Source organism: Lithobates pipiens, unplaced genomic scaffold, assembly GCF_037356315.1.
Source record: "Lithobates pipiens isolate NorthernLeopardFrog02 unplaced genomic scaffold, aLitPip1_a1.2 Scaffold_167, whole genome shotgun sequence".
Classification (NCBI taxonomy): Eukaryota; Metazoa; Chordata; class Amphibia; order Anura; family Ranidae; genus Lithobates; species Lithobates pipiens.
Genome location: NW_027507753.1, coordinates 1,028,381 through 1,100,469, shown reverse-complemented (window position 1 = coordinate 1,100,469; position 72,089 = coordinate 1,028,381). Strand labels below are relative to the sequence as shown.

At 52.6% G+C, this 72,089-nt stretch overlaps 1 protein-coding gene across 2 annotated transcripts; it reads right to left on the bottom strand.

The window, feature by feature from the left end:
* Positions 1-19,410: 19,410 nt before the first annotated feature.
* LOC143986532 (C-type lectin domain family 4 member K-like) lies at positions 19,411-71,566 on the bottom strand. 2 transcript variants are annotated; one of them, XM_077484891.1, is made up of 16 exons: positions 71,112-71,566; positions 70,950-71,040; positions 68,842-68,955; positions 64,277-64,372; positions 64,139-64,195; positions 63,789-63,860; positions 63,107-63,181; positions 61,897-61,992; positions 61,440-61,496; positions 59,351-59,446; positions 52,370-52,426; positions 48,941-49,012; positions 47,278-47,352; positions 33,556-33,707; positions 33,012-33,118; positions 19,411-19,846 (listed from the first exon to the last, which is right to left on the bottom strand). In XM_077484891.1, exons 2-16 carry the CDS (start codon positions 71,035-71,037, stop codon positions 19,699-19,701), a joined length of 1,362 nt encoding a protein of 453 aa, XP_077341017.1. In that variant the 5' UTR covers positions 71,038-71,040; positions 71,112-71,566; the 3' UTR covers positions 19,411-19,698. The 2 variants fall into 2 exon arrangements, with proteins under 2 accessions (XP_077341017.1, XP_077341018.1); XM_077484892.1 differs by lacking the exon at positions 70,950-71,040.
* Between the last annotated feature and the right edge of the window lie 523 nt (positions 71,567-72,089).

The window sequence follows — 72,089 nt, the reverse complement described above, 5'->3', positions numbered from 1 at the left end:
CCATGCACCCCCATCCCTACCCAGCACCATCCATCCATCCATCCCTCTCCACCATGCACCCCCATCCCCACCCAGCACCATCCATCCCTCTCCACCATGCACCCCCATCGCCACCCAGCACCATCCATCCCTCTCCACCATGCACCCCCATCTCCACCCAGCACCATCCATCCAACCCTCTCCACCATGCACCCCCATCTCCACCCAGCACCATCCATCCATCCCTCTCCATCATGCACCCCCATCCCTACCCAGCACCATCCATCCCTCTCCACCATGCACCCCCATCTTCACCCAGCACCATCCATCCACCCCTCTCCACCATGCACCCTCATCTCCACCCAGCACCATCCATCCATCCCTCTCCACCATGCACCCTCATCTCCACCCAGCACCATCCATCCCTATCCATCATGCACCCCCATTTCCACCCAGCACCATCCATCCCTCTCCATCATGCACCCCCATCCCTACCCAGCACCATCCATCCCTCTCCACCATGCACCCCCATCTCCACCCAGCACCACCTATCCAACCCTCTCCACCATGCACCCCCATCCCTACCCAGCACCATCCATCCATCCATCCCTCTCCACCATGCACCCCCATTCCTACCCAGCACCATCCATCCCTCTCCACCATGCACCCCCATCCCTACCCAGCACCATCCATCCCTCTCCACCCAGCACCCCCATCTCCACCCAGCATCATCCATCCATCCATCCCTCTCCACCATGCACCCTCATCTCCACCCAGCACCATCCATCCCTATCCACCATGCACCCCCATCTCCACCCAGCACCATCCATCCCTCTCCACCATGCACCCCCATCTCCTCCCAGCACCATCCATCCATCCCTCTCCACCATGCACCCCCATCCCCAACCAGCACCATCCATCCCACTCCACCATGCACCCCCATCCCTACCCAGCACCATCCATCCATCCCTCTCCACCATGCACCCCCATCTCCACCCAGCACCATCCATCCACCCCTCTCCACCATGCACCCCCATCCCCACCCAGCACCATCCATCCCTCTCCACCATGCACCCTCATCTCCACCCAGCACCATCCATCCCTCTCCACCATGCACCCTCATCTCCACCCAGCACCATGCCTCCCTATCCACCATGCACCCCCATCTCCACCCAGCACCATCCATCCCTCTCCATCATGCACCCCCATCCCTACCCAGCACCATCCATCCCTCTCCACCATGCACCCCCATCCCTACCCAGCACCATCCATCCCTCTCCACCATGCACCCCCATCCCTACCCAGCACCATCCATCCCTCTCCACCATGCACCCTCATCTCCACCCAGCACCATCCATCCATCCAACCCTCTCCACCATGCACCCCCATCCCCACCCAGCACCATCCATCCCTCTCCACCATGCACCCCCATCTCCACTCAGCACCATCCATCCACCCTCTCCACCATGCACCCCCATCTCCACCCAGCACCATCCATCCATCCATCCCTCTCCACCATGCACCCACATCTCCACCCAGCACCATCCATCCATCCCTCTCCACCATGTACCCCCATCCCCACCCAGCACCATCCATCCCTATCCGCCATGCACCCCCATCTCCACCCAGCACCATCCATCCCTATCCACCATGCACCCCCATCTCCACCCAGCACCATCCATCCCTCTTCATCATGCACCCCCATCCCTACCCAGCACCATCCATCCCTCTCCACCATGCACCCCCATCTCCACCCAGCACCATCTATCCCTATCCACCATGCACCCCCATCCCTACCCAGCACCATCCATCCATCCATCCCTCTCCACCATGCACCCCCATCCCCACCCAGCACCATCCATCCCTCTCCACCATGAACCCCCATCACCACCCAGCACCATCCATCCCTCTCCACCATGCACCCGCATCCCTACCCAGCACCATCCATCCAACCCTCTCCACCATGCACCCCCATCCCCACCCAGCACCATCCATCCCTCTCCACCATGTACCCCCATCTCCACCCAGCACCATCCATCCATCCAACCCTCTCCACCATGCACCCCCATCCCTATACAGCAACATCCATCCCTCTCCATCATGCACCCCCATCCCTACCCAGCACCATCCATCCCTCTCCACCATGCACCCCCATCCCTACCCAGCACCATCCATCCCTCTCCAACATGCACCCCCATCCCTACCCAGCACCATCCATCCCTCTCCACCATGCACCCCCATCCCTACCCAGCACCATCCATCCCTCTCCACCATGCACCCCCATCCCTACCCAGCACCATCCATCCCTGTCCACCATGCACCCCCATCTCCACCCAGCACCATCCATCCACCCCTCTCCACCATGCACCCCCATCTCCACCCAGCACCATCCATCCATCCATCCCTCTCCACCATGCACCCCCATCTCCACCCAGCACCATCCATCCAACCCTCTCCACCATGCACCCCCATCCCCACCCAGCACCATCCATCCCTCTCCACCATGCACCCCCATCTCCACCCAGCACCATCCATCCATCCAACCCTCTCCACCATGCACCCCCATCCCTATACAGCAACATCCATCCCTCTCCATCATGCACCCCCATCCCTACCCAGCACCATCCATCCCTCTCCACCATGCACCCCCATCCCTACCCAGCACCATCCATCCCTCTCCACCATGCACCCCCATCCCTACCCAGCACCATCCATCCCTCTCCACCATGCACCCCCATCCCTACCCAGCACCATCCATCCCTCTCCACCATGCACCCCCATCCCTACCCAGCACCATCCATCCCTCTCCACCATGCACCCCCATCCCTACCCAGCACCATCCATCCCTCTCCACCATGCACCCCCATCCCTACCCAGCACCATCCATCCCTCTCCACCATGCACCCGCATCCCTACCCAGCACCATCCATCCAACCCTCTCCACCATGCACCCCCATCCCCACCCAGCACCATCCATCCCTCTCCACCATGCACCCCCATCTCCACCCAGCACCATCCATCCATCCAACCCTCTCCACCATGCACCCCCATCCCTATACAGCAACATCCATCCCTCTCCATCATGCACCCCCATCCCTACCCAGCACCATCCATCCCTCTCCACCATGCACCCCCATCCCTACCCAGCACCATCCATCCCTCTCCACCATGCACCCCCATCCCTACCCAGCACCATCCATCCCTCTCCACCATGCACCCCCATCTCCACCCAGCACCATCCATCCACCCCTCTCCACCATGCACCCCCATCTCCACCCAGCACCATCCATCCATCCATCCCTCTCCACCATGCACCCCCATCTCCACCCAGCACCATCCATCCATCCCTCTCCACCATGCACCCTCATCTCCACCCAGCACCATCCATCCCTATCCATCATGCACCCCCATTTCCACCCAGCACCATCCATCCCTCGCAATCATGCACCCCCATCCCTACCCAGCACCATCCATCCCTCTCCACCATGCACCCCCATCTCCACCCAGCACCACCTATCCAACCCTCTCCACCATGCACCCCCATCCCTACCCAGCACCATCCATCCATCCATCCCTCTCCACCATGCACCCCCATTCCTACCCAGCACCATCCATCCCTCTCCACCATGCACCCCCATCCCTACCCAGCACCATCCATCCCTCTCCACCATGCACCCCCATCTCCACCCAGCATCATCCATCCATCCATCCCTCTCCAACATGCACCCTCATCTCCACCCAGCACCATCCATCCCTATCCACCATGCACCCCCATCTCCACCCAGCACCATCCATCCCTCTCCACCATGCACCCCCATCTCCTCCCAGCACCATCCATCCATCCCTCTCCACCATGCACCCCCATCCCCACCCAGCACCATCCATCCCACTCCACCATGCACCCCCATCCCTACCCAGCACCATCCATCCATCCCTCTCCACCATGCACCCCCATCCCCACCCAGCACCATCCATCCCACTCCACCATGCACCCCCATCCCTACCCAGCACCATCCATCCATCCCTCTCCACCATGCACCCCCATCTCCACCCAGCACCATCCATCCACCCCTCTCCACCATGCACCCCCATCCCCACCCAGCACCATCCATCCCTCTCCACCATGCACCCTCATCTCCACCCAGCACCATGCATCCCTATCCACCATGCACCCCCATCTCCACCCAGCACCATCCATCCCTCTCCATCATGCACCCCCATCCCTACCCAGCACCATCCATCCCTCTCCACCATGCACCCCCATCCCTACCCAGCACCATCCATCCCTCTCCACCATGCACCCCCATCCCTACCCAGCACCATCCATCCCTCTCCACCATGCACCCTCATCTCCACCCAGCACCATCCATCCATCCAACCCTCTCCACCATGCACCCCCATCCCCACCCAGCACCATCCATCCCTCTCCACCATGCACCCCCATCTCCACCCAGCACCATCCATCCACCCTCTCCACCATGCACCCCCATCTCCACCCAGCACCATCCATCCATCCATCCCTCTCCACCATGCACCCACATCTCCACCCAGCACCATCCATCCATCCCTCTCCACCATGCACCCCCATCTCCACCCAGCACCATCCATCCCTATCCACCATGCACCCCCATCTCCAACCAGCACCATCCATCCCTCTCCATCATGCACCCCCATCCCTACCCAGCACCATCCATCCCTCTCCACCATGCACCCCCATCTCCACCCAGCACCATCTATCCCTATCCACCATGCACCCCCATCCCTACCCAGCACCATCCATCCATCCATCCATCCCTCTCCACCATGCACCCCCATCCCCACCCAGCACCATCCATCCCTCTCCACCATGCACCCCCATCGCCACCCAGCACCATCCATCCCTCTCCACCATGCACCCGCATCCCTACCCAGCACCATCCATCCAACCCTCTCCACCATGCACCCCCATCCCCACCCAGCACCATCCATCCATCCAACCCTCTCCACCATGCACCCCCATCTCCACCCAGCACCATCCATCCATCCAACCCTCTCCACCATGCACCCCCATCCCTATACAGCAACATCCATCCCTCTCCATCATGCACCCCCATCCCTACCCAGCACCATCCATCCCTCTCCACCATGCACCCCCATCCCTACCCAGCACCATCCATCCCTCTCCACCATCCACCCCCATCTCCACCCAGCACCATCCATCCACCCCTCTCCACCATGCACCCCCATCTCCACCCAGCACCATCCATCCATCCATCCCTCTCCACCATGCACCCCCATCTCCACCCAGCACCATCCATCCATCCCTCTCCACCATGCACCCTCATCTCCACCCAGCACCATCCATCCCTATCCATCATGCACCCCCATTTCCACCCAGCACCATCCATCCCTCTCCATCATACACCCCCATCCCTACCCAGCACCATCCATCCCTCTCCACCATGCACCCCCATCTCCACCCAGCACCACCTATCCAACCCTCTCCACCATGCACCCCCATCCCTACCCAGCACCATCCATCCATCCATCCCTCTCCACCATGCACCCCCATTCCTACCCAGCACCATCCATCCCTCTCCACCATGCACCCCCATCCCTACCCAGCACCATCCATCCCTCTCCACCATGCACCCCCATCCCTACCCAGCACCATCCATCCATCCATCCCTCTCCACCATGCACCCTCATCTCCACCCAGCACCATCCATCCCTATCCACCATGCACCCCCATCTCCACCCAGCACCATCCATCCCTCTCCACCATGCACCCCCATCTCCTCCCAGCACCATCCATCCATCCCTCTCCACCATGCACCCCCATCCCCACCCAGCACCATCCATCCCTCTCCACCATGCACCCCCATCCCTACCCAGCACCATCCATCCATCCCTCTCCACCATGCACCCCCATCTCCACCCAGCACCATCCATCCACCCCTCTCCACCATGCACCCCCATCCCCACCCAGCACCATCCATCCCTATCCACCATGCACCCCCATCTCCACCCAGCACCATCCATCCCTCTCCACCATGCACCCCCATCTCCTCCCAGCACCATCCATCCATCCCTCTCCACCATGCACCCCCATCCCCACCCAGCACCATCCATCCCTCTCCACCATGCACCCCCATCCCTACCCAGCACCATCCATCCATCCCTCTCCACCATTCACCCCCATCCCCACCCAGCACCATCCACCCCTCTCCACCATGCACCCCCATCCCTACCCAGCACCATCCATCCCTCTCCACCATGCACCCCCATCTCCACCCAGCAACATCCATCCATCCAACCCTCTCCACCATGCACCCCCATCCCCACCCAGCAACATCCATCCCTCTCCATCATGCACCCCCATCCCTAGCCAGCACCATCCATCCATCCCTCTCCACCATGCACCCCCATCTCCACCATGCACCCCCATCTCCACCCAGCACCATCCATCCACCCCTCTCCACCATGCACCCCCATCTCCACCCAGCACCATCCATCCATCCATCCCTATCCACCATGCACCCCCATCTCCACCCAGCACCATCCATCCCTGTCCACCATGCACCCCCATCCCTACCCAGCACCATCCATCCCTATCCACCATGCACCCCCATCCCTACCCAGCACCATCCATCCCTCTCCACCATGCACCCCCATCCCTACCCAGCACCATCCATCCCTCTCCACCATGCACCCTCATCTCCACCCAGCACCATCCATCCATCCACCCCTCTCCACCATGCACCCCCATCCCCACCCAGCACCATCCATCCATCCACCCCTCTCCACCATGCACCCCCATCTCCACCCAGCACCATCCATCCGTCCCTCTCCACCATGCACCCCCATCCCTACCCAGCACCATCCATCCATCCATCCCTCTCCACCATGCACCCTCATCTCCACCCAGCACCATCCATCCCTATCCACCATGCACCCCCATCTCCACCCAGCACCATCCATCCCTCTCCACCATGCACCCCCATCTCCTCCCAGCACCATCCATCCATCCCTCTCCACCATGCACCCCCATCCCCACCCAGCACCATCCATCCCTCTCCACCATGCACCCCCATCCCTACCCAGCACCATCCATCCATCCCTCTCCACCATGCACCCCCATCTCCACCCAGCACCATCCATCCACCCCTCTCCACCATGCACCCCCATCCCCACCCAGCACCATCCATCCCTATCCACCATGCACCCCCATCTCCACCCAGCACCATCCATCCCTCTCCACCATGCACCCCCATCTCCTCCCAGCACCATCCATCCATCCCTCTCCACCATGCACCCCCATCCCCACCCAGCACCATCCATCCCTCTCCACCATGCACCCCCATCCCTACCCAGCACCATCCATCCATCCCTCTCCACCATTCACCCCCATCCCCACCCAGCACCATCCACCCCTCTCCACCATGCACCCCCATCCCTACCCAGCACCATCCATCCCTCTCCACCATGCACCCCCATCTCCACCCAGCAACATCCATCCATCCAACCCTCTCCACCATGCACCCCCATCCCCACCCAGCAACATCCATCCCTCTCCATCATGCACCCCCATCCCTAGCCAGCACCATCCATCCATCCCTCTCCACCATGCACCCCCATCTCCACCATGCACCCCCATCTCCACCCAGCACCATCCATCCACCCCTCTCCACCATGCACCCCCATCTCCACCCAGCACCATCCATCCATCCATCCCTATCCACCATGCACCCCCATCTCCACCCAGCACCATCCATCCCTGTCCACCATGCACCCCCATCCCTACCCAGCACCATCCATCCCTATCCACCATGCACCCCCATCCCTACCCAGCACCATCCATCCCTCTCCACCATGCACCCCCATCCCTACCCAGCACCATCCATCCCTCTCCACCATGCACCCTCATCTCCACCCAGCACCATCCATCCATCCACCCCTCTCCACCATGCACCCCCATCCCCACCCAGCACCATCCATCCATCCACCCCTCTCCACCATGCACCCCCATCTCCACCCAGCACCATCCATCCGTCCCTCTCCACCATGCACCCCCATCTCCACCCAGCACCATCCATCCATCCCTCTCCACCATGCACCCCCATCTCCACCCAGCACCATCCATCCACCCCTCTCCACCATGCACCCCCATCCCCACCCAGCACCATCCATCCCTATCCACCATGAACCCCCATTTCCACCCAGCACCATCTATCCATCCCTCTCCACCATGCACCCCCATCCCCACCCAACACCATTCATCCCTATCCACCATGCACCCCCATCCCCACCCAGCACCATCCATCCCTCTCCACCATGCACCCCAATCTCCACCCAGCACCATCCATCCCTCTCCATCATGCACCCCCATCCCTACCCAGCACCATCCATCCCTCTCCACCATGCACCCCCATCTCCACCCAGCACCATCTATTCCTATCCACCATGCACCCCCATCCCTACCCAGCACCATCCATCCATCCATCCCTCTCCACCATGCACCCCCATCCCCACCCAGCACCATCCATCCCTCTCCATCATGCACCCCCATCCCTACCCAGCACCATCCATCCCTCTCCACCATGCACCCCCATCTCCACCCAGCACCATCTATCCCTATCCACCATGCACCCCCATCCCTACCCAGCACCATCCATCCCTCTCCACCATGCACCCCCATCCCTACCCAGCACCATCCATCCCTCTCCACCATGCACCCCCATCCCCACCCAGCACCATCCATTCCTCTCCACCATGCACCCCCATCCCCACCCAGCACCATCCATCCCTCTCCACCATGCACCCCCATCCCTACCCAGCACCATCCATCCAACCCTCCTCACCATGCACCCCCATCCCCACCCAGCACCATCCATCCCTCTCCACCATGCACCCCCATCTCCACCCAGCACCATCCATCCATCCATCCCTCTCCACCATGCACCCCCATCTCCACCCAGCACCATCCATCCCTCTCCATCATGCACCCCCATCCCTACCCAGCACCATACATCCCTCTCCACCATGCACAACCATCTCCACCCAGCACCATCCATCCACCCCTCTCCACCATGCACCCCCATCTCCACCCAGCACCATCCATCCATCCATCCCTCTCCACCATGCACCCCCATCTCCACCCAGCACCATCCATCCCTCTCCATCATGCACCCCCATCCCTACCCAGCACCATCCATCCCTCTCCACCATGCACCCCATCCCCACCCAGCACCATCCATCCCTCTCCACCATGCACCCCCATCCCCACCCAGCACCATCCATCCCTCTCCACCATGCACCCCCATCCCCACCCAGCACCATCCATCCCTCTCCACCATGCACCCCCATCTCCACCCAGCACCATCCATCCATCCAACCCTTTCCACCATGCACCCCCATCTCCACCCAGCACCATCCATCCATCCAACCCTTTCCACCATGCACCCCCATCCCCACCCAGCAACATCCATCCCTCTCCATCATGCACCCCCATCCCTACCCAGCACCATCCATCCCTCTCCACCATGCACCCCCATCTCCACCCAGCACCATCCATCCACCCCTCTCCTCCATGCACCCCCATCTCCACCCAGCACCATCCATCCATCCCTCTCCACCATGCACCCTCATCTCCACCCAGCACCATCCATCCCTATCCACCATGCACCCCCATCTCCACCCAGCACCATCCATCCCTCTCCATCATGCACCCTCATCCCTACCCAGCACCATCCATCCCTCTCCACCATGCACCCCCATCCCTACCCAGCACCATCCATCCCTCTCCACCATGCAACCCCATCCCTACCCAGCACCATCCATCCCTCTCCACCATGCACCCTCATCTCCACCCAGCACCATCCATCCATCCACCCCTCTCCACCATGCACCCCCATCTCCACCCAGCACCATCCATCCCTCTCCACCATGCACCCCCATCTCCACCCAGCACCATCCATCCCTATCCACCATGCACCCCCATTTCCACCCAGCACCATCTATCCATCCCTCTCCACCATGCACCCCCATCCCCACCCAGCACCATCCATCCCTATCCACCATGCACCCCCATCCCCACCCAGCACCATCCATCCCTCTCCACCATGCACCCCCACCCCCACCCAGCACCATCCATCCCTCTCCACCATGCACCCCCATCTCCACCCAGCACCATCCATCCCTCTCCATCATGCACCCCCATCCCTACCCAGCACCATCCATCCCTCTCCACCATGCACCCCCATCTCCACCCAGCACCATCTATCCCTATCCACCATGCACCCCCATCCCTACCCTGCACCATCCATCCCTCTCCACCATGCACCCCCATCCCCACCCAGCACCATCCATCCCTCTCCATCATGCACCCCCATCCCTACCCAGCACCATCCATCCCTCTCCACCATGCACCCCCATCTCCACCCAGCACCATCTATCCCTATCCACCATGCACCCCCATCCCTACCCTGCACCATCCATCCATCCATCCCTCTCCACCATGCACCCCCATCCCTACTCAGCACCATCCATCCCTCTCCATCATGCACCCCCATCCCTTCCCAGCACCATCCATCCCTCTCCACCATGCACCCCCATCCCTACCCAGCACCATCCATCCCTCTCCACCATGCACCCCCATCCCCACCCAGCACCATCCATTCCTCTCCACCATGCACCCCCATCCCTACCCAGCACCATCCATCCATCCCTCTCCACCATGCACCCCCATCCCCACCCAGCACCATCCATCCCTCTCCACCATGCACCCCCATCCCCACCCAGCACCATCCATCCCTCTCCACCATGCACCATCCATCCAACCCTCCTCACCATGCACCTCCATCCCCACCCAGCACCATCCATCCCTCTCCACCATGCACCCCCATCTCCACCCAGCACCATCCATCCATCCATCCCTCTCCACCATGCACCCCCATCTCCACCCAGCACCATCCATCCCTCTCCATCATGCACCCCCATCCCTACCCAGCACCATCCATCCCTCTCCACCATGCACCCCCATCTCCACCCAGCACCATCTATCCCTATCCACCATGCACCCCATCCCTTCCCAGCACCATCCATCCATCCATCCCTCTTCACCATGCACCCCCATCCCTACCCAGCACCATCCATCCCTCTCCACCATGCACCCCCATCCCCACCCAGCACCATCCATCCAACCCTGTCCACCATGCACCCCCATCCCTACCCAGCACCATCCATCCCTCTCCACCATGCACCCCCATCCCCACCCAGCACCATCCATCCAACCCTTTCCACCATGCACCCCCATCCCCACCCAGCAACATCCATCCCTCTCCATCATGCACCCCCATCCCTACCCAGCACCATCCATCCCTCTCCACCATGCACCCCCATCTCCACCCAGCACTATCCATCCACCCCTCTCCTCCATGCACCCCCATCTCCACCCAGCACCATCCATCCATCCCTCTCCACCATGCACCCTCATCTCCACCCAGCACCATCCATCCCTATCCACCATGCACCCCCATCTCCACCCAGCACCATCCATCCCTCTCCATCATGCACCCCCATCCCTACCCAGCACCATCCATCCCTCTCCACCATGCACCCCCATCCCCACCCAGCACCATCCATCCAACCCTCTCCACCATGCACCCCCATCCCTACCCAGCACCATCCATCCCTCTCCACCATGCACCCCCATCCCCACCCAGCACCATCCATCCCTCTCCATCATGCACCCCCATCCCTACCCAGCACCATCCATCCCTCTCCACCATGCACCCCCATCTCCACCCAGCACCATCCATCCATCCATCCCTCTTCACCATGCACCCCCATCCCTACCCAGCACCATCCATCCCTCTCCACCATGCACCCCCATCCCCACCCAGCACCATCCATCCAACCCTGTCCACCATGCACCCCCATCCCTACCCAGCACCATCCATCCCTCTCCACCATGCACCCCCATCCCCACCCAGCACCATCCATCCAACCCTTTCCACCATGCACCCCCATCCCCACCCAGCAACATCCATCCCTCTCCATCATGCACCCCCATCCCTACCCAGCACCATCCATCCCTCTCCACCATGCACCCCCATCTCCACCCAGCACTATCCATCCACCCCTCTCCTCCATGCACCCCCATCTCCACCCAGCACCATCCATCCATCCCTCTCCACCATGCACCCTCATCTCCACCCAGCACCATCCATCCCTATCCACCATGCACCCCCATCTCCACCCAGCACCATCCATCCCTCTCCATCATGCACCCCCATCCCTACCCAGCACCATCCATCCCTCTCCACCATGCACCCCCATCCCTACCCAGCACCATCCATCCCTCTCCACCATGCACCCCCATCCCTACCCAGCACCATCCATCCCTCTCCACCATGCACCCTCATCTCCACCCAGCACCATCCATCCATCCATCCAACCCTCTCCACCATGCACCCCCATCCCCACCCAGCACCATCCATCCCTCTCCACCATGCACCCCCATCTCTACCCAGCACCATCCATCCACCCTCTCCACCATGCACCCCCATCTCCACCCAGCACCATCCATCCATCCATCCCTCTCCACCATGCACCCACATCTCCACCCAGCACCATCCATCCATCCCTCTCCACCATGCACCCCCATCCCCACCCAGCACCATCCATCCCTATCCACCATGCACCCCCATCCCTACCCAGCACCATCCATCCATCCCTCTCCACCATGCACCCCCATCTCCACCCAGCACCATCCATCCCTATCCACCATGCACCCCCATCTCCACCCAGCACCATCCATCCCTATCCACCATGCACCCCCATCTCCACCCAGCACCATCCATCCCTCTCCATCATGCACCCCCATCCCTACCCAGCACCATCCATCCCTCTCCACCATGCACCCCCATCTCCACCCAGCACCATCTATCCCTATCCACCATGCACCCCCATCCCTACCCAGCACCATCCATCCATCCATCCCTCTCCACCATGCACCCCCATCCCCACCCAGCACCATCCATCCCTCTCCACCATGCACCCCCATCGCCACCCAGCACCATCCATCCCTCTCCACCATGCACCCGCATCCCTACCCAGCACCATCCATCCAACCCTCTCCACCATTCACCCCCATCCCCACCCAGCACCATCCATCCCTCTCCACCATGCACCCCCATCTCCACCCAGCACCATCCATCCATCCAACCCTCTCCACCATGCACCCCCATCCCTATACAGCAACATCCATCCCTCTCCATCATGCACCCCCATCCCTACCCAGCACCATCCATCCCTCTCCACCATGCACCCCCATCTCCACCCAGCACCATCCATCCACCCCTCTCCACCATGCACCCCCATCTCCACCCAGCACCATCCATCCATCCCTCTCCACCATGCACCCTCATCTCCACCCAGCACCATCCATCCCTATCCATCATGCACCCCCATTTCCACCCAGCACCATCCATCCCTCTCCATCATGCACCCCCATCCCTACCCAGCACCATCCATCCCTCTCCACCATGCACCACCTATCCAACCCTCTCCACCATGCACCCCCATCCCTACCCAGCACCATCCATCCATCCATCCCTCTCCACCATGCACCCCCATTCCTACCCAGCACCATCCATCCCTCTCCACCATGCACCCCCATCCCTACCCAGCACCATCCACCCTCTCCACCATGCACCACCATCTCCACCCAGCACCATCTATCCATCCATCCCTCTCCACCATGCACCCCCATCCCCACCCAGCACCATCCATCCATCCATCCCTCTCCACCATGCACCCCCATTCCCACCCAGCACCATCCATCCCTCTCCACCTTGCACCCCATCCCCACCCAGCACCATCCATCCCTATCCACCATGCACCCCCATCCCTACCCAGCACCATCCATCCCTATCCACCATGCACCCCCATCCCTACCCAGCACCATCCATCCATCCATCCCTCTCCACCATGCACCCCCATCCCTACCCAGCACCATCCATCCATCCATCCCTCTCCACCATGCACCCCCATCTCCACCCAGCACCATCTATCCCTCTCCATCATGCACCCCCATCTCCACCCAGCACCATCTATCCCTATCCACCATGCACCCCCATCCCCACCCAGCACCATCCATCCCTCTCCACCATGCACCCCCATCCCCACCCAGCACCATCCATCCCTATCCACCATGCACCCCCATCTCCACCCAGCACCATCCATCCCTCTCCATCATGCACCCCCATCCCTACCCAGCACCATCCATCCCTCTCCACCATGCACCCCCATCCCTACCCAGCACCATCCATCCCTCTCCACCATGCACCCCCATCCCTACCCAGCACCATCCATCCCTCTCCACCATGCACCCTCATCTCCACCCAGCACCATCCATCCATCCAACCCTCTCCACCATGCACCCCCATCCCCACCCAGCACCATCCATCCCTCTCCACCATGCACCCCCATCTCTACCCAGCACCATCCATCCCTCTCCACCATGCACCCCCATCCCTACCCAGCACCATCCATCCCTCTCCACCATGCACCCCCATCCCTACCCAGCACCATCCATCCCTCTCCACCATGCACCCTCATCTCCACCCAGCACCATCCATCCATCCAACCCTCTCCACCATGCACCCCCATCCCCACCCAGCACCATCCATCCACCCTCTCCACCATGCACCCCCATCTCCACCCAGCACCATCCATCCATCCATCCCTCTCCACCATGCACCCACATCTCCACCCAGCACCATCCATCCATCCCTCTCCACCATGCACCCCCATCCCCACCCAGCACCATCCATCCCTATCCACCATGCACCCCCATCTCCACCCAGCACCATCCATCCCTATCCACCATGCACCCCCATCTCCACCCAGCACCATCCATCCCTCTCCATCATGCACCCCCATCCCTACCCAGCACCATCCATCCCTCTCCACCATGCACCCCCATCTCCACCCAGCACCATCTATCCCTATCCACCATGCACCCCCATCCCTACCCAGCACCATCCATCCATCCATCCCTCTCCACCATGCACCCCCATCCCCACCCAGCACCATCCATCCCTCTCCACCATGCACCCCCATCGCCACCCAGCACCATCCATCCCTCTCCACCATGCACCCGCATCCCTACCCAGCACCACCCATCCAACCCTCTCCACCATGCACCCCCATCCCCACCCAGCACCATCCATCCCTCTCCACCATGCACCCCCATCTCCACCCAGCACCATCCATCCATCCAACCCTCTCCACCATGCACCCCCATCCCTATACAGCAACATCCATCCCTCTCCATCATGCACCCCCATCCCTACCCAGCACCATCCATCCCTCTCCACCATGCACCCCCATCTCCACCCAGCACCATCCATCCACCCCTCTCCACCATGCACCCCCATCTCCACCCAGCACCATCCATCCATCCCTCTCCACCATGCACCCTCATCTCCACCCAGCACCATCCATCCCTATCCATCATGCACCCCCATTTCCACCCAGCACCATCCATCCCTCTCCATCATGCACCCCCATCCCTACCCAGCACCATCCATCCCTCTCCACCATGCACCACCTATCCAACCCTCTCCACCATGCACCCCCATCCCTACCCACCACCATCCATCCATCCATCCCTCTCCACCATGCACCCCCATTCCTACCCAGCACCATCCAGCACCATCCACCCTCTCCACCATGCACCACCATCTCCACCCAGCACCATCTATCCATCCATCCCTCTCCACCATGCACCCCCATCCCCACCCAGCACCATCCATCCATCCATCCCTCTCCACCATGCACCCCCATTCCCACCCAGCACCATCCATCCCTCTCCACCTTGCACCCCATCCCCACCCAGCACCATCCATCCCTATCCACCATGCACCCCCATCCCTACCCAGCACCATCCATCCCTATCCACCATGCACCCCCATCCCTACCCAGCACCATCCATCCATCCATCCCTCTCCACCATGCACCCCCATCCCTACCCAGCACCATCCATCCATCCATCCCTCTCCACCATGCACCCCCATCTCCACCCAGCACCATCTATCCCTCTCCATCATGCACCCCCATCTCCACCCAGCACCATCTATCCCTCTCCACCATGCACCCCCATCCCCACCCAGCACCATCCATCCAACCCTCTCCACCATGCACCCCCATCCCCACCCAGCACCATCCATCCCTCTCCACCATGCACCCCCATCTCCACCCAGCACCATCCATCCATCCCTCTCCACCATGCACCCTCATCTCCACCCAGCACCATCCATCCCTATCCATCATGCACCCCCATTTCCACCCAGCACCATCCATCCCTCTCCATCATGCACCCCCATCTCCACCCAGCACCATCCAACCCTCTCCACCATGCACCCCCATCCCTACCCAGCACAATCCATCCATCCATCCCTCTCCACCATGCACCCCCATTCCTACCCAGCACCATCCATCCCTCTCCACCATGCACCCCCATCCCTACCCAGCACCATCCACCCTCTCCACCATGCACCACCATCTCCACCCAGCACCATCTATCCATCCATCCCTCTCCACCATGCACCCCCATCCCCACCCAGCACCATCCATCCATCCATCCCTCTCCACCATGCACCCCCATTCCCACCCAGCACCATCCATCCCTCTCCACCTTGCACCCCATCCCCACCCAGCACCATCCATCCCTATCCACCATGCACCCCCATCCCTACCCAGCACCATCCATCCCTATCCACCATGCACCCCCATCCCTACCCAGCACCATCCATCCATCCATCCCTCTCCACCATGCACCCCCATCCCTACCCAGCACCATCCATCCATCCATCCCTCTCCACCATGCACCCCCATCTCCACCCAGCACCATCTATCCCTCTCCATCATGCACCCCCATCTCCACCCAGCACCATCTATCCCTATCCACCATGCACCCCCATCCCCACCCAGCACCATCCATCCAACCCTCTCCACCATGCACCCCCATCCCCACCCAGCACCATCCATCCCTATCCACCATGCACCCCCATCTCCACCCAGCACCATCCATCCCTATCCACCATGCACCCCCATTCCCACCCAGCACCATCCATCCCTCTCCACCATGCACCCCATCCCCACCCAGCACCATCCATCCCTATCCACCATGCACCCCCATCCCTACCCAGCACCATCCATCCATCCATCCATCCCTCTCCACCATGCACCCCCATCTCCACCCAGCACCAACCATCCCTCTCCATCATGCACCCCCATCTCCACCCAGCACCATCTATCCCTATCCACCATGCACCCCCATCCCCACCCAGCACCATCCATCCAACCCTCTCCACCATGCACCCCCATCCCCACCCAGCACCATCCATCCCTATCCACCATGCACCCCCATCTCCACCCAGCACCATCCATCCCTATCCACCATGCACCCCCATTTCCACCCAGCACCATCCATGCCTCTCCACCATGCACCCCCATCCCCACCCAGCACCATCCATCCCTATCCACCATGCACCCTCATCTCCACCCAGCACCATCCACCCCTCTCCACCATGCACCCCCATCCCTACCCAGCACCATCCATCCCTCTCCACCATGCACCCCCATCCCCACCCAGCACCATCCATCCCTATCCACCATGCACCCCCATCTCCACCCAGCACCATCCATCCCTATCCACCATGCACCCCCATTTCCACCCAGCACCATCCATGCCTCTCCACCATGCACCCCCATCCTCACCCAGCACCATCCATCCCTCTCCACCATGCAAACCCATCCCCAGCACCATTCATCCATCCCTCTCCACTATGCATCCACGTCCAGCACCATCCATCCATCCCTCTCCACCATGCACCCCACCCAGAACCATCCATCCCTATGCACCATGCACCCCCATCCCCACCCAGCACCATCCATCCATCCAACCCTCTCCACCATGCACCCCCATCTCCACCCAGCACCATCCATCCATCCATCCATCCAACCCTCTCCACCATGCACCCCCATACCCACCCAGCACCATCCATCCATCCCTCTCCACCATGCACCCCCATCCCCACCCATCCATCCATCCCTCTCCACCATGCACCCCCATCCCCCCCACCCAGCACCATCCATCCATCCCTCTCCACCATGCACCCCCATCCCCACCCAGCACCATCCATCCCTCTCCACCATGCATCCCCACCCACGTCCAGCACCATGAAGCCATCCCTCTCCACCATGCACCCCCATCCCCACCATGCACCATCCATCCTTCTCCACCATGCACCCCCATCCCCAGCATCATCCATCCATCCCTCTCCACCATGCATCACCATCCATCCATCCCTCTCCACCATGCATCCCCATCCATGTCCAGCACCATCCATCCATCCCTCTCCACCATGCACCCCCATCCCCACCCAGCAACATCCATCCCCATCCACGTCCAGCACCATCCATGCCTCTCCACCATGCATCCCCATCTTCAACCTGCACCATCCATCCCTCTCCACAATGCATCTCCATCCCCACCCAGCACCATCCATCCATCCATTCCTCTGCACACGCATCCCCATTCACGCACGTCCAGCACCATCCATCCATCCATCCCTCCCCACAATGTATCCACGCCCAGCACCATCCATCCCTCTCCACCATGCATCCCTATCCATGCCCAGCACCATCCATACATCTCCACGATGCATCGCCATCTAGGTCCAGCATTAAAATAGTGTTAAAATAAAAGTGGGTGCACCAATGGACTCAGGGGAGTGCTAGTGGGCGGATACGGTGGGATGGCCAGTGGGCGGGCCCTGAGGAATGTTGGTGGTCAGGTCCTGGGGACCCAGGCCTAAGCTGTGTAAGAGGCCCAAAAATTTCTGATGGCTGCCCTGGTGACAGATATGAGAGCACATCTGTCCACAGACTCTGTGGACTGCCTGACATTTATAAAAATGAATCAGCCCTTGATTAGCAGCAGCTATCAAGCCCCTGATGCCAATGTCGTCGATAAAGTGTTTTCTGGATCTGGAATCTCTGAAAGACTGTCTAGGTTGCCTAGCTTTGTGGGTGTTGATTTAATCTGGAAGGAATTTTTGGTGTAGATTTCATGGGCACAATTAACCAACAATTATATCATTGCAATGTTTGACAGCGCGGTAATATCTTGTTTTTCGTCTTTACAAATGTCATTACTGCTGCAGCAGGTTCTATACATGGTACAGATTTACCACTTTACATGCAGACAAAGAGGACACCCCAGGCACTATATATTTTTATTTGTATTGTTATGTCTCATTTTTATGCTTTCACTTTAAGCATCAGTAAATCACTGCTCATTTAAAAACCAAAATTTTAGACCCCCATAAACACTGTATGTCCAATTACTTGCATATAAGCCTTCAAAATGGGCACTTTAGATTTTTCCAGTTCGGGTCCCATAGACTTCAATGGGGTTCGTTATCCAGTTCCGAACGTTTCAATGTTCGTAGGTTCTCCTGCGAACTGAACAGGGAGTGTATCAGCCCATCTCTACTCATTACTGTGTTGTTATTGGACACTCTGAGATGCTTCTCAGGAACTATGGCTCCCAGCATGTCTTGCAGGTGAATTTTTGTATTTTATTGGTAGATTTTTTATCACTATAGTGCAACAGAGAAGAAGAATTGATTAGGGGATGAAGATGACGGCTGTTCTCCTGTCTGCAGGTCAAGACATTTTCCTCTCACAAATGTACGGAAAGCTCCGGGTACAATGATCATCATTCCAAACTTTTGGGCTTTTCAGATGAGCGCAATCTTCTCCTCCTCCGAGACCATGACCGAACCAATTATCGGGCTGACCAGGGCTCCAGAACCTGCAGGAACCAAGGGAAATAAGTGATTGGGCCAAACCTTTTACTGACTAGAACCAATAGCAGAAACAAAGTAAGAAAAGATGGCCTACAGTGTAAAAGAGCTGATTAACCTCAAGAGAACCACCAAAAATAATGCCAAAAAGGTAGACAAGACACAGCTGACAAACAATGAGTATAGCTTATGATTTGGATACATAATATGGACTTTCTAGGCACATAAACTACACTATATTACCAAAAGTATTGGGACGTCTGCCTTTACACACACACATGAACTTTAATAGCATCCCAGTCTTAGTCCGTAAGGTTGAGTATTGAATTGGCCCACCATTTGCAGCTATAACAGCTTCAACTCTTCTGGGAAAGCTGTCCCCAAGGTTTAGGAGTGTGTCTATGGGAATGTTTGATCATTCTTCCAGAAACCCATCTCTTTAATCTTTAAAAATATCATAAAATCAGTACAATCATCGAGGTTCGTATACAATATGCACATAAAGTGTGGAATGCGGTGCATCCCCTGGAATTTATCTGCGTATAACTGCCTGATATCCAGCGACCCCTTTTTATGTAAAACTTTTTTGCAAATGATTCTTGACCAATATAATGGTAGTGCACTTTAAAGCCTGTATTTATTGGTGCATCTTCCTTTCCCAGTCTAGGTATTGCCCCTGCATCAATGACGGGACTGGTCTAGGTCTAACTGTTCCAGAGCTGGGCCCAGTTTTCCTCGCCCAGGAAAAGCCCATGAACTAGATATGCCTCTTTTTACCGAATGTAATAAGTGCTTTTGCACTTTTTCTACCAATGTTTAGCATTTTTTTGTAAGTGGTTGTATCATGTACAGTATATTTTTTCTTTACGTAAACGCACTATAAAACTCCCGGACAAGCGATTCCTTTTGTGAAACCTGTAGAGCACATATGTCAAACACAAGGCCCGGGGGTGGAATGCGGCCCACCAGGCCTTGTCTAGTGATGGACGAACTTCCGACGGGACGTTTCGCGAACGCGAAACGCGAACGGACACAAACGTTCGCGAAAACGACCGTTCGCCGCGGGCTCCATTGACTTCAATGGGAGGCGAATTTCGCAAACCTTTAGGTCGAATTTGCGGCCACGGGGTAATTATTAGGGGGTAGCACGTAGTCCCACCACCTGGACAATAGCATAATACATGTATGAGGTGAATTTGGGATCGATAACTACAAGCATTTTTTTTTTATTTGGGAAATTGTTCTGACAATTCAGGACTATGGAGCTAATGAAGGCAATGGAGGAGAGGGAAGGTCAGGGACCAGGGTAGGCAAACAAGAGGGTGCAGGAGATACAGAGCACTGACAGCAGCACCGTAATACAGAGCACTGACATCAGCACCGTGACATACAGCGCTGACAGCAGCTCCGTGACATACAGCGCTGACAGCAGCTCCGTGACATACAGCGCTGACAGCAGCTCCGTGACATACAGCGCTGACAGCAGCTCCGTGACATACAGCGCTGACAGCAGCTCCGTGACATACAGCGCTGACAGCAGCACCGTGACATACAGCGCTGACAGCAGCTCCGTGACATACAGCGCTGACAGCAGCTCCGTGACATACAGCGCTGACAGCAGCTCCGTGACATACAGCACTGACAGCAGCTCCGTGACATACAGCGCTGACAGCAGCTCCGTGACATACAGCGCTGACAGCAGCACCGTGACATACAGCGCTGACAGCAGCTCCGTGACATACAGCGCTGACAGCAGCTCCGTGACATACAGCGCTGACAGCAGCTCCGTGACATACAGCGCTGACAGCAGCTCCGTGACATACAGCGCTGACAGCAGCTCCGTGACATACAGCGCTGACAGCAGCTCCGTGACATACAGCGCTGACAGCAGCTCCGTGACATACAGCGCTGACAGCAGCTCCGTGACATACAGCGCTGACAGCAGCTCCGTGACATACAGCGCTGACAGCAGCTCCGTGACATACAGCGCTGACAGCAGCACCGTAAGCAGCCCCAGGAGGAAGTCAGCACAGCACAGGGATGGTGTGATCCCCTCATAATAAGAACCCCCAGGAGGAAGTCAGCACAGCACAGGGATGGTGGGAGCCCCTCATAATAAGAACACCCAGGAGGAAGTCAGCACAGCACAGGGATGGTGGGAACCCCTCATAATAAGCAGCCCCAGTAGAAATATGACACCGCTCAACCTCTTCAAAGAGGAGGGTAGGGGCATATAGTACGGTGTGCTTTTTTGGGTCAGGGAAGTGAGCCAAATGAATTAAGAAGGTCTGTGTGCTTGATTCCAAAAATTGTTTATAGACATATACATGGTCTACTGATCACATGTGTTGAATTCCTCCGAGATCCATGCCTCATTCATTTTTAGAAATGTGAGGTAGTTAACACTGTGGTGAGCTAGGCGAGTACGCTTATCGGTCACAATCCCCCCTGCTGCGCTGAACGTCCTTTCGGACAGGACACTGGATGAGGGGCAAGCCAACAGTTCGATTGCAAATTGGGCAAGCTCTGGCCAGAGGTCAAGCCTGCCCACCCAGTAGTCTAGGGGTTCATCACTCCTCAGAGCGTCCACATCGGCCGTTAACCCAATGTAGTCGGACACCTGACGGTCTAGGCGTTCCCTGATGCTGGATCCGGATGACACCTGTCGATGGGTCGGCTGAAAGAATGACCTCATATCCGAAGTCACCAACACATCTTCAAACCGGCCTCTTCTTGCAGGCGCTGTTGGATTGGTACCCGCAAATCCTTCTCTGGGAGTGGGAATTGCTCCTCTGCCAGCGCACGCAAAAGCAGAATGCAGCATTTCTCGAAGCAAGGCCTGGAAGTGCTGCATTCTGACAGCCCTCTGCGACGGCGGTAACATTTCCGCCATTTTGTGTTTGTACCGGGGGTCTAAGTACGTTGCCACCCAGTACTGGTCCTTGACCCTCATGCTTTTTATACGGGGGTCCCTATTAAAACACTGGAGCATGAAGGCCCCCATTTGCACTAAAGTGGAAGCGGTGTGGTGGCCTGGCTCCTGCTCATCATCCAGGATAATGTCGTCCTCTTCATTCTCCTCTCCCCATCCTCGCACAACAGGGATCCCAGAAAGGTTTAAAGCATGCTCTTCTTGCTCCTGCTCATCCGCCCCGGCACCATCCTCCTCTGACTCCTCATCAGACTCCTGTTGTTGACTTGTCTCAGATAGAGTAGCCCCCCCTGGGAATTCATCCAGCATTGCGACTTCCTCATCTTCCCGCTCCTGCTCCTCCACAGCCTGATCAATGACACGACGCAATGCACGCTCCAGAAAGAAGGCATAAGGTACCATGTCACTGATGGCGCCATGGCTGCGACTGACCAGTTTGGTGATCTCCTCAAATGGCCGCAGAAGTCTGCATGTGTCGCGCATGAGCAGCCACTGGCGCGGTGAAAAAAAACCCAGCTCCCCAGAACCGTTTCTTTCGCAGAGTTCATACAGGTAGACGTTAACTGCACGTTTCTGCTGGAGCAGCCTATCAAGCATATAGAAGGTTGAGTTCCATCGCGTCGGGCAATCGCAAATAAGACGTCTGACCGGCAGATGGTGTCGCCGCTGAATGTCAGCAAGGCGAGCCATGGCCGTGTAAGATCTTCTGAAATGGGCCGAGATTTTCCTTGCCTGCCGCAAGATGTCCTGGACCCCAGGGTATTTGACAAGGAATCGCTGCACGACCAAGTTTAAGACGTGTGCCATGCACGGCACGTGCGTGATTTTGCCCTGTTTCAATGCGCTAAGCAGATTGGCACCGTTGTCACACACCACTTTACCAACTGTCAAATTGAGCGGTGTTAGCCACTCATCTGCCTGTGAACGCAAAGCTGAAAGGAGTGCCGGGCCAGTGTGGCTCTTTGCTTCCAGGCACAACAGACGCAGCACGGCATGGCAACGTCTCACCTGGCATGTGGAATAGGTTCTGGGGAGCTTGGGCGGTGCAGTGGAAGAGACGCTAGCAGCGGAAAAGGAGGAGGCAGCTGAGGAGGAGAGGGAGGAGGATGGAGTAGGAGGAGGAGAAGAAGAGTCAGGCCTGCATGCAATCCGTGGCGGTAAAACCAAATCTACACGGGTGCCACGGGTTACATGCTTGACGGCCGTCAGAAGGTTCACCCAGTGGGCAGTAAAACTGATATACCTTCCCTGCCCGTGTTTGCTAGACCACGTGTCTGTGGTCAGATGTATCTTGGCACCGACACTGTGTGCCAGAGATACATTCACTTGCCGCTGAACATGGCCATATAGCTCTGGGATGCCCTTCTCTGAGAAATACTTCCTTCCTGGGACCTTCCATTGTGGTGTTCCAATGGCCACAAATTTGCGAAAGGCCTCCGAGTCCACCAGTTTATATGGCAGTAGTTGGCGGGCTATGAGTTCTGACAAGCCAGCCGCCAACCGTTGGGCAAGAGGGTTATCCGGCGTCATCATTTTTTTACGCTCAAACATTAGGCCCACGGAAGCCTGCCTTTTTGCAGAAAAATGTGAGCTTGGCGTGATGGAAGGTGGAGTGGAGGACAATTGTGAGGAGAGAGGAGAAGGAGAAGTAGAAGACGAGGCTGGACGGTGAGAGCCTGCAGTGTGGCTTTGTGTGTTCCGTTGCTCCCACTGGGCTCGGTGATGGCTGCTCATGTGCCTTCTTAAGGCGGTCGTCCCTAGGTGAGTATTGGGCTTACCGCGACTAACGCGTTGACTGCAAAGATTGCAGATGGCAACGCTATTGTCAGCAGCGGACACGTTAAAAAAAGCCCACACTGCGGAGCCATGTGCCGGTGTCCTGGGAGCGCCAGATGTGACCGTACATGGTCGATGACTCGCTCCTGATACATTTGCAGTCTGCTTTGTCCCTGCTGTGCAATGTAAGTCATTGCTGCTTCTCCTCCCTATCTGCTGGTCCATATCTCCCTCTGAACTCCCCTCCTCTTCCTCTCTTGTGGGCACCCACGTGACATCACTAGACACGTCATCATCAACGTCACCTTCCCCACCGCTATAAGTAGAGTAGGCAGCAACACCGGGGACCAACCTCCTCCTTGGGCTGATCTGGGTACTGGCGTCAGACTGCTGAGTAGCGCTTGTTGCTACCTCCTCTTCCTGATCCAATACCAAGAGTGGCTGCGCATCAGAAATGTCCTCTTGATATGGATCGGAAAATAATTCCAGTGACTCAAGCGGAAGGTATGTGGTGGTGGTGGTGGTGGTCGTGTTGTTGGTGGTAGTGTCTTTGGGGGTGCACATAGCAGAGAGTGAAGAAGAGGGTGCAGATCGAGAGGATGAGGAGGGTGCAGAAGAGTAAGGCTGAGCGAGCCACTCAACCAAGTCTGGTGCATCCTTTAAAGTAATTGAACGCACCTTCTGCAACTTCCCACTTTGGCTCAAGCCTGTTGCTCCTGCCCTACCCCTACCACCCCTGCGGAAGGGCCTGCCTCTTCCTCTGCATGTCATTTTTTAAATGACCCTGTGACAAAACTCTTAGTCCCTATACCGCTGAAGGACTGCTGCAGTATAGGTGAGCGGTCAGCAGTGGTGCACGTCAACCCTATCTATTGTGGACCTATAGCGGTCCTTACAGAACAGCAGACTGTACCGCACTCAAGCCTATGTACCGTAGCACCCTATACCAAGTTACCAGTCCTTATAAGAACTTTTGTGGACCAAGCAGGTTGTGTATTAGTGTTTAGCAGACTGTACGTCAGTCCCTATACCGCTGAAGGACTGCTGCAGTATAGGGCAGCGGTCAGCAGTGGTGCACGTCAACCCTATCTATTGTGGACCGATAGCGGTCCTTACAGAACAGCAGACTGTACCGCACTCAAGCCTATGTACCGTAGCACCCTATACCAAGTTACCAGTCCTTATAAGAACTTTTGTGGACCAAGCAGGTTGTGTATTAGTGTTTAGCAGACTGTACGTCAGTCCCTATACCGCTGAAGGACTGCTGCAGTATAGGGCAGCGGTCAGCAGTGGTGCACGTCAACCCTATCTATTGTGGACCGATAGCGGTCCTTACAGAACAGCAGACTGTACCGCACTCAAGCCTATGTACCGTAGCACCCTATACCAAGTTACCAGTCCTTATAAGAACTTTTGTGGAACAAGCAGGTTGTGTGTTAGTGATTAGCAGACTGTACGTCAGTCCCTATACCGCTGAAGGACTGCTGCAGTATAGGTGAGCGGTCAGCAGTGGTGCACGTCAACCCTATCTATTGTGGACCGATAGCGGTCCTTACAGAACAGCAGACTGTACCGCACTCAAGCCTATGTACCGTAGCACCCTATACCAAGTTACCAGTCCTTATAAGAACTTTTGTGGACCAAGCAGGTTGTGTATTAGTGTTTAGCAGACTGTACGTCAGTCCCTATACCGCTGAAGGACTGCTGCAGTATAGGGCAGCGGTCAGCAGTGGTGCACGTCAACCCTATCTATTGTGGACCGATAGCGGTCCTTACAGAACAGCAGACTGTACCGCACTCAAGCCTATGTACCGTAGCACCCTATACCAAGTTACCAGTCCTTATAAGAACTTTTGTGGACCAAGCAGGTTGTGTGTTAGTGTTTAGCAGACTGTACGTCAGTCCCTATACCGCTGAAGGACTGCTGCAGTATAGGGCAGCGGTCAGCAGTGGTGCACGTCAACCCTATCTATTGTGGACCGATAGCGGTCCTTACAGAACAGCAGACTGTACCGCACTCAAGCCTATGTACCGTAGCACCCTATACCAAGTTACCAGTCCTTATAAGAACTTTTGTGGAACAAGCAGGTTGTGTGTTAGTGATTAGCAGACTGTACGTCAGTCCCTATACCGCTGAAGGACTGCTGCAGTATAGGTGAGCGGTCAGCAGTGGTGCACGTCAACCCTATCTATTGTGGACCGATAGCGGTCCTTACAGAACAGCAGACTGTACCGCACTCAAGCCTATGTACCGTAGCACCCTATACCAAGTTACCAGTCCTTATAAGAACTTTTGTGGACCAAGCAGGTTGTGTATTAGTGTTTAGCAGACTGTACGTCAGTCCCTATACCGCTGAAGGACTGCTGCAGTATAGGGCAGCGGTCAGCAGTGGTGCACGTCAACCCTATCTATTGTGGACCGATAGCGGTCCTTACAGAACAGCAGACTGTACCGCACTCAAGCCTATGTACCGTAGCACCCTATACCAAGTTACCAGTCCTTATAAGAACTTTTGTGGACCAAGCAGGTTGTGTATTAGTGTTTAGCAGACTGTACGTCAGTCCCTATACCGCTGAAGGACTGCTGCAGTATAGGGCAGCGGTCAGCAGTGGTGCACGTCAACCCTATCTATTGTGGACCGATAGCGGTCCTTACAGAACAGCAGACTGTACCGCACTCAAGCCTATGTACCGTAGCACCCTATACCAAGTTACCAGTCCTTATAAGAACTTTTGTGGAACAAGCAGGTTGTGTGTTAGTGATTAGCAGACTGTACGTCAGTCCCTATACCGCTGAAGGACTGCTGCAGTATAGGGCAGCGGTCAGCAGTGGTGCACGTCAACCCTATCTATTGTGGACCGATAGCGGTCCTTACAGAACAGCAGACTGTACCGCACTCAAGCCTATGTACCGTAGCACCCTATACCAAGTTACCAGTCCTTATAAGAACTTTTGTGGAACAAGTGAGTTGTGAATGTTTAGCAGACTGCAGCAGAAGGGCAGCAGTCAAGTATAATATCCTTTCTATATTTGGAAGAAAGAATATTATACATGTACAAGCCTATTACTGTACCACTGATACCAGTCCTGAAAAGAACCTTTGTGGAACTAATAATAACAGCAAGTCTTTAAAATTACCCTCACTGCCTGACAACACTGCTTCCTTCCTGTCCCTATACAAATTGGCAAAAAAAGAGAACGATTAGTGGTTACTGGAACAGCTCTTTTGTGGACCTTGATAGTAACAGCTAATGATGATGATGATGATGATGATGATGAAAGACTAATCTGGCTGTCCCTGTAGCATACACCGTCCTTTCCCTTTCTCTAAACTAACAAAAGACACTCAGGCTGCTGCAAGAATCAGCAGCACAGCAAACCTATCAACACCTAACACCTATACCAGTCCTGAAAAGAACTTTTGTGTACCAAATAGCTAGTGGTTTATCTCTCCCTACTCCACACAGGAACCTGTCCCTATCTTAACAGAAGAAAGAATGTAAAATGGCCACCGGATCGGGTGTATTTATAGGTTAGGGGGAATGTACAAGTGTCCATGTGCTGTCATGTCTCAATTGGCTGTCCTGTATCACATGATAAACGTGTCACCAAAGGTTAAAGTTCTTGTATACATTAAACACGTAAGTCCGCCGCGGCGAACGACGGAAAAAGGCGTTCGAACGTGCGGACCGCGAATGTCGGAAATTCGCCGCGAAACGACCGCCGGGCGAACCGTTCGGCCATCACTAGCCTTGTCATGTGGCCCTCTAAAAAGAGGGGAGTGGTGTTGCGCTCCTTAAAATATATTTTTCTTATAATAAGTTTCCAAAATATTGCCAAAATATTTAACTGTGTTTCAAACTAACATTTATCAAGGTCATACATCAGTAAAGTGCATAGGTGTAAATTAATTAATAACCTGAATTGATTGGCATATATATTAAAATAGGACATAGTAGTTTTTTCATTGTGCAAAAAAGAAATAAACAATATCTATCAAACATGTGCAATACTGCAAATAATATAATAATTTATAATATAAAGTGTAGCTCCAAGTGATTCTACAACTGTGCAATATGTATAAAAAAGTGAATAGTTCATACAGTGACTGGTTTGAGCATAAAAGTTAAAAAATAAAATAAATGAATAACGTATAATAAAGATATTTTAAACAATTTGACTATAACAAGTATTTAGTGCAATATTGGACGTTGTTCCTTAGTCCAATGTGCAATATTAGTGCAAATGTGCAAAGTGTTTCACTGGAACACTGTGTGCAGCTGTCTTGACGTTAAGGTGATACTGTGCCTTTAAGTGCAAAAAAGATAAGATAGATCTTCAGTGTCACTGACACCTGTGGTTAAAATGAATAATTACCTTACTGCTGTAAGGTAAACAGCATGTAGCAGAATAATTATAAGAGGAGGGGGTCCCTTCAGCTCAATCCTTTCCTAGGCATTCATCCACTATAAAGTGGAGCCGGGGGGGGGGGGGGGGGGGGAGGAGGAGGAGGGAGGGATGATCCTTTTCTTCCTCTCTTTCCACTGGGCGTTTTAGATGTCTTGGGTCATTCAGATCATAAGGTTCTCAATGTGTATTAGAAAAGATAAAAGAGGCCCACCATGGTGTAGTATTTTTAAACGAGAGTATAAAGTTTTATTTATATAGGTCATAAAACACTCACATTTTGTAGGATCAATAAAGTGATGTAAAAACGAGTGCCGAGCTCGTGTCTGAGCGTCTGTTCCGGTATCTGATTAGCCTCGGGTCTCCTACGCGTTACGTCACCACACGTGACTTCGACTGGGAGTGACGTAACGCGTAGGAGACCCGAGGCTAACCTTACAACATGTTACCCTCTAAGCCCTTGTACACACGGTCGGATATTCCGACGGAATGTGTCCGATCGGACCGTTTTGTCGGACATTCCGACTGTGTGTGGTCTCCATCGGACCGTTTCTGACGGAGTATCCGACGGACCAAGTTTTCCAACTTGTTGGTAAAATTTTACGACAAAATGCTCCGATCAGACATACTCCGACAGGGGCGGACTGACCATTGGGCCACTCGGGCACTACCGAGGGCCCCGTGCCACTAGGGGGCCCCATCAGGGTTGCCACCCTCAGTAAAACCAGGGAAAGTATGTAAAAATCTGTGGTTTTTTTCATCTGTCCCTGAAATGTCCCTTACCAACATCCTTTTGGTCTAAAAATCCTTAGATTATAGCTACCCCACCTCTCCAGTACCTTCTCAGCCAATAAAAACATGTCTGTGTATTCTGTGTGATTTGTATACTGTGTGCGTGTGTGTGTTTGTGTATACTGTGTGGCCCCATAATGTCTGATTGCCCGGGGGCCCCATAATCTCCTATTGCCCGGGGGCCCCATAATCTCCTATTGCCCGGGGGCCCCATGAGTTGTCAGTCCGCCCCTGTACTCCGATCATGTGTAGAGAATTCCGAACGGACAAAGTGCCACGCATGCTCAGATAAAATTCCTACATCAAAGCTATTGGCTACTAGCCTGAACGTAGTCCCGTCATAACGAAATTACATCATCACGTTCTGAACGATCGGATTTTCCGACAACTTTGTCCGACCGTGTGTATGCAACAATTTCGGACAAAATCCGTCGGACAAAATCCGACGGATTTAGTTGTTGGAATGTCCGACCCGTGTGTACAAGGGCTTACCCAGTTTTGCAGTCAGAATGTGTCAACTCCATTCCACCACCTCCGGCTCTCACCCTCCACTCCCACTCCCTGCTCCCCACTGTCACTTGTAAATGTAGAAGACTTCTGTGTTTACAAGGGACAGCTATGCTCTCAGCGGCTCCCGGGAACTCACAGATCACTGCACAACTGTGATAGCTGGCTCTCAATATTTTATTGGGGGGTAGAGAGGGCAACAAACAAACCTGCCCCCTCACTCGCACAACCGCCACGCAATAGGCAGACGGGAAGGCGGTGATCAGTCCAACCTTACCTTAGGAGGCTGCCGAACAGGTGTTGCTTCTCCTCCCGGCCAAACCGGAAGTGGGTCCTGAGACCTGATTGGCCTGGAGTCCTAAGCCCTTGTACACACGGTCGGAGATTCTGACTACCAAATCCGTCGGAGTAATTCCAACAGATTCATTCCGGAAGAGGTCCGGAAGTGATGCTGCATACACACGGTCGGACTAAGTTGTCGGAAAATCCGATTGTACATAACGTGGTGACGTTATTTCGTTAGACGGGACTACGTTCAGGCTAGTAGCCAATAGCTTTGGTCTAGGAATTTGATCTGAGCATGCGTGGCACTTTGTCCGTTGGAGTAGGCTACACATGATCGGAGTATGTCCGATAGGAGCATTTTGTTGGAAAACTTGGTCCATCAGATATTCTGCCGGAAACAGTCCAATGCATACCACACACAGTCGGAATATCCGAAAAAACGGTCCAATAGGACACATTCCGTCGGAATCTCTGACCGTGTGTACAAGGGCTTAGACTCTCAGGATCCACTTCCTGATTGGCCAGGAGGAGAAGCAGGAAGACATTAGTGAATATTAATTCCCTAATGTCACGCAACTGGGTGGGCTCAGGGCGCAGTGCTCTGCGTCCCAAGCCCACCCTTTTTAAACCAATTAGAGCCTCAGGCTCTCATCATGTGCTTAAAAAAAAATAAAAAATAAAATGATATCCATGTGTCTGGTGCTCCGCATGTAGATTAGGGGCCGGGCGCTTGGATTAGGGAGTGGGGCACCTGCGCCCTTAATGGAGTAGCTGCCACTGCTGCACTCACTCACGGCCAGGAAAGATCTCTAGAATCTGAGAGAGAACAATCTCCCTGCAAGGCAGAGCCACCTACACAGGGCACTACTAGAGAAAGGCCAGATAGGAGAGAAAAATTTAAAAAAATGAGGTAACTTTGGGAGGGTTGGGTTGGGCACTATGTACAGAACACCCCTAAACCCTGAATTCTGTACACTGCACACCCCTGAACTCTGCATTCTGTATGTAGGTGCACCACTGAACACTGCACTCTGTATGTAGGCGCACCCCTGAACCCTGCACTCTGTATGTTGGAGCACCCCTGAACACTGCACTCTGTATGTAGGCGCACCCCTGAACCTTGCACTCTGTACGTTGGTGCACTCCTGAACACTGCACTCTGTATGTAGGCACACCCCTGAACCTTTCACTCTGTACGTTGGTGCACTCCTGAACACTGCACTCTGTATGTAGGCGCACCCCTGAACCTTGCACTCTGTACGTTGGTGCACTCCTGAACACTGCACTCTGTATGTAGGCGCACCCCTGAACCTTGCACTCTGTACGTTGGTGCACTCCTGAACACTGCACTCTGTATGTAGGCACACCCCTGAACCTTGCACTCTGTACGTTGGTGCACCCCTGAACCCTGCACTCTGTACGTTGGCGCACCCCTGAACACTGCACTCTCTATGTAGACGCACCCCTGAACTTTGCACTCTGTACGTTGGTGCACTCCTAAACACTGCACTCTGTATGTAGGCACACCCCTGAACCTTGCACTCTGTACGTTGGTGCACTCCTGAACACTGCACTCTGTATGTAGGCACACCCCTGAACCTTGCACTCTGTACGTTGATGCACTCGTGAACACTGCACTCTGTATGTAGGCGCACCCCTGAACCTTGCACTCTGTACGTTGATGCACTCGTGAACACTGCACTCTGTATGTAGGCGCACCCCTGAACCTTGCACTCTGTACGTTAATGCACCCCTGAACACTGCACTCTGTATGTAGACTTGCCCCTGAACCATGAACTCTGTACATAGGCACACCTCTGAACCATGTACTCTGTATGTAGGCACACCCCTGGATCCTGCACCCTGTACGTAGGCACACCCCAGAACCTTGAACTCTGTACGTAGGCACACCCCTGAACCATGCACTCTGTATGTAGGCACACCCCTGAACCATGCACTCTGTACGTAGGCTCGCCCCTGAACCCTGCACTCGGTACAACCTTTGAGGGTAACTATACTGCTGATGTGGCCCGAGATTAAATTGAGTTTGACACCCCTGATGTAGAGCATACACCATGTGGCTAAGGTGACACTTACATTGGCTTATGTTGTACAGCATCCATACAGCCCCTTATTATATCGGATTCCAAGGGATGTACCGCATTCCAGACTATGTGCATATTTTTTAAGAACTTAAATGATTGCACTGATTTTATGATATTGTTAATGAATAAAGAGTATTGTTTTATTTTACAAATTGTGTTATAGTTTATGTGTTTAGAAAGTCCATATTATATATCCAAATCATATGCTATACTGATTTCTGGGACGTGGCACTTATCATTACCAGTTGAGTCCATGGTGCCACCAGGTGGATACTTCCCAAACATTCTGACAAACAGCGAGAGCATTCAGTTCATAGAACATAGTCAGAGGGAATATAATAACTGGTGGGGGAGGGTCAGAGTCTTACTTTGGAGTAGCATCATAAGAAGTCCCGTCCACCCATTTCCAGGATCCATCCACATCTGTGAGACCGATCCACGTGGTCCGATATTGAGAAAATTCATAAAGGAAAGTCTTTAAAAAGACAAAAAAATACATAATGATACAGTGTTTAGGTTTTACCTCTATATTATAACTCTAATATATACCGCACTTAGACATTCACACCAGTCTCTGTACCAGAGGAGCTTACGCTCCAATGTCCCCTCCCCCACAGTCACACGCTATTATTATTATACATTTATATAGCTCTGACATATACGGCAGTGCTGTACAGAGAACAAAGAGCCAATTACAACATTCTGCAGACACGCACATGCCGAGAGCATCTAAATCTAAAAAAAATAATACTTCTTTGCGATATGGTCCAACCTTTTGCTAACCATGGTACATGCCTTCCGAGATCAGCCCCTGTCCCCAGATCTGCAGGAAACCCTCCCACCATGGACACCCAAGGGTCAGTTGTGGGAAGGAGATACAGGCAGATCATATAAAGTTCCTGGAATTCTCACATTTTCTTCCTGGCCATTAATGACCACCAAATGAGCCTTCTTCGTCTCGCAGTCTTTTTTCGCACTTTCCCACGAATGCGCAATCTGGGAAAAATAGTAGCAGTTGAAGGTATAGTGTTTCCAGCCCACCTCACACATTGGATCAGTGGAGCCTGAGGAAAGGAGAAGAGAGACAACTGTATAGATATTGGGCAATGAAATTGACAGCAACACATAGCTCAACCTAGAAAGCGCAAAGACTCTGAAAGATGAGGCAAACAGAGACCTGTGTGCAATCAGGAGACCGCTATTTTACCTTACATCAAGTCTGTTTTCTAATATCTGACAGTGCCATCACCAAGATACTCCTTTAGAGCAGTGAAGTAAGGGACCCTGTCACCTACAGTACCTAGATTGATCAAAGCTGAACCACAACCCAACAGCACCCCATCCAAGTAACATGCCCAGAAACCCATCAGCACCCCATCCACCCAACATTCCCAGAAACCCATCAGCACCCCATCCACCTAACATTCCCAGCAATCTATAAGCAACCAATCCATCCAATACTCCCAACAACCCTTCAGCACCCCATCCACCAAACATTCCCAGCAACCCATCAGCACCCCATCCACCTAACATTCCCAGCAATCTATAAGCAACCAATCCATCCAATACTCCCAACAACCCTTCAGCACCCCATCTACCCAACATTCCCAGCAACCCATCAGCACCCCATCCACCAAACATTTCCAGAAACCTATCAGTATCCAATCCATCCAATACTCCCAACAACCCATCAACACCCCATCCACCAAACATTCCCAGCAACCCATCAGCAACCCATCAGCACCCCATCCACCTAACATTCCCAGCAATCTATCAGTATCCAATCCATCCAATACTCCCAACAACCCATCAGCACCCCATCCACTTAACATTCCCAGAAACCCATCAGCACCCCATCCACCTAACATTCCCAGCAATCTATCAGCAACCAATCCATCCAATACTCCCAACAACCCATCAGCACCCCATCCACCAAACATTCCCAGCAACCTATCAGTATCCAATCCATCCAATACTCCCAACAACCCATCAACATCCCATCCACCAAACATTCCCAGCAACCCATCAGCACCCCATCCACCTAACATTCCCAGAAACCCATCAGCACCCCATCCACCTAACATTCCCAGAAACCCATCAGCACCCCATCCACCTAACATTCCCAGAAACCCATCAGCACCCCATCCACCAAACATTCCAAGAAACCCATCAGCATCCAATCCACCTAACATTCTCAGAAACCCATCAGCACCCCATCTCCCTAACATTCCCAGCAACCTATCAGTATCCAATCCATCCAATACTCCCAACAACCCATCAACACCCCATCCACCGAACATTCCCAGCAACCCATCAGCACCCCATCCACCTAACATTCCCAGAAACCCATCAGCACCCCATCCACCTAACATTCCCAGCAATCTGTAAGCAACCAATCCATCCAATACTCCCAACAACCCATCAGCACCCCATCCACCAAACATTGCCAGCAACCTATCAGTATCCAATCCATCCAATACTCTCAACAACCCATCAACATCCCATCCACCAAACATTCCCAGCAACCCATCAGCACCCCATCCACCTAACATTCCCAGAAACCCATCAGCACCCCATCCACCTAACATTCTCAGAAACCCATCAGCACCCCATCTCCCTAACATTACCAGCAACCTATCAGTATCCAATCCATCCAATACTCCCAACAACCCATCAACACCCCATCCACCGAACATTCCCAGCAACCCATCAGCACCCCATCCACCTAACATTCCCAGAAACCCATCAGCACCCCATCCACCTAACATTCCCAGCAATCTATCAGCAACCAATCCATCCAATACTCCCAACAACCCATCAACACCCCATCCACCAAACATTCCCAGCAACCTATCAGTATCCAATCCATCCAATACTCCCAACAACCCATCAACATCCCATCCACCAAACATTCCCAGCAACCCATCAGCACCCCATCCACCTAACATTCCCAGAAACCCATCAGCACCCCATCCACCTAACATTCCCAGAAACCCATCAGCACCCCATCCACCTAACATTCCCAGAAACCCATCAGCACCCCATCCACCAAACATTCCCAGAAACCCATCAGCATCCAATCCACCTAACATTCTCAGAAACCCATCAGCACCCCATCTCCCTAACATTCCCAGCAACCTATCAGTATCCAATCCATCCAATACTCCCAACAACCCATCAACACCCCATCCACTGAACATTCCCAGCAACCCATCAGCACCCCATCCACCTAACATTCCCAGAAACCCATCAGCACCCCATCCACCTAACATTCCCAGCAATCTGTAAGCAACCAATCCATCCAATACTCCCAACAACCCATCAGCACCCCATCCACCAAACATTGCCAGCAACCTATCAGTATCCAATCCATCCAATACTCTCAACAACCCATCAACATCCCATCCACCAAACATTCCCAGCAACCCATCAGCACCCCATCCACCTAACATTCCCAGAAACCCATCAGCACCCCATCCACCTAACATTCTCAGAAACCCATCAGCACCCCATCTCCCTAACATTCCCAGCAACCTATCAGTATCCAATCCATCCAATACTCCCAACAACCCATCAACACCCCATCCACCGAACATTCCCAGCAACCCATCAGCACCCCATCCACCTAACATTCCCAGAAACCCATCAGCACCCCATCCACCTAACATTCCCAGCAATCTATCAGTATCCAATCCATCCAATACTCCCAACAACCCATCAGCACCCCATCCACCTAACATTCCCAGAAACCCATCAGCACCCCATCCACCTAACATTCCCAGCAATCTATCAGCAACCAATCCATCCAATACTTCCAACAACCCATCAGCACCCCATCCACCAAACATTCCCAGCAACCTATCAGTATCCAATCCATCCAATACTCTCAACAACCCATCAACATCCCATCCACCAAACATTCCCAGCAACCCATCAGCACCCCATCCACCTAACATTCCCAGAAACCCATCAGCACCCCATCCACCAAACATTCACAGAAACCCATCAGCATCCAATCCACCTAACATTCTCAGAAACCCATCAGCACCCCATCTCCCTAACATTCCCAGCAACCTATCAGTATCCAATCCATCCAATACTCCCAACTACCCCTCCATACCTCAACCACCTGACATTCCCAGCAACCCATCAGCATCCAATCCATCCAATGCTCCCAACAACCCATCAACACCCCATCCACCTAACATTCCCAGCAACCCATCAGCATCATAATTAGCTCATGTTAATTTATGTTTCTGGTTACAGTTTGTATTGTTAGGGTAATATGATAAGGAGGGGGGAACCTCCTTCCAAAGTGTATAAAAGTCTGTATTCTTATTTAAATAAACATTCTATGTTCCTACAAGTTAGTGTCAGCTAGTGTAAGCTAGTGATGTATGTTTGGATGTAATATCTGCTATCTTAAAGTCCAGACTGGAGGAAGCAGTGTACTGATTGAAGCACTCAAGTGGAGTTCAGAGATGCAGGGAAGGGAAGCAGCCATTGCCCCTCCCTAACAAGGATTTGTGCACCTGGGAGACAGTACCAGAAAAAAGGCATCCCAGCAGCAGACGCCGCCCGAGAATGATGACACCAACCCAGCTGAAGCGCTGGCAACCGGACAGAGGGTCCAAGAAGTCTGCCCCACACCTGTGACAGTTCTGGAGGCACAGGGTAAGGAGGTGGCAGTCACTCCTGGGCAGCAGATCAGGATCCAGGGGGAGAAGGGAGAGGAAGTTGTTGTCTTCCCTCCACAACAGTCAGCCAGAGTGAAGGAAATTGTCTTCCCTCCCCAACAGTTAGCTGGAATGGATGATGTGAGTGCTGAAAGTCTAACAGGGCAGAACACTACTGGCCTCTGCACACAACAATCCACTCTGCAAGAGCTCCAGAGAGAGAATTCAGTTGGCACCTCACAATGGCAGCTTGAGCTGTTGTCAGTGGATGGGCCTGCGGTCTCCACTAACAGAAACCCAGCAGAAGTGCTGGCAACAGGGCAGAGTGCTAACAACCTCTGCCCAGCACTGGAAACACCTGCAGAGTTCCAGGGAGATGGGGCAGTCAGCCTCCCTCCCCAGCGACAAGCTTATGTAGTGAAGCACCTATGGCCAGCTGAACAGCTGGCAACAGGACAAAGTGCTGCTGGCCTGGATTTCTTGTGAAAGTGGATGGGTCTGTGGTCTCCACTTGTATACCCCAGGGATGGTGGGCAGTCAGCCCAGATCCCCAACAGCATAATGAAGTAAGCCCAGTCACCCTGTCTTCTCTCCAGTGACTGAAGGACCAGTCCGCACTTCCCCCCAGCAGTGGGTATGTTCTATGAGAGAGGCAAAGGTTGGCTGGGTGAGTAGTGCTCTGTTTGTGACAATGTGTTTGGGGTACTGTGTGTGTACAGGCATTGGGGGACTGAATGGACAAACTTCAGAGTCAACCCATCTGGGGTTTCCTCTTGTGTTAGTCTACTGCCGAAAGGGGAGACATGTGACGGGACTCAATTTGGGCGGGGGGCTGGTGGAACCCAGAATGACTTGGGCCGCGTACACACGCGCGGACTGTTTGCCCAACCTTGTTCGTCAAACAGTTTCGGCAAACAGTCCGCTCAAAATTTGCATGAGCGGACTTGCCCACACACGAGCGGACTGTTTGACGAACAAGGTTGGGCAAACAGTTCGCTCAACTTTTGAAATGAACGGACTCGCCCACGTAAGGAGGAGGCAAATCCGCCCATTTCGAGCGCGTGTACAGGTAGGCGGGGCCCGCGAAGGAGACGTCGCGGGCTCCGCCGCCTGGAATGGGCTTAAAGGGGAACCCCAACGCCGAAAAAAATCGGCGTGGGGGTTCCCCCAAAGTCCACACCAGACCCTTGTCCGAGCACGCTACACGGCCGGCCAGGAAAGGGGGGCGAGCGAGCGCGCCCCCCCTCCTGAGCCGTACCAGGCCGCGTGCCCTCAACATGGGGGGTGCCTTGGGGAAGGGGGGGGCCGCGCGGCCCCCCCACCCCAAAGCACCTTGTCCCCATGTTGATGAGGACAAGGGCCTCTTCCCGACAACCCTGGCCGTTGGTTGTCGGGGTCTGCGGGCGGGGGGCTTATCGGAATCCGGGAGCCCCCTTTAAGAAGGGGGCCCCCGGATACCGGCCCCCCACCCTATGTGAATGAGTATGGGGTACAATGTACCCCTACCCATTCACCTGTGAAATAAAGTACAAAAAAAACACAACACAGGGAAAAAATATTTTATTGCACAGCTCCGGGGGTCTTCCGTCTTCGGGGGTCTTCTCGCCGGACTCCTCCGCTATCTGTGTGTAGCTCTTTTACTAGCGGAGGAGTCCGGCTTTTTTCCTCCCCGCCGCCGGCCTCTTCTCCCGACTTCGGGGGTCTTGTCCCCCTCTTCGGTTCTTCTGCCGGGCCACCGCGCCTTCTTGTAGCTCTTTTACAGGCGGTGGCCCGGTCTTCTGTCGCCGCTGTCGTCGTCGTCACCGCCGCCGCCGCCTTCCGTTCTTGTTCTTCTTCTTGTTCTTCTTCTTCTTCTCCTGGAGATGTTGACTCGACGATCTCTCCGGCCGGAATGCCAGAGCCGCGCTGTGCGGTCACTTATATAGTGACAATGGGGCGGTGTCACATGGTATATGTCACATGGGTTGGTCACATGGTGACCCCGCCCCCTTACGATGTCATAGTCCCCATGTGACATCAACCCATGTGACCAACCCATGTGACATATACCATGTGACACCGCCCCATTGTCACTATATAAGTGACCGCACAGCGCGGCTCTGGCATTCCGGCCGGAGAGATCGTCGAGTCAACATCTCCAGGAGAAGAAGAAGAAGAACAAGAAGAAGAACAAGAACAGAAGGCGGCGGCGGCGGCGACGACTACGACAGCGGCGACAGAAGACCGGGCCACCGCCTGTAAAAGAGCTACAAGAAGGCGCGGTGGCCCGGCAGAAGAACCGAAGAGGGGGACAAGACCCCCGAAGTCGGGAGAAGAGGCCGGCGGCGGGGAGGAAGAAAGCCGGACTCCTCCGCTAGTAAAAGAGCTACACACAGATAGCGGAGGAGTCCGGCGAGAAGACCCCCGAAGACGGAAGATCCCCGGAGCTGTGCAATAAAATATTTTTTCCCTGTGTTGTGTTTTTTTTTGTACTTTATTTCACAGGTGAATGGGTAGGGGTACATTGTACCCCATACTCATTCACATAGGGTGGGGGGCCGGTATCAGGGGGCCCCCTTCTTAAAGGGGGCTCCCGGATTCCGATAAGCCCCCCGCCCGCAGACCCCGACAACCAACGGCCAGGGTTGTCGGGAAGAGGCCCTTGTCCTCATCAACATGGGGACAAGGTGCTTTGGGGTGGGGGGGCCGCGCGGCCCCCCCCTTCCCCAAGGCACCCCCCATGTTGAGGGCACGCGGCCTGGTACGGCTCAGGAGGGGGGGCGCACTCGCTCGCCCCCCTTTCCTGGCCGGCCGGGTAGCGTGCTCGGACAAGGGTCTGGTGTGGACTTTGGGGGAACCCCCACGCCGATTTTTTTCGGCGTTGGGGTTCCCCTTTAAGCCCATTCCAGGCGGCGGAGCCCGCGACGTCTCCTTCGCGGGCCCCGCCTACCTGTACACGCGCTCGAAATGGGCGGACTTTCCGAGCGGGAACAGTCCGCTCATTTCGAAAGTACAGCGGACAGGCCCACACACGGGCGGACTGTTCGCTCAAACACAGTTTCAGCGGACAGTTTTTCGGAATTTCCGAAAGACTTTGTCCGTCCAACTGTCCGCTGAAACTGTCCGCTGAAAGCCCACACACGAGCGGACTGTCCGCCCAAACACTGTTCAGCGGACAAGGTTGGGCGAACAGTCCGCCCGTGTGTACGCGGCCTTAGAGAGGTTTGTAAACCCTTGTTTCAGCTCCCCATGCACCTCCTATGTCTAAGTCACCCTGTGATTGAGAAAATGTAGCCTGGATTACTTAAAATGGAAAAGTAATATTTATCTACAATATCTCCCAGGAAATCTACAAAGACTTTTCCTGGTTTGGTTGATTCTGAACTCAACATGTTAATTGAAAGAGCTGATCACATTGGCCACTGTACAATGTAGGAGATGGTCCATCTGCTACTGGGGACTCCAGCTATTGTGTGAAGGTGTTCTGTGTTTATACTTATGATAATGAGGATTGTGTTGGCAGAAGACAGCAAGGCTGACCTGAAAGGTCATACCTCTGAGCCACCTAGGCTGGTTAAATGATTACTTAATTAGCTCATGTTAATTTATGTTTCTGGTTACAGTTTGTACTGTTAGGGTAATATGATCAGGAGGGGGGGGGGACCACCTTCTAAAGTGTATAAAAGTCTGTATTCTTGTTTAAATAAACATTCCATGTTCCTCCATGCTAGTGTTGTACATTTGGCTGTAATGTCTGATATCTGAAGGTCCAGACTGGAAGAAGAAGTGTACTGATGGAAGCACTCTACCGGAGTGTGACAGGGTTCCATGACAAATCCCAACAACCCATCCAAACATTTTAATCAACCCATCAGCACTCCATCCACCTAACATTACCAACAACCCATCAGCATCCAATACTCCCAACAACCCATCAACACCCCATCCACCTAACATTCCCAGCAACCTATCAGCATCATAATTAGCTCATGTTAATTTATGTTTCTGGTTCCAGTTTGTATTGTTAGGGTAATATGATCAGGAGGGGGGGGGACCTCCTTCTAAAGTGTATAAAAGTCTGTATTCTTGTTTAAATAAACATTACATTTTCCTACAAGCTAGTGTCAGCTAGTGATGTATATTTGGCTGTAATATCTGCTATCTGAAGGTCCAGACTGGAGGAAGCAGTGTACTGATTGAAGCACTCAAGTGGAGTTCAGAGATGCAGGGAAGGGAAGCAGCCATTCCCCCTCCCCAACAAGGATTTGTGCACCTGGGAGACAGTACCAGAAAAAAAGGCATTTCAGCAGCAGAAGACGCCCCAGAATGATGACACCAACCCAGCTGAAGCGCTGGCAACCGGACAGAGGGTCCAAGAAGTCTGACCCACATCTGTGGCAGTTCTGGAGGCCCAGGGTAAGGGGGTAACACTACCAACAACTCATCAGCATCCAAACCATCCAATTCTCCCAACACACCCCATCAGCACCCCATCCACCAAACATTTCCAGTGTGCCTAACCAGTGTTTTTCTGTACTATGTGAGCTGCTTTTACTCAGGGTAGTGGTGGATTTTATTCCCTGCTTTGCAGGGACACAAAATCCATCCCTTCCCCCCTGTCAGAATGAAGATCTGCCTTGTTTTCATAGGCAGAGCTCCATTCTGTGTCTCTGCCTGATGATCGGCAGGTGCCGGTGGACATCCAGTGCCCGACACCCGCAGATCCGTTTCTGCTGTGAGTAATCACAGCAGAAGCGGCCAGCCAGCATGAGCACCTGCCCCCCTAGGCGAAAGTACAGAAACACATATATATACATGGTTCTGCACAGGAGGCTGCCCTGTAATGCCCCGTACACACGAGAGGGATTAAGTCTGACAGACCTCCAAAGGAGTTCCGCCGGAGTTCCGCCGGAGTTCCGACGGAGTTCTGGCGGACTTTTCGACCGAACGGACTTGACCACACACCATCACACCAAACTCCGACGGAGTCGAACGTGATGACGTACGACTGGATTCGACGTAGGAAGTTCCTAGACAGTAGCCAATAGCTGCCCTAGCGTCGGTTTTAGTCCGTCGGAGTAGCACACACACGAGCGGATTTTTCAAAGGGGACCGGGTCCGGCGGAGTTCCGTCGGGAAAATTTAAAGCATGCTTCATTTCTAAAGTCCGTCAGACTTTAGCTTCGCTAAAGTCCGTTGCAGCCCACACACGATCGGATAGTCCGCCGGACTCAGTCCGTCGGAGTTTGGATGTCGAAAAGTCCGCTCGTGTGTACGGGGCATAACAGTAAATCTACAATAGAAAGTTCCTTAACTGTTTAAGCAACTTGAGACTGAACAGTTTTATCCCTAAGCTGGTATATCTCCTCTCAGGTGTCTCTTCTCCTCAGAGAATATGTTTAATGTTTTTAGTCGTTCCTCATAACTGAGCTCCTCCAGTCCACTTTTTCGTCCTTCTCTGGACTCTCTCCAGTTCCAGCACATCTTTTGTGAGGACTGGAGACCAGAACTGGACAGAAGACACTGCAGATGTGGCTGAAACCAGGGTTTTCTAAAGTGTCAGGATTATCATTTTATCTCCAGAGCGAATTCCCTTTTTTTTACATGCTAATATTGTTGGCTTTTCTTGCTATGGCTTAGCATTGCAAGTCACTGCTGAGTCTATCATCAACTAGGACCTCTAGATCCTTCTCCGTTCTGGATTCCTCCAGAGCTTCTCTCCCTGGTAACCTGCGCTCATGTTTTTGTCCTCCAAATGCATTACTTTACATTTTTCAACATTAAACAGCACTCTGTCCATCCAACATTCCCAACAACCTATCAGCACTCTGTCCACCCAACACTCCCAACCTATCAGCACTCTGTCCACCCAACACTCCCAACCTATCAGAACTCGGTCCACCCAACACTCCCAACAATCTATCAGCCCTGTCCACCCAACACTCCCAACAATCTATCAGCACCCTGTCCACCCAACACTCCCAACAATCTATCAGCACCCTGTCCACCCAACACTCCCAACAATCTATCAGCACCTTGTCCACCCAACACTTCCAACAATCTATCAGCACTCAGCCCAGTCAACACTCTCTACAACCTATCAGCACTCTGTCCACCCAACACTCCCAACCTATCAGCACTCTGTCCACCCAACACTCCCAACCTATCAGCACTCTGTCCATCCAACACTCCCAACAATCTATGAGCACTCTGTCCACCCAACACTCCCAACCTATCAGCACTCGGTCCACCCAACACTCCCAACAATCTATCAGCACCTTGTCCACCCAACACTCCCAACAATCTATCAGCCCTCTGTCCACCCAACACTCCCAACAATCTATCAGCACTCAGCCCAGTCAACACTCTCTACAACCTATCAGCACTCTGTCCACCCAACACTCCCAACCTATCAGCACTCTGTCCACCCAACACTCCCAACCTATCAGCACTCGGTCCACCCAACACTCCCAACAATCTATCAGCACCCTGTCCACCCAACACTCCCAACAATCTATCAGCCCTGTCCACCCAACAATCCCAACAATCTATCAGCCCTCTGTCCACCCAACACTCCCAACAATCTATCAGCACTCAGCCCAGTCAACACTTTCTACAACCTGTCAGCACTCTGTCCACCCAACACTCCCAACAATCTATCAGCCCTCTCACCACCCAACACTCCCAACAATCTATCAGCCCTCTCACCACCCAACAATCTATCAGCCCTCTCACCACCCAACACTGCCAACAATCTATCAGCCCTCTCACCACCCAACACGCCCAACAATCTATCAGCATCCTGCCCAGTCAAAACTCTCTACAACCTATAAGCACCCTGTCCACCCAACCTGTCAGCACTCTGTCCATCCAACACTCCCAACAATCTATCAGCACTCTATCCACCCAACACTCTCAACAATCTATTAGCCCTGTCCACCCAACACTCCCAACAATCTATCAGCCCTCTGTCCACCCAACACTCCCAACAATCTATCAGCCCTCTGTCCACCCAACACTCCCAACAATCTATCAGCCTTCTCACCACCCAACACTGCCAACAATCTATCAGCACTCAGCCCAGTCAACACTCTCTACAACCTGTCAGCACACTGTCCACCCAATACACCCAACAATCTATCAGCCCTCTCACCACCCAACAATCTATCAGCCCTCTCACCACCCAACACTCCCAACAATCTATCAGCCCTCTCACCACCCAACACTCCCAACAATCTATCAGCCCTCTCACCACCCAGCACGCCCAACAATCTGTCAGCACTCAGCCCAGTCAACACTCTCTACAACCTGTCAGCACTCTGTCCACCCAACACTCCCAACAATCTATCAGCCCTCTCACCACCCAACACTCCCAACAATCTATCAGCCCTCTCACCACCCAACACTGCCAACAATCTATCAGCCCTCTCACCACCCAACACTGCCAACAATCTATCAGCCCTCTCACCACCCAACACGCCCAACAATCTATCAGCATCCTGCCCAGTCAAAACTCTCTACAACCTATAAGCACCCTGTCCACCCAACCTGTCAGCACTCTATCCACCCAACACTCTCAACAATCTATTAGCCCTGTCCACCCAACACTCCCAACAATCTATCAGCCCTCTGTCCACCCAACACTCCCAACAATCTATCAGCCCTCTGTCCACCCAACACTCCCAACAATCTATCAGCCCTCTGTCCACCCAACACTCCCAACAATCTATCAGCCTTCTCACCACCCAACACTGCCAACAATCTATCAGCACTCAGCCCAGTCAACACTCTCTACAACCTGTCAGCACACTGTCCACCCAATACACCCAACAATCTATCAGCCCTCTCACCACCCAACAATCTATCAGCCCTCTCACCACCCAACACTCCCAACAATCTATCAGCCCTCTGTCCACCCAACACTCCCAACAATCTATCAGCCCTCTGTCCACCCAACACTCCCAACAATCTATCAGCACTCAGCCCAGTCAACACTCTCTACAACCTGTCAGCACTCTGTCCACCCAACACGCGAAACAATCTATCAGCATCCTGCCCAGTCAAAACTCTCTACAACCTATAAGCACCCTGTCCACCCAACCTGTCAGCACTCTGTCCACCCAACACTCCCAACAATCTATCAGCCCTCTGTCCACCCAACACTCCCAACAATCAATCAGCACCCTGTCCACCCAACACTCTCAACAATCTATCAGCCCTGTCCACCCAACACTCCCAACAATCTATCAGCCCTCTGTCCACCCAACACTCCCAACAATCAATCAGCACTCTGTCCACCCAACACTCTCAACAATCTATCAGCCCTCTGTCCACCCAACACTCCCAACAATCTATCAGCCCTCTGTCCACCCAACACTCCCAACAATCTATCAGCCTTCTCACCACCCAACACTGCCAACAATCTATCAGCACTCAGCCCAGTCAACACTCTCTACAACCTGTCAGCACACTGTCCACCCAATACACCCAACAATCTATTAGCCCTCTCACCACCCAACAATCTATCAGCCCTCTCACCACCCAACACTCCCAACAATCTATCAGCCCTCTCACCACCCAACACTCCCAACAATCTATCAGCCCTCTGTCCACCCAACACTCCCAACAATCTATCAGCCCTCTCACCACCCAGCACACCCAACAATCTGTCAGCACTCAGCCCAGTCAACACTCTCTACAACCTGTCAGCACTCTGTCCACCCAACACGCGAAACAATCTATCAGCATCCTGCCCAGTCAAAACTCTCTACAACCTATAAGCACCCTGTCCACCCAACCTGTCAGCACTCTGTCCACCCAACACTCCCAACAATCTATCAGCCCTCTGTCCACCCAACACTCCCAACAATCAATCAGCACCCTGTCCACCCAACACTCCCAACCTATCAGCACTCTGTCCATCCAACACTCCCAACAATCTATCAGCCCTCTGACCACCCAACACTCCCAACAATCAATCAGCACCCTGTCCACCCAACCTATCAGCACTCTGTCCATCCAACACTCCCAACAATCTATCAGCACCCTGTCTACCCAACACTCCCAACTTCTCAGCACTCTGTCCATCCAACACTCACAACAACCTATCAGCACTCTGTCCACCCAACACTCCCAACAGACTAACAGCACTCTATCCACCCAACACTCCCAACAACCTATCAGCACTCTGTCCTCCCAACACTCTCTACAACCTATCAGCATCCACCCAACACCCCCAACAGCCTATCAGCACTCTGTCCACCCAACACTCTCTACAACCTATCAGCATCCACCCAACACTCCCAACAGCTTATCAGCCCTCTGTCCATCCAACACGCCCAACAATCTATCAGCACTATCCTATCAGCACCCTGTCCACCCAACACTCCCAACAACCTATCAGCACCCTGTCCACCCAACACTCCCAACAGCCTATCAGCCCTCTGTCCATCCAACACGCCCAACAATCTATCAGCACTATCCTATCAGCACCCTGTCCACCCAACACTCCCAACAACCTATCAGCACTCTGTACACCCAACACTGCCAACCCCCTATCAGCACCCTGTCCACCCAACACTCCCAACAACCTAACAGCACCCTGTCCACCCAACACTTCCAACCTATCAGCAATCTGTCCCCCAACACTGCAGACAATTAATGTGGCAAACTCTTACAGAAAAGAAATAATACATCAGTGCAAAAAAAAAGGAATGAGAGCTGTCAATTACCCATCAATCCATAGAGATATTACAGACTGGCCCTGTACCTGAAAACAGAACCAGACTCCAAAGAGACACCCAAAGCCCAAATGACTAAATGCCCTCATTCTGAAAATGTAATTGAGGTGGCACGTAAGCCCAGGGAGAACAAACTGGATCAGAGGTTTCATCATGGAGACAGAAGGATGGGCTCAGCTTGCTGGGAAATGACAGTTTAGTGAGTCAATGTTCTGATTCCTGAAATTAAATAAACTTACTGTTCTCTTTCCGGATCTCATCTCTCAGTCCCGCAATAGCTCCCAGAATCCTCTGGATGTCATTTCCGAGAGAACCTGTAATATAAAGAACATCTTCTCAGTCTGCTGTGTACATGTCCTTCAGACCTCTCTATAGTATGCACCAAAACAGGAACATTCATTTTCTGAGCTTTGGATGTGGCAGTTACACCACCACTAAATTTCAGTTCAGGACTGCTTAAAGCCTGAGAAGAAAGAATACCAGGTGGAGTATTTTTTCTTTCAGTCTGTCAGTGATCTAGTGCTGCAGGTGCTCATTCTTACGCATCAGCAGCTGATAATTCCTGTGCAGCAAGTGCTAATTCTAATGTGCATGTGCAGAGTCACAAGCAGAGGACTAGAATGAGCACTGGAGCACTGGAGCACGTGCACGTACATATGAGTGTGCACAAGCATCCACAGATATTGGCGCCCAGCAGACTATTTAAACTGAGAGTCTGCCTGCCTTCAGTGCCTTCAGTGCTGGGTTGTCTTTGGCTTTGTTTCCTGTGTTCCTGAGAGCCGGTTCACACTGCGGGCAATGCGAGGCGACACGACTCGCCTCGCATCGCTCTGGCAAGTCTCCCCCGTTCTGTACAATGGAACCGTTCTGAGAGGAGCGACTCGAGTCGCTCCGACTCAGAAAAAAGGTTCCTGTACTACTTCTGGGCGACCTCGGGGCGACTTGCATTGACTTCTATACAGAAGTCATCTGCAAGTTGCCGCTGAGGTCACGGCAGGTCGCGGCGACGCAAGTCGGTGTCGCCTCGCATCGCCTGCAGTGTGAACCGGCCCTGACTCTTATCCATGTCTGCTAACCTTGTTCCTGACCCGGCTACGTCTCACACCTCTCTTGGATCAGTCCTGCCTGCTATATGTGCTTCTTGTTTATGTTACCAACTCCGGCTTGGATTTTTGACTACGTTTCCACCTCCTGATTTTGGTACAGCACTGCCAGCACGTTACCGGCATCTGCCTGTTCCCAACCATGAAACCAATCCTGATTCTGCACCTGTCTGCCTGGCTCCCGCTGAACAAGGCGTGTAACCGGACTCCACGCCACCACTGGAAGGAGTCCTGTGTCTCCAAGCTACAGCTCACTTCTACAGCTTCCAGGCACCTGCGCCCTTCCACTGCCCTAGCAGTGCCTGTCTCCACTACCAGGGGTGCTTGGAAAGGAATTGTACAAGAGGCCACCCTCATCATCTTGGGCACAGTCCCAGTCATGATGGGCATTCAGTACAATCGTAGCTCATCAGAATTGGTTGAGGTGAATTTGGTCTACAAAAAGGAGCCAGGACTTACAGAAACAAGAAAATAAAATTTTTTCAAGGAAGGAACCACCACTTCGTGGTCAAGGAAAGACCCTCAGTTGATTTTGCATGGTGTAAATAAGATAAGGTTTGGCCAAATATCAAATTTTGCTATCTCCGTTCTGAAAAGTTTAGCCCACTGCACTGAGAATTCCAAGCACAGCCCAAACGTGTCTAAACAACACCCATGTTTGGAAAAACCACTCCCATTCCCATATAATTCCTGCCTCTTTTATGATCCAAGGTTGGGTCAATGGTTTGGAGATTTTCATATAAAGATCTCTTGCCCCTCAAATACATATCTCATGTCTCATCTTGGAGCGTGCCATTACCTGTTACATCATCAGATAAAATTCGGTTCACAGATGCCTCCATCCCTTTTATTTTAGTAATTACTCCGGCATCTGTGAAGAGAGGAAAACCATTAGAAACGTATTCTGTACATTTACTAACCTACATGACTATCAGTGTTAGTATTGGCAGCAAATTTTGATTTAGTTTTAGTCCTATGCCCCGTACACACGATCGGACTTTCCGAAGACAAAACCATGGAATTTTGTTTGAAGGGTGTTGGCTCCAACCTGTCTTGCATACACACGGTCACACAAATGTTGGCCAACAATTACGAACGTAGTGATGTACTAGGTTTTTCAGCTCTTTAGCGCCACCCTTCGGGTTCCTTCTGCTAATTTTGTGTTAGTAGGATTTTAGTGAGTGTTGATTCGCGCTTTTCTTTTTGCGTTTTTCATTTAGCACTATTATTATTATTATTCTTGATATCACTTGAAAAAAAAAAGCCTTTGAATATTTGTTTGCAATAACTCCATCACCACCAAAGCAGCTTCATTATTATCCCATTAAAGAAGAAGAGAATTGTGCACTGCATTTCCAGATTGCCAGGTCACGAATGTTAATTCTCCATAGAGATCATTCTTAAAAGCTTCTGAAAATTCTTAAGAGCTTCGTCAGCCACATATATATCTGGTGAGTGTGAATTTCACCCGAGCACGTGGACATATCACTCATTCACCTTTTATGAAGAATAAGTCACTATACGTGTTTCCACAGGAGGATGGTGGATTGGGACTGTTTTTGTGTCTCTTTGATTATGTAATGTGATGGGGACTTTAAAGGATTACCGTATTTATGGGCGTATAACACGCGCCGGCGTATAACACGCACCCCAAGTTTAGGAGGGAATTTTAAGGAAAAAAACTTTTAGGAGGGAAGTTTAAGGGGGAAAAAAAAAACTTACATTTATATGCCCATCAGTGTCATCTGCAGCCTTGTCCACCATTGCAGCCTTATGCAGCCTTGTCCACCATTGCAGCCTTATGCAGCCTTGTCCACCATTGCAGTCTTGTCCCCCATTGCAGCCTTATGCAGTCTTGTCCCCCATTGCAGCCTTATGCAGCCTTGTCCACCATTGCAGCCTTATGCAGCCTTGTCCACCATTGCAGCCTTATGCAGCCTTGTCCACCATTGCAGTCTTGTCCCCCATTGCAGCCTTGTCTATTTTATTTGCTATTTGTTTTTTATTTTTTTTAAATGCGCCGCCGAGATACAGAGCCGGATGTGTATATTGGCAGCATGCGGTAGTTTTCGGTGGACCTCCGGCACCTTTGGCTCTTCTCGTCAGCTTTCGGCCGCCTTCGGCCATTCTCGGCAGCTTTCGGCCGCTGAGAAGAGCCGAAGGCAGCCGGAAGCTGTCGAGAATGGCCGAAGGCGGCCGAAAGCCACAGATGATGGCCGAAGGCGGCTGAAAGCCGCCCAGAGGCTCAGAATTTCGGGGGATCGGCGTATAACACCCATGATTTTCCCCTGCTTTTAAGGGGAAAAAAGTGTGTGTTATATGCCGATAAATACGGTACTTAATGAGGTTTTGAATATTGCAATTAAAATACTGGCTTATTTACATAAGTGGACAACTAGTGCCTGTTTTTTATTTGTTTGATAATTGTGTATGTAGCGCCGGTATTCCTGATGAGTACACGCTATGTCTGTAAATTTCGTTTTTTTCTCTGGACTGTAGTTGAGTCTTGGGGTTAATTATGCGAAATTGTATTTTGGCATCAGTTTGGCTGGGCTGCGCTAAGGTTCTACCTGGTCATAGTTGCGGTTTGCACCTCTGAGAGGCATTAGAACGCAGTCTGGTTGGATGCATTGGGTATCAATCTCTCTCTCTCTGAGCCAATCAGTGGGTGCGTTTGTCTCACTGTGTGTTCCGGGAGAGGGTACTTAAAGTGGAAGTAAACTCCCCTATCGTTTTCAGCCAAGGAAGCTGCCATCTTTGCCTCTGTTTAATCTGCAACTGCTATGGTGCTGCACATGTGATTCGTTATGACACCAGCCATTGGATGGTTTGATAGTTTGGCTGAGAGCACAGCCAATGTGCAGTTAGCATTCCCGGCATGCCTTTTTTTTAACTGTTTAAATCGATGGGTTTACTTCCACTTTAAGGTGCTGAAGTCATGTGGTTCTGGGTTCCGGTCCAGAAGTTGTTGCTGACTCCGTGGTCCTGGTCCTCCTGACCAGCCCCCAGAGGCCCTCATGGCCTGGGGTGCGGATCCATCTGTTTTGGAGCCTCGAAACTGGCTAGTCCGAGGCACAGTAACTGAAAGGAGGATTCTAAAGTGTTCCGGTGCCATCTCGGGTTTGGAGAGGCCCAGCAACTCTACATGCAACCAGGGGAGGACTCTTCAGTAAGAGGGCCACGCACGAGGCTGGCTGCTCGGTAAGAGCCTGGAAGCTGAGCTGTGATGGACACTAATTTAATCCACATTTCTTACAGTATCGCCAGACCGGCTGCAAGATACTGGTACAGTAAGAAAGTTCCTACTTCTATCCTTCCGTTTGCAACTAAGTTTCTATGAGCATCTAAAGTTTTACAACCAAGTCTGTGGCAGAGATTTTGTTAAGCTAAAATCACTTGTTGGCTGCTAGATCCACAAGCAAGGATTTATCCAACAGTTAAAGAATCCAGTTGCGAGTGGCTATTCCCTGGATTATCTAAAGAGAGACTTTTGTTGAAGTCAGCAGTTCCAAAGTACCCGAGTTATACTTCATCCTTATACCCTCTTTCCCAACTGAAAGACTGAGTTTTGTTCAACTGTTTTATGCAAATAAAAATCCTAAAAAGGAAGTCAAGTGTTGGTCTCTGCAGTTACTGGGCCATCAACCTCGGGAACCCCTAGACAAGAACGACGAGTTATGAGCTGGAGGTGGGAATCGGTAAGCCCAGAAAAAAACAGCCGCTCCTTCGGGGGTCAGTGCTACACATGGGGGCTCGTCCAGGATTTGCCGTTACCTCTCACAACGGAGAAGACATACATGTGAGTTTATTGGAATAGATGGTGAAGTTTTTTTTGGACTGCACCATTTTGACTAAAGCAAAAGACTTTCACTGTGGTGCGTAAGTGTGGGAGGAGCCCTGCAGAAAAGCCTGCAAAATTGCGCAACCAGAGGAGTCTACGCCTGTTTCGTCTTCCTACATGAAGCACCGCGTGAGTGTGTCGTAGGAGGAGAGCGAAGCTCCTTCGGGGGTCAGTGCTACATGTATTATACACATATCTGTTTATCCTGACCACCAGGAGAGATTACATTAGATTCTTTCTCAGTGAATCCTGGTATGATCCTGGTATGTTGTTTATTGAGTTTTCAAAAAAACAGTGTCCATGACGAACCATTGAACTTTGTTGTTAATATGTTTGTTCACCCTTGGATGTGTGTTCCCTCCACTCATCAGTCCTGCCCCAGCTCACCTTTCATGTCCTTTATGAAGGTTTCAATGTCGGTCAGTTTCTCCATCATCCTCGAATCTAGAGAAGAAGAACATTCATGAGGTGAGGAGACCAGACCCCCCCGTCACATAGTGTCTCCCCTCAGATCTTACCATCCTAAAAATACTGGATGAACCATCTGCACACTGCTATAACCTTTCAAGAAAACTTTGCTAAAACATTTCACACATGTTGCTAAATTACTTTCATGCAGTTGGTCAGCTTAAACATGTATTGCGATATGTGTGAACTAAACATCCCTGTTTTTTATTGCAAAGTTTGCTTGAAAGAGAAGCACGGATTAAGAATGCAATGATATAAGGAGTGCTGGACATGACAGTGTGGATGAGGGACACAGAGGGTTAAGCTTTATGGGTGGAGTTCAGGAAAAGGTTTGCAGGAAACAAGTTCAGTGTAGGGGAGGGGTCACATAAAAGGGAGAGGTGTGGCTTTAAGGAATCATTCGGAGCACAGTGTGACACAGAGGAGGCAGTTTTTTTTCGCTGCTCCTCTGCTATGGCGGACCTCGAGGGACTCTTCGCGCGGCTTCGACGGGCGGCGGAGGTGCACGGTGCGGACTGGCTGCGGGAACGTGTGGGTGACCTGACGGATGGCGATGTGGACGGCGGCGGGACAGGTGAGGTTCCACTGCGCGCGCGGAGGTCTCGGCCTCCGGCGCGTTTTTCTCCTGGGCCTACTCCTCGGCCGCCTCGTGACTCCCGGAGCCCGGGGGTGGACCGATCGGTCCCCCGGCGAAACGACAGGTTGTCGGATCCCCCTGGTCCGGGCGGTCGTTGCGCCGCCGAACGGAGGGGGGCGGGGCTTCGCGGCCGCATGGAGATGGCGCCGGGACCGCACGGGGCCCGGTGGAGGTGGGGGGGAGTGTGGATGGCTCTGGGTCGGCTGGCCAAGGGGGGGAGCACGTGGCGGGGGATCTGCGGCATGCTGGGTCTGGGGCCAGCATCCGCGCGGTGGGGGGGAGGGGGGCGCTCCGGGGGGGTCGCGTGCTGGAGGGGGGGGAGGGGGGGTCGCAGAAGGCTGCCAAGGTGCCTGGCAGGGCTGGTTTTAGACGCCGGCATGCCGGGGGCGGCGGGGGGAGGAGGACATTGCCTGCAGTCCCGGATCGCAGGGACCGGATGGACCGCGCGGAGCACAGGGGGATTGCTGCGTCCCCGGTGCGCACGGGAGAGGTCGGTTCGGAGAGCGAGCTGTCCCAGGAGGAGGAGGGGTCCTTTTCTGCACCCGGACCGGTACCGGTCGCCAAGGCCCCTGGGGGCCCGGGTAAGTTGCGGGAGTCTACGTTGCTGGCGGATGCCTTGCGGGATCTGATGGGGGCGGCGCAGGGGGGTGCGGTGCCCACGGGATCCCGGGACGTCTTGGTGGGGGTTGCGGCAGGTTCAGCGCAGGGGGCGGGGCCTGTGGCCCCGGGGGGGCCGTCAGGTCAGTTGCAGGAGCTATTGGGGGGGCTGCAGGCCCTGGTTGGTAGGTTTGCTGGGGGCTCCGGGTCGCCTCAGGTGGCCCCCTGGATGGGTACTGTGGGGGGGGCCGGGGGGGCGGAGGTCATTCCTGCGCGGGATGCACCGCCTGCTGCGGTGTCGGGGAGCATGGATGCGGGGGCTGTGGGCTCGGGGGTCCCCCCGGTGCCCGCGGACCCGGGGGCGCGTTCTGACCTGGTTAGGATCGCGGATGCTGCCCGGTGCGAAGTCTATGTTTGTTTCGAAGGCCCGTTGGGGGCGCATTTGAAGCAGGAGGTGCGGGACAAGATCGGCAAGGGTGAGTATGTAGAGATTTTCTCCTTGCTCCCCCTCGAGAAATTTAATTTGGACAGGGTTAAGCCGGACAGTTCCAAGAAGGACGACGAGGAAAAGCGTAGGTATCGGCTGATCCCGCGCACATTTGCGAATTGGCTTCAGGCGTTCGCTATCTTGGCTAGCGTGATAGGGGAAAAGAACCCCGAGCATTGCTCGGCGTTATTTTGTTACCTGGACGCGATTGGGGAGGCTCACCGTGTATATGGAGGGCTGGCTTGGCTGCGCTATGATGAGCAGTTTCGTCAGCGTAAGGCGGTGCGGGCTGACCTGCGGTGGGATCACAAGGACATAAGCCTCTGGATGAGGCTTATGTCTGCTCCGCGGGCGCCCACTCCGTTTCTTCAGGGGGGGGCCGGGAGTGCGTCTTCCTCGGGACTGCCGGCCGGAAAGAAGTGGGGGGTGTGCTGGCCCTTTAATGAAGGGGCTTGTAAATTCGGAGGCGCGTGCCGTTTCAAGCATGAGTGCTCCGGGTGCGGCGGCACCCACCCCCTGTCTCGCTGTTTCAAAAAAGGTCAGCGTGCCAGTGCCGCCGGTCACAAAAGGGATGACGCCGGTGAACCTGGGAAGGATGCTTCCTTTCCTAAATAGGTATCCGGATGGGGCTGCGGCGCGTGGGTTGATTCTGGGTTTTCGGGACGGTTTTAGGATTCCCTGTTCTTTGGGAGAGGTGCCGCCGTTGGCCAGGAATTTGCGATCGGCTTTAGATCACCCGGGGGTTGTGGATGAAAAATTGGGTAAAGAGGTGGCGCTGGGCCGGATGGGTGGGCCTTTCGAAGTGCAGCCGTGGGGGGACCTGGTGGTCTCCCCGTTGGGTGTAGTTCCTAAGAAGGAGCCGGGGAAGTTTCGCTTGATTCATCACCTGTCTTTCCCGAAAGGGGGGTCGGTCAATGATTTCATTGATCCGGAGGCGTGTACGGTTTCCTACACGTCTTTTGACGCGGCGGTACGGTGGGTCAGGCGGTATGGTCGTGGGGCTCTCATGGCCAAGGCGGATGTGGAATCGGCGTTTCGCCTTCTGCCGGTCCACCCGGACAGCTTCCGGTTGTTGGGATGCCATTGGCGGGGCAAGTTTTATGTGGACTTGTGCCTGCCCATGGGTTGTTCCATTTCATGCGCCTATTTTGAAGCTTTTAGTTCGTTTTTGGAATGGGTGGTGAGAGATGTTTCGGGCCTGGAGTCGGTCATCCACTATTTGGATGACTTTCTGTGCGTGGGCCCGCCTGCCTCCAATGTGTGTGCGATTCTTCTGTCCACGTTGCAGCACATTGCGGGCAGGTTCGGGGTGCCGTTGGCGGGGGATAAGACGGAAGGCCCGGTGACGGAATTGAGTTTTTTGGGAATAGTGATTGATTCTATGGCAATGGAGTGTCGCTTGCCAGAGAATAAATTACGGGATCTACAGGCGGAGGTGGCAGGCATGCTGGGCCGGCCGAAGGTTCAGCTTCGGGCCCTGCAGTCCCTGTTGGGCAAGCTGAATTTCGCTTGCCGGATCATCCCTATGGGCCGTGTGTTCTGCCGACGGCTGTCGGGGGCCACTGCCGGGGTGACCGCCCCTACCCACTTTGTGCGTTTGCGAAGGGAACACCGGGAGGACCTGCGGGCTTGGCATGAATTTTTGGAGTCGTATAATGGGCGGGCTATGTGGATGGCGGGGCCAGTGAGCAACTTCGATGTGGAGTTGGTTACTGACGCGGCTGGCTCAACGGGTTATGGGGCATTTTTCCGGGGTCGGTGGAGTGCGGAACCTTGGCCACGCTCCTGGGATGTTGCGGGGTTGTTGGGCAATTTGGTTTTGCTAGAATTGTTCCCGATAGTGGTGGCATTGGAGCTGTGGGGGGCGGAGTTTCGTAATTTGAAGTTGCGCATCAATTGCGATAACATGGGGGTGGTCCAGGTCCTCAATCGGATGACTGCTTCCTCCCCCCCGGTCATCCGGCTGCTGCGACACCTGGTCTTTCGCTGTTTGCGGCTCAATGTTTACGCTTATGCTGTGCACATACCTGGGGTGGAGAATTCTTTGGCTGACTCGCTCTCTCGTTTTCAGTGGGACAAGTTCCGGCAGCTGGCGCCGGGAGCGGAGGAGTCGGGGGCGCCATGCCCCGGGTGGATGTGGGAACTTCCCTTGGAATCGCCGCAGGTTGGTTAAAAAGGTCGTTGAGTGAGGCTACATGGTCCGCCTATTCTAGAGTGTGGGCGGAATGGTGGGCGTTCCTGCGGGAGGTTGGAGTGGCCGGTCGGGGCTCCGACCGGCGCTGGGTGGTATTGTACTGGGTTGCCCGGAACATTGAGACGGGCCTGTCTCCCGCGTCTATTGAGCGGAAGCTGGCGGGGTTGGCCTTTTTGTTTAAACTGTGGGGGGAGCCGGACGGGACGAAGGATTTTTGGGTTAGGCAAACGTTGAAGGGGTACAGGAGGGGTTGGACGGGTAGGGATGCGCGCCGGCCGGTGTCATTTGACAATTTGGTGGCAATTTGTTCTCGGCTGGTGGACGTTTGCTCGTCTGCTTACGAGACCGTTCTGTTTACGGCGGCGTTTTCGTTGGCGTTTTATGGGGCTTTTAGGATTGGGGAGTTGGTGTGTCGCTCAAAACGGGTGGCTGGGGGTCTGTTGGATCAGGATGTGCAGGTGGTTGCGGATCGGGTGAGTATACGGTTGCGTAGGTCTAAGACTGATCAACGGGGCAAGGGAGTAGCGATTACGCTGCTCGCCCTGCCGGGCTCGGTGGTGTGCCCGGTGGCGGCAGTACGGGCTTTCCGGGCAGTACGGCCTGTGGGGGCGGGCCCCTTTTTGGTGCACGAGGAGGGCTCTTTTCTATCCCGTTTTCAGTTTGTGTCGGTCTTTCGGCAATGCCTGAGGGCGGTGGGTTTGGATGAGCGGGACTACGCGTCCCACTCTTTTCGGATTGGGGCGGCCACGGAAGCGGCTCGATGTGGGCTGGAGGAGGCGGTGGTTCGCCGGATTGGTAGATGGGAGTCCCGGAGGTTCCGGTCCTATGTCCGGCCGCAGTTGCTACTGGGGTAAGGAGGGTGCGGCTGGGGGTTGTTTGCTGTGGGATTTATGAGGGGGAGGACTGTGCTTGTTTACATTCCTTTGGTTGTTGTGTTATTTCCCTTGTTTTCATTCCAGATGGAGGTTCTCAACGCCTCGTTTGGATCCTGGGGCATTCGTACGTGTGCTGGGGGGCCAGGAGAGGTGATTCTCTACCAGCAGGCAGGCAGGCAATTGGGTATCCCCAGGGAGGTGGCCAGGGTGATGTGGTTGGGTTTCCCGGGCATGAGGTGGGAGCGTGTCATGAGGGAGGTGGAGCGCTTCGCTTTGAGGGATAGGCCCCCGGATGTGCTGGTTGTTCATGCGGGGGGCAATGACCTGGGAGTTCGGAAAGTGAAGGACATTTTGGCGGATATCAAGGCTGATGTGTTGCGCATGCGAGTCCTTTTCCCGGGCACCATTTTGGTGTGGTCGGACATTGTGGCCAGAACGGTGTGGCGGGGGGCCAGGTCTTTAGCCAGCCTTGAGAAAACTAGGATTAGGGTTAATAAGGTTGTTGGGCGGTTTGTAGTGCAGAACGGGGGCATTGTGGTGAGACACAGGGAATTGGAGGTGAATGTTGGGCTTTATCTTAGGCGGGATGGCGTTCATCTATCGGATGTGGGGATTGACCTCTGGTCCTTTGGCTTACAGGAGGGCATACAGAAAGCTCTTCGGGTGTGGGGCGGCCCTCAAGGTTGAGGGGGTCACCCTTTCGGGCTGTGGCGGTGTGTCTTCTGGTGGTTTCTGACGGTAGACAGGTACTCAGAAGGGATCTGAGGGTGTGGGGGGCTCATCTAACGATCGGCCCCTCTGGGTATTCCTGAACGTTGGAGGGAATACGGTTATGTTCACTGGCGGAAGTTGTCTCCGACCGGTCACAGGTGGAGGCCTTTGGGAAGTTGGTCAGGTGTACCGCAGTGATTGGGTATTGGTTTAAGTGGGGTCACCGTCAGAGATCACCAGAATGGGCAGTTAATGTTAATTGAAATGTGGTTTAATGTTAATAAAGTTATTTATATTTATATATTTATATATATTTATATATTTATATATTTTCATATTTACAAGTTATTGGAGTAATTTTGAGTTATGTTTAATAAAGGCTGTTGTGGCCAGTTTACTCCAACCTATGGTGTGGTCTCGTTTCTAATAGATAAGGAATAGTATAAGGGGAACATTCAGACTACACTAGTCCAGAGAAGCACGGATTAAGAATGCAATGATATAAGGAGTGCTGGACATGACAGTGTGGATGAGGGACACAGAGGGTTAAGCTTTATGGGTGGAGTTCAGGAAAAGGTTTGCAGGAAACAAGTTCAGTGTAGGGGAGGGGTCACATAAAAGGGAGAGGTGTGGCTTTAAGGAATCATTCGGAGCCCAGTGTGACACAGAGGAGGCAGTTTTTCCCACCCTCCCGCCCTATTGTTATGTGTTTGTCTTGTGGCGTTTTTGTTGCTGGTCTTTTTCTTCTTTTGCAGGTTTCGTCGGTTGTCACGGCAGCTGAAAGTTTTTCGTGTTGGCGGTGTGTCTTCTGGTGGTTTCTGACGGTAGACAGGTACTCAGAAGGGATCTGAGGGTGTGGGGGGCTCATCTAACGATCGGCCCCTCTGGGTATTCCTGAACGTTGGAGGGAATACGGTTATGTTCACTGGCGGAAGTTGTCTCCGACCGGTCACAGGTGGAGGCCTTTGGGAAGTTGGTCAGGTGTACCGCAGTGATTGGGTATTGGTTTAAGTGTGGTCACCGTCAGAGATCACCAGAATGGGCAGTTAATGTTAATTGAAATGTGGTTTAATGTTAATAAAGTTATTTATATATTTATATATTTATATATTTATATATTTTCATATTTACAAGTTATTGGAGTAATTTTGAGTTATGTTTAATAAAGGCTGTTGTGGCCAGTTTACTCCAACCTATGGTGTGGTCTCGTTTCTAATAGATAAGGAATAGTATAAGGGGAACATTCAGACTACACTAGTCAAGGGTATATCAGTGTGCAGAGGGTTCATCCAGCATTTTTAGTGTTAATATGTGGTCACACCCCTTTAACACCTGGTAGATTATATGCATGGTCAAACTATTGGGATCTGAGCACAGGTATATCTTGTTTCCACCTTACCATCCTGGGACAGTTTCTCCATTCTGGAGTCCAGTCCTAGAGTTAGGTTCCTTAGCTTCATCTCCATGTTCTGCTCAATCTGATCCACCCACTGACCTGCCAGAGAAAAAGAACCAGCATTTATCCCAACAGATGAGTGATACCAAGGAGGACCTTGAAACTGCCTCCACCCTGGATTCTCCAATATCACCCACCTCTACTGTCCCCTCCCAACAATCTATCAGCACCCTGTCCACCCAACATTCTCAAGAATCTATCAGCACCCTGTCCACCCAACATTCCCAACAACCTATCAGCACCCTGTCCACCCAACATTCCCAACAACCTATCAGCACCCTGTCCACCCAACATTCCCAACAACCTATCAGCACCCTGTCCAACCAACATTCCCAACAACCTATCAGCACCCTGTCCACCCAATATTCCCAACAACCTATCAGCACCCTGTCCACCCAACATTCCCAACAACCTATCAGCACCCTGTCCACCCAACATTCCCAACAACCTATCAGCACCCTGTCCACCCAACATTCCCAACAACCTATCGACACCCTGTCCACCCAACATTCCCAACAACCTATCAGCACCCTGTCCACCCAACATTCCCAACAACCTATCCGCACCCTGTCCAACCAACATTCCCAAACACCTATCAGCACCCTGTCCACCCAATATTCCCAACAACCTATCAGCATCCTGTCCAACCAACATTCCCAAAAACCTATCAGCACCCTGTCCACCCAACATTCCCAACAACCTATCGGCACCCTGTCCACCCAACATTCCCAACAAGCTATCTGCACCCTGTCCACCCAACATTCCCAACAACCTATCAGCACCCTGTCCACCCAACATTCCCAACAACCTATCAGCACCCTGTCCACCCAATATTCCCAACAACCTATCAGCACCCTGTCCACCCAACATTCCCAACAACCTATCAGCACCCTGTCCAACCAACATTCCCAACAACCTATCAGCACCCTGTCCACCCAACATTCCCAACAACCTATCAGCACCCTGTCCAACCAACATTCCCAAAAACCTATCAGCACCCTGTCCACCCAATATTCCCAACAACCTATCAGCACCCTGTCCAACCAACATTCCCAAAAACCTATCAGCACCCTGTCCACCCAACATTCCCAACAACCTATCGGCACCCTGTCCACCCAACATTCCCAACAAGCTATCTGCACCCTGTCCACCCAACATTCCCAACAACCTATCAGCACCCTGTCCACCCAACATTCCCAACAACCTATCAGCACCCTGTCCACCCAATATTCCCAACAACCTATCAGCACCCTGTCCACCCAACATTCCCAACAACCTATCAGCACCCTGTCCAACCAACATTCCCAACAACCTATCAGCACCCTGTCCACCCAACATTCCCAACAACCTATCAGCACCCTGTCCACCCAACATTCCCAACAACCTATTAGCACCCTGTCCACCCAAAACCCAATTGATAGTTTCAAGAAACTATTAGATAAGCACCTGAACGATCACAACATACAGGGATATACAATGTAATACTGACATATAATCACACAACATACAGGATATACAATGTAATACTGACATATAATCACACAACATACAGGATATACAATGTAATACTGACATATAATCACACACATAAGTTGGACTTGATGGACTTGTGTCTTTCTTCAATCTCACCTACTATGTAACATTGGCTGCTTGTCCCTTCGGTGAACACCCAAACTGCCAGGGCATTCAACCGCTTGTTCGGCCCGCCAACTCCATACGCTGCACAGTGCAGTGGAAGCCCTGATTGGCTGAAGCAATGAAGCACGCAGCACCCTGCCTACCCAACGCCCCCAACAACCTATCAGCAGTCTTTTAACTGAACACTTCCAGCAACCTTTCAGCACTCTATACTTTCTCGGTGAATCCTGGTATGAACTTTGTTTTTATGTTTCATCTCATTTATTGAGTTTTCAAAAGATTGAGGTACAAAAGAACAATGTCCATGATGGACTAACAAACTTTGTTGTTAATATGTTTGTTCACCTTTAGATGATGTTTATACCCTCCACTCATCAGTCCTGCCCCAGCTCACCTTTCATGTCCTTTATAAAGGTTTCAATGTCGGTCAGTTTCTCCATCATCCTGGAATCTAGAGAAGAAGAATATTCATGAGGTGAGGAGACCAGACCCCCCGTCACATAGTGTCTCCCCTCAGATCTTACCATCCTAAAAATACTGGATGAACCCTCTGCACACTGCTATACCCTTTCAAGAAAACTTCACAAAAAATAAAATAGCGATATGTATATTGCTAAAGAGGGATTACTTTGAGGCAATTGGTCAGCTTAAACATGTATTGCGATATGTGTGAACTCAATATCCCTGTTTTTTTATTACAAAGTTTGCTTGAAAGGGTGTAGCAGTATGCAGAGGGTTCATCCAGTATTTTTAGTGTTAATATGTGGCCACACCCCTTTAATACCTGGTAGATTATATGCATGGATAAACTATTGGGATCTGAGCACAGGTATATCTTGTTTCCACCTTACCATCCTGGGACAGTTTCTCCATTCTGGAGTCCAGTCCTAGAGTTATATTCCTTAGCTTCACCTCCATGTTCTGCTCTATCTGATCCACTCGCTGACCTGCCGGAGAAAAAAAAACTGAATTTATCCCAACAGATGACGCATACTGAGACTGCTCCCACCCTGGATTCCCCAATATCATTCAACTACCCAGATATACCTCTACTGTCCCCTCCCAACAATCTATCAGCACCCTGTCCACCCAACACTCCCAACAATCTATCGGCACTCTGTCCACTCAACACTCCCAACAATCTATCGGCACTCTGTCCACTCAACACTCCCAACAATCTATCGGCACTCTGTCCACTCAACACTCCCAACAATCTATCAGCACTCTGTCCACTCAACACTCCCAACAATCTATCAGCCCTCTGTCCACTCAACACTCCCAACAATCTATCAGCACCTTGCTGCCCACTCAACACTCCCAACAATCTATCGGCACTCTGTCCACTCAACGCTCCCAACAATCTATCGGCACTCTGTCCACTCAACACTCCCAACAATCTATCAGCACTCTGTCCACTCAACACTCCCAACAATCTATCAGCACCCTGCCCACCCAACACTCTCAACAACCTATCAGCACTCTGTCCACCCAACACTCCCAACAATCTATCAGCACCCTGCCCACCCAACACTCTCAACAACCTATCAGCACTCTGTCCACCCAACACTCCCAACAATCTATCAGCACTCTGTATACCCAACATTCCCAACACCCTATCAGTACCCTGTCCACCCAACATTCCCAACACCCTATCATTACCCTGTCCACCCAACACTCCCAACAACCTGTCAGCACCCTATCCACCCAACACTCCCAACAACCTATCAGAATCCTGTCCACCCAACACTGCAAACAATTAGTGTGGCAAACATTTACAGAAAGGAAATAATACATCAGTGCAAAAAGAAGGAATGAGAGCTGTCAATTACCCATCACTCCACAGAGAGATTACAGACTGGCCCTGTACCTGAAAACAGAACCAGACCCCAAAGAGACACCCAAAGCCCAAGTGACTAAATGCCCTCATCCTGAAAATGTAATTGAGGGAGGGCAGACTGGATCAGAGGTGTCATCATGGAGCCAGAAGGATGAGCTCAGCTTGTTCTGGAAAATAAGAGTTTGGTGAATACATGTTCTGATTCCTGGAATAAGTAAACTTACTGTTTTCTTTCTTGACCTCGTCTCTCAGTCCCGTAATGGCTTCCAAAATCCTCTGGATGTCTTTTCCAAGAGAAGCTGTAATATAAAATACATCCTATCAGTCTGCTGTGTACATGTCCTTCAGACCCTCCATAGTATATACATACATGGAGACATTCTTTTTCTAATAACTTTGGATGTGGCAGTTATATCACCACAAAATGTCAGTTCAGGACTGCTTAAAGCCTGAGGAAAAAGTACACCAGGTGGTCCCATTCAAGATGGGCATTCAGTACAATCATAGCTCATTAGCATTGCTTGAGGTGACGTTGGTCTAAAAAAAAAATTGGTCCAGAACCCCAGAAACAACAAAATACAGTTTTTTCAAGGAAGGAACCGTCTTTTAGGAGATCGAGGAAAGACCCTTATGTGATTTTGTATGGTGTGAAAAGGGAAAGGTTTGGCCAAATATCGCATTTTGCCATCTCCAGTCTGAAAAGTTTAAACCTCCGCAGTGGGAATTTCAAGCACAGCCCAAACGTGGCTAAACACACCCATATTTATGAAAACCACTCCCATTCTCATGTAATTCCCACCACTTTTATGGTCCAAGGTTGGGACAATGGTTTGGAGATTTTCATATAATGATCTACTGCCCCCCAAAAATACACATTTCATGTCTCATCTTGGAGCGCGCCATTACCTGTTACATCATCAGATAAAATCCGGTTCACAGAAGCCTCCACCCCATTTATTTTAGTGATTACACTGGAAGCTATGAAGAGAGGAAAACCATTATAAACGTATTCTGTACATGCATTCATCTATATGACAATATAGACCTCTGTACTATACACATATCCCCTTTTATCCTGGATAGATCACATTCTCTCAATGTATGAACTTTGTTTTTGTTTCTTCTCATTTATTGATTATTCAAATGATTGAGGTACAGAAGAACAATGTCCAGAATTTACCAGCAAACTTTGTTTTTAATATGTTTGTTGGCGTTTAGATCTTTGTACTTTCCTCGTCAGTCCTGCCCCAACTCACCTCTCATGTCCTTAATGTAGGTCCCAATGTCAGTCAGTTTCTCCATCATCCTGGAATCTAGAGGAGAAGAACATTGATAAGGTGAGGAGACCAGACCCCCCCCATCACATAGTATCTACCTTCTGAGGTCCATCTTACCATCCTGGGACAGTTTCTCCACTCTGGAGTCCACTCCTAGACTCAGATTCCTCAGCTTCACCTCCATGTTCTGTTCTGTCTGATCCACCCCCTGACCTGCCGGAGACAAAGAACCAGAATTTATCCCAACCAATGCGTGAGGATGACCCAGAACCTGCCCTGGATTTCCCAATATCACTCAACTACCTAGATGTCCCTCTACTGGCAGATTTCATCCCATGCTCCTGTTCATGCTTGGGTTCATTTACATTGAATGATTTTCTACAAGTGAAATATAATATACTGGTAAGTATTACTGCCAATCAGACAATGTTTTAGTGGTAGACATATTATTAGGATGTAGTATGGTCCCCTGTGTCATCTCACTAGAACTGGAGAATGAAGAGTGGAGAGTGGGGGGAGATCTGTCATAGATCGTAGTGTGGATGGTGGGGGGGAGAGCTCTCATAGATCGTAGTGTGGATGGTGGGGGGCGATCTCTCATAGATCGTAGTGTGGATGGTGGGGGGAGATCTCTCATAGATCGTAGTGTGGATGGTGGGGGGAGATCTCTCATAGATCGTAGTGTGGATGGTGGGGGGAGATCTCTCATAGATCGTAGTGTGGATGGTGGGGGGAGATCTCTCATAGATCGTAGTGTGGATGGTGGGGGGAGATCTCTCATAGATCGTAGTGTGGATGGTGGGGGGAGATCTCTCATAGATCGTAGTGTGGATGGTGGGGGGAGATCTCTCATAGATCGTAGTGTGGATGGTGGGGGGGGGGGGATCAGCCGGAAAATGTAGTGAACATGGTGGTGGCAGAACTTTCAGAGCATGGAGTGTGGACAATGGGTGAGTTACTTGTGATGAATGGATGGAATGTGATAGAATGTAGTGTGAACAGTGGGGGGAAATGGAATTCCAGAGAATGTAGTGTGGACAGTGGGGGGAGATCTTCCAGAGAATGTAGTGTGGACAGTGGGGGGAGATCTTCCAGAGAATGTAGTGTGGACAGTGGGGGGAGATCTTCCAGAGAATGTAGTGTGGATGGTGGGGGGAGATCTTCCAGAGAATGTAGTGTGGACAGTGGGGGGGATCTTACAGAGAATGTAGTGTGGACAGTGGGGGGGGGGGATCTTCCAGAGAATGTAGTGTGGACAGTGGGGGAGATCTTCCAGAGAATGTAGTGTGGATGGTGGGGGGAGATCTTCCAGAGAATGTAGTGTGGACAGTAGGGGGAGATCTTCCAGAGAATGTAGTGTGGATGGTGGGGGGAGATCTTCCAGAGAATGTAGTGTGGACAGTGGGGGGAGATCTTCCAGAGAATGTAGTGTGGACAGTGGGGGGAGATCTTCCAGAGAATGTAGTGTGGACAGTGGGGGGGATCTTCCAGAGAATGTAGTGTGGACAGTGGGGGAGATCTTCCAGAGAATGTAGTGTGGATGGTGGGGGGAGATCTTCCAGAGAATGTAGTGTGGACAGTGGGGGAGATCTTCCAGAGAATGTAGTGTGGACAGTGGGGGGAGATCTTCCAGAGAATGTAGTGTGGATGGTGGGGGGAGATCTTCCAGAGAATGTAGTGTGGACAGTGGGGGGAGATCTTCCAGAGAATGTAGTGTGGACAGTGGGGGGAGATCTTCCAGAGAATGTAGTGTGGACAGTAGGGGAGATCTTCCAGAGAATGTAGTGTGGATGGTGGGGGGAGATCTTCCAGAGAATGTAGTGTGGACAGTGGGGGGAGATCTTCCAGAGAATGTAGTGTGGATGGTGGGGGGAGATCTTCCAGAGAATGTAGTGTGGACAGTGGGGGGAGATCTTCCAGAGAATGTAGTGTGGACAGTGGGGGGAGATCTTCCAGAGAATGTAGTGTGGATGGTGGGGGGAGATCTTCCAGAGAATGTAGTGTGGACAGTGGGGGGAGATCTTCCAGAGAATGTAGTGTGGACAGTGGGGGGAGATCTTCCAGAGAATGTAGTGTGGACAGTGGGGGGAGATCTTCCAGAGAATGTAGTGTGGACAGTGGGGGGAATCTTCCAGAGAATGTAGTGTGGATGGTGGGGGAGATCTTCCAGAGAATGTAGTGTGGACAGTGGGGGAGATCTTCCAGAGAATGTAGTGTGGACAGTGGGGGGAGATCTTCCAGAGAATGTAGTGTGAATAGTGGGGGGAGATCTTCCAGAGAATGTAGTGTGGATGGTGGGGGGAGATCTTCCAGAGAATGTAGTGTGGACAGTGGGGGAGATCTTCCAGAGAATGTAGTGTGGATGGTGGGGGGAGATCTTCCAGAGAATGTAGTGTGGACAGTGGGGGGAGATCTTCCAGAGAATGTAGTGTGGACAGTAGGGGGGATCTTCCAGAGAATGTAGTGTGGATGGTGGGGGGAGATCTTCCAGAGAATGTAGTGTGGACAGTGGGGGGAGATCTTCCAGAGAATGTAGTGTGGATGGTGGGGGGAGATCTTCCAGAGAATGTAGTGTGGATGGTGGGGGGAGATCTTCCAGAGAATGTAGTGTGGATGGTGGGGGGAGATCTTCCAGAGAATGTAGTGTGGACAGTGGGGGGAGATCTTCCAGAGAATGTAGTGTGGACAGTAGGGGGGATCTTCCAGAGAATGTAGTGTGGACAGTGGGGGGAGATCTTCCAGAGAATGTAGTGTGGACAGTGGGGGGAGATCTTCCAGAGAATGTAGTGTGGATGGTGGGGGGAGATCTTCCAGAGAATGTAGTGTGGATAGTGAAGGGAGATCTTCCAGAGAATGTAGTGTGGATGGTGGGGGGAGATCTTCCAGAGAATGTAGTGTGGACAGTGGGGGGAGATCTTCCAGAGAATGTAGTGTGGATGGTGGGGGGAGATCTTCCAGAGAATGTAGTGTGGACAGTGGGGGGAGATCTTCCAGAGAATGTAGTGTGGATGGTGGGGGGAGATCTTCCAGAGAATGTAGTGTGGACAGTGGGGGGAGATCTTCCAGAGAATGTAGTGTGGATGGTGGGGGGAGATCTTCCAGAGAATGTAGTGTGGATGGTGGGGGGAGATCTTCCAGAGAATGTAGTGTGGACAGTGGGGGGAGATCTTCCAGAGAATGTAGTGTGGACAGTAGGGGGGATCTTCCAGAGAATGTAGTGTGGACAGTGGGGGGAGATCTTCCAGAGAATGTAGTGTGGATGGTGGGGGGAGATCTTCCAGAGAATGTAGTGTGGACAGTGGGGGGAGATCTTCCAGAGAATGTAGTGTGGATGGTGGGGGGAGATCTTCCAGAGAATGTAGTGTGGATGGTGGGGGGAGATCTTCCAGAGAATGTAGTGTGGACAGTGGGGGGAGATCTTCCAGAGAATGTAGTGTGGACAGTAGGGGGGATCTTCCAGAGAATGTAGTGTGGACAGTGGGGGGAGATCTTCCAGAGAATGTAGTGTGGACAGTGGGGGGAGATCTTCCAGAGAATGTAGTGTGGATGGTGGGGGGAGATCTTCCAGAGAATGTAGTGTGGATAGTGAAGGGAGATCTTCCAGAGAATGTAGTGTGGATGGTGGGGGGAGATCTTCCAGAGAATGTAGTGTGGATGGTGGGGGGAGATCTTCCAGAGAATGTAGTGTGGACAGTGGGGGGAGATCTTCCAGAGAATGTAGTGTGGACAGTGGGGGGAGATCTTCCAGAGAATGTAGTGTGGACAGTGGGGGGAGATCTTCCAGAGAATGTAGTGTGGACAGTGGGGGGAGATCTTCCAGAGAATGTAGTGTGGATGGTGGGGGGAGATCTTCCAGAGAATGTAGTGTGGATGGTGGGGGGAGATCTTCCAGAGAATGTAGTGTGGATGGTGGAGGGAGATCTTCCAGAGAATGTAGTGTGGACAGTGGGGGGAGATCTTCCAGAGAATGTAGTGTGGATGGTGGGGGGAGATCTTCCAGAGAATGTAGTGTGGACAGTGGGGGGATCTTCCAGAGAATGTAGTGTGGATGGTGGGGGGAGATCTTCCAGAGAATGTAGTGTGGATGGTGGGGGGAGATCTTCCAGAGAATGTAGTGTGGACAGTGGGGGGAGATCTTCCAGAGAATGTAGTGTGGACAGTGGGGGAGATCTTCCAGAGAATGTAGTGTGGATGGTGGGGGGAGATCTTCCAGAGAATGTAGTGTGGACAGTGGGGGGAGATCTTCCAGAGAATGTAGTGTGGACAGTGGAGGGAGATCTTCCAGAGAATGTAGTGTGGACAGTGGGGGGAGATCTTCCAGAGAATGTAGTGTGGACAGTGGGGGGAGATCTTCCAGAGAATGTAGTGTGGATGGTGGGGGGAGGAGATCTTCCAGAGAATGTAGTGTGGATGGTGGGGGGAGGAGATCTTCCAGAGAATGTAGTGTGGATGGTGGGGGGAGGAGATCTTCCAGAGAATGTAGTGTGGACAGTGGGGGGGGGGGGGGAAATCTTCCAGAGAATGTAGTGTGGACAATGGAGAGTTATCTGGCAGAGAATTTAGTAAACATGGTGGTAGTGGAGCTTTCAGATGATGAAGTGTGGATAGTGGGTGAGTTATTTGTGATAAGTGTGGATGGAATGTGAGGTGTTTGTGTGGAAGGACAGTGAGACTGAACTCACGTGTGATGGTGACGATGAGGATGATGATGATGAAGAGGAGACCAGTGCAAAGTGCTAACAGAGAGCAGATCAGGCCGGAGGAGGGTTGGGGGATCCACCTGTTCATGGTGATTCCTGAAAGAGAGAATTGCATTGAATCCCATTCTAGGAACAAAAAGGATGAGAACAATATGTCTTCTTGTGCACTGCTATGTTGTAATCAGTGTATTCAATCTACCAAATTGTCTATTTCTATGTGGATCGCTCACACCTACACACTCTTATAAACATCTACCAATGTGAAATAATCGGAAATGCGCTCCTAAAAAAAAGAGTGTTACTGTCTCTTTAAATCTGCATTAAGCTCACACAATTAATATTAATTATAAATCAAAACAATTGGATGTGAACAGCGATCATTCAGTCCTTAACACTTCCATACCACGGTACGTCATGTGACATCCTGGGCTTTCAGTGGAGATATCGGGATGACGGGTGAAGCTGCAGGCATCATTCAGATACCTTCTTTTTTCAGCCAGCTATTCCCTGCACCATAAGAACAACCCCAGGGGCAGTTCAGCCTCTTGATTGTTTTTACAGGCTGGCGGGAGGGAACGTCTGAAGTTTACCATATGAAGTTTACCGCAGAGCTGACCGAGGACCAGATGGTCCCCCCGGTTATCTCTATGACTCTCAGGGGCTTGGCGCGACATTATGACGTCACGTCTGGCACTGTATGTTCGACTGGAGACCCTAAGATCGTTTTTTTTTTTTCTGATCTGATTTCCAGCATAGAGGAGAGACGTGGGACCTTATAGACCCCTCCAGATCTCTCCATAAAGAGGACCTGTCATGCCCTATTACTATTACTATTATTGTAATAGGTATAAAAGTGATCAAATTTTTTTTTTTTTTTAAAGGGAAAGTGTAAAAATTAAAAATGTAAATGAAATAAAACAATAAAAACAAAAAAGTTCAAAGTGCTCCCATCCTTGTGTACCCTTACACAGAAGCGAACGCATACGTAAGGTCGCATCCGCATATGTAAACAACGTTCAAACCACACATGTGAGGTATCGCCACGAACATTAGAGTGAGAGCAATAATTCTAGTGCTAGACCTCCTCTGTAACTGTACACTGGAAATTGTGGTAATTATCCCCCTCACCCGATGTGCCCTCACCTAGGGGATAAGGCCAACTAATGGTCTATATGCACTATTTCCCTCTGGGGATCTGAGATGATGTAATTTCTCCCTTATAGTTACCTCTAGGTTCATCAAATCCTCCTCTCCTTGTAGTTATCTCCTCCCATCCAAATCACAAAAAAAGAGAAAGATGGACGTAGTGATTATCCTTTTCAAAAAGAACAATTTTTTTATTGAATACTTCTATAGTTAAAACGTTGCATCACAGGGACATATGACTGAGGAAGCCACATGTCCCTGTGGCGCAATGCGTAAGGGCCCTCCCCTACGCGTAGTGCCACAGGGACACGTGGCTTCCTCAGGCGGATGTCCCTCTGGTACAACGTTTTAAATATGGAAGTATTCAATAAAAAATATATTTATTTTTGAAAAGGATAAGCACTATGTCCAGCTTTCTCTTTTTGTGATTTGGATGAGAGGAGATGAGAGGAGATAACTACAAGGAGAGAAGGATTTGAACCCAGAGGTAACTATAAGGGAGAAAGTACATCATCTCAGACCCCCAGAGAAGGATATAGTGCATTGGTTGGTCTTATCCCCCAGGTGAGGACACCACTCTATGGAGCACATAGAGGTGGACACCACTGAAGGAGATGCACTTTTGGATATCTCCATAATGTATTGACATTGATGAAAGTGGAAGTGTATGCAAGCAGCTATACACTTGAGGACATTTTAAAGGACTGAATGGTTACCGTTCACATCAAGTTATTTTGATTTATAATCAATATATTGAGACATTGTTTAACTGTATGACCTTAATGCAGATTTAAAGAGACAGCAGTACTGTTTTTTTAGGAGCGCGGCACCAATTCTGATTATAATTTTACAAAAGGGACGCCATTACTATGTTGGGTGTAATTCTCAGCATCTGTTCTTATTCTGTATGTATGGAGAGTGCAGTTATGTATGGTGATTCGTACCTCGGTAAGTTGAATAGGTTCCCATGGGACTCTCACTGAGTGTTGGGTCTTCCTGAAGAAGCTCTAGGTCCTTATACCGCACTGTCATGTCCTGTAGAAAACTCCATTATAGACAGACAGATTCATAGAAAACAGGACAGACATATCATTCCTCTGTCTCACCTTGTGGTCTAGTGGTATTGGTGTTGTAGTCTTGGTGTTGCAGTCTAGGTGTTGTAGTCTTGGTTTTGTAGTCTCGGTGTTGCAGTCTCGGTGTTGCAGTCTCAGTGTTGCAGTCTCAGTGTTGCAGTCTCGGTGTTGCAGTCTCGGTGTTGCAGTCTCGGTGTTGTAGTCTCGGTGTTGTAGTCTTGGTGTTGTAGTCTCGGTGTTGTAGTCTCGGCGTTGTAGTCTCAGTGTTGTAGTCTCGGCGTTGTAGTCTTGGTGTTGTAGTCTTGGTGTTGTAGTCTCGGTGTTGTCGTCTTGGTGTTGTAGTCTCGGCGTTGCAGTCTCGGCGTTGTAGTCTCAGTGTTGCAGTCTCGGTGTTGTAGTCTTGGTGTTGTAGTCTCGGCGTTGTAGTCTCAGTGTTGTAGTCTCGGTGTTGTAGTCTCAGTATTGTTCTCTCAGTGTCTCTTAGTGGTTTAGAGCTCTGTGGTTTGGAAGTTCCTCCTTTTATATTATTTTCTTCTCCCATACTTCCTGTCACCCCCATGCAACTCTTTATTTCATCACCCCAATGAGAAAGGAGAAGTTTTGAGATAATTCCTCAGAACTTTCCAGAAATCACTTCACATATCCCAACAGTAATATTCAGAATTACAATCCTCTTTCAGAATGAATAATGACCATTCCCTGCAACCACCTGCTGTGCTGGGAAAAGATCCGGTGCCTCGTAATGTAAGGGGTGCGGGCTGATCTTATACGTGATCCAAAAAGCAGTGAATTATGGGTGATGAGAGACCTCACACACCACCAGCTCAACAACTATACAGTATATCATAAAGGTACCACAGACACATGTGGTGCCCCCTAGCTGGGGCTCCATAACCACCATGTCTCCAGCCAGGGGTCTTGGTCATCACCAGTAGGAAGCTGGTTCCTTACTTCTCAGCTTCGGAGGAATAAACTGATATCATCACCTGTAGGATCCTGATTTTTCACTCT

Bases quoted from the DNA above. Each gene is read 5' to 3' on its own strand.
- LOC143986532 (XM_077484891.1), bottom strand. From the start codon at position 71,037: ATGACAGTGCGGTATAAGGACCTAGAGCTTCTTCAGGAAGACCCAACA. The intron at 61,993-63,106 runs GTAAGTTTACTT...TTTCTCCGGCAG, and splicing joins CGAGGTCAAGAAAGAAAACA to GTCAGCGAGTGGATCAGATA. The intron at 61,497-61,896 runs GTAAGGTGGAAA...CTTCTTCTCTAG, and splicing joins GGAGAAACTGTCCCAGGATG to ATTCCAGGATGATGGAGAAA.